Source organism: Hermetia illucens, chromosome 3 (genome assembly GCF_905115235.1).
Source record: "Hermetia illucens chromosome 3, iHerIll2.2.curated.20191125, whole genome shotgun sequence".
In the NCBI taxonomy this organism is placed as follows: Eukaryota; Metazoa; Arthropoda; class Insecta; order Diptera; family Stratiomyidae; genus Hermetia; species Hermetia illucens.
Window position 1 is genome coordinate 36,826,236 of NC_051851.1, and position 72,089 is coordinate 36,898,324.

Consider the following 72,089-nt stretch of genomic DNA (forward strand, 5'->3'; position numbering starts at 1 on the left):
GGCATTCGAGAGAAGAATCCTACGAAGAATTTTTAGCCCCCTACATGAGGATGAGCATTACCACGGTTGTGGATAAAATCTGGCTTATTCGATTGCGGTGGGCGGGTCACTTAATTCGTATGGTCCAGTCTGGAAAGTCTTAAAGGGCACAGTACACAGTAGAAAAAAAAGATGTGGCCCTGCCTCAGATAGAGCGGTGGCTTAGATCAGGAGATCGGCACTGGAGTTCCTTACTAATGCAGGCCTAGACCGGTTATTACGCTGTTGATGATGCAGTAAGTGAATTTCTATTCTTTGTATTATCATGCATGTGTGCTGGGTCTTCATTAATTAAAACAAGGTGCACAATGAGCTTGATTTATAGAACAGGTCCAATCGACGACGAGATTAGACATCCACTGCTCGTGCATTTTTTCTGCGTCATCACTCTTAACTATGTAAAATTCCAAACAACACATTCCCAGTACTATGCGACCATAATATCATTTTATTAGACATAAAAAAGGATCGTTCCATCATTTGTGAACATAAACTAATCATATATATATATTTTCTTGAAATCACTTTTAAACTATGCAAGTGTATGAAACAATTGGCAGCGGCGAGATGCTAGCATGATAATATCATGTACAAAATCAATTTAACCTTATATATTTCTCAATCATCGTAAAGTAAAATATGTAACATTATTTATAATGTAAGGAAGAGAATCTCAATGAAAATAGTGTAATGCATCATGTGCTCACTCTCCTTTTTTCGAGAAAAAGAATGCAGAGCCCCCCACAAGTCTGTGCCTGGAAAGCTCTTCATCTTTCTAAGCGTTTTAGTCTCGTGTCCGCAGACCCCACACAGATGTCCTACGTGTTCCTACTGTTGGCCGGGCCACGGAACTGTGTATAAATTTGTTAATTCCTACAGTTGGAAATGTGTTTTGGAGCATTTGCAGAGCTGTTTCGGACAGGAGACCAAAGACGTCTAGAAATGAGAGTGATGTCAGTTTACCGAGATCCCTGAAAAAAATGAATAAAATCATTAGTTTGAACGCCTGCAAATTGAAGTAAGAAACTCACATATAAGCAGTTGCTGATATACAGTAACACCGCGATAATGATAAATATTCTAAATCCTTAAACTTCGTCACCAGCCCGATTGCTGCCGATGTTAATGCTGTGCAGTCAGATAAGTCTAATTCCAGCAGTCCCGGGCACCGCTTTCCTAATATTTCTAAATCTGTAAAGTGTGTTTGGGTTAAATAGTTTCCAAATCAATCGAAAGTTAAATGAAGTTTTGGATAAATTACTTACAGGAGTCTGTCATTGACCGTCTGCAACCGGCAATATTAAGCCGTAATAAATTCGGCGTAACGTTCTGCACCAGAGCATTGACGCATCCCTCATCCAAATGCGACCAAGCAACATTTAGGCTGTGCAAATTGGTCAGATTCAACATCATAGTTTTCATACTAGAAGGTCTTATTCCTTCGCTCATTGCCAGATTCAGGGCCTCTAAGTGGACATTCTGAGCTATTTCATCACATATTTCATCGTTTATCTGGACGTGCTCGAGACTTAACTTCTTTAGTTGACGACATTTCGACAGGAGCATTTTTAGAGAGGGTTTTGTGATTACAGCCATACTCAAGTCTAAATATTGCAATTTTGATTGAAACTCCGGAGAGCTTTCAAGACTATCCGGCTCGAATACTGGATGTGCCATCTGAAAAGAAAAAGGGATTGGTTTCCGAATGTTAAGGCGTCTTTTGACACTCAAGCCATATGCAAAAGGTGACTACTTTTCTACTTGCTTACCTCTGCTTGAGCCAATCGTAATATCACTACGCCCCGCGAAATAATCTTGCCAAGAGCTCCTGCTCGCAATGTTTTACAGCCTAAATCTAATCGTGTCCAGAGCGACTCGTCCTGTGCTAATCGGTGAAAACGACGGCAAACATAGCTGCATCGAATCAACGTCTTCTTCGGTAACCACTTGAATACTTGCAACAACACCTCATCTGATACTTTTTTGAATGGATCCTTGCCACCATTATTGGCGTTCATCATTTTTGGCCGATACAGGAAAAAGTTTTCATCCGGAATAGTTGTTTGCTTTTTGATCGAAGTCGCGTCATTGTTGTTGTTCTGTGTGATGTTGTTCAAATTGTTATTACAGGCCACGGTCGCAAGCGGACTCCGGCCTTTTGAATTTGAACAAGCTACGACTTTCTTATGCAGCCGATCCATTGGTTTGTTGTCTGTGTAGATTTCGATGTTTGTGTTGCCGACTTTATAGCTACAAGGGAGTAACGTCTCGTTGGGATCGACGAAGTTTGCGTTACATATTGTGGTGTCATTGGGTGAATTCGAAATTTCTTCTGATTCCGTACTGCTTTTGTTTTCGTTACTCTGGCTGCATAGAGCATTTAATAACTCACTGGATTGAGCGGATGATGACGAGTCATCAGATTCTAGTATTCCAATTCCCATTTCCTCAAGTAATTCGTGTCCTTCGTCGTCAGTGAGTATTCGAAGTATTTTTGGCGTTAGCCGCGCTCGTTTGCTGCAATATATGAATTTACACAAATTAGATGAACGTAGTTTGACGCTTTATTAGTTAGTTTAGTTTACTTAGGGGAGCCGCAGCTCCGAGCACTAAGGCCATTCTAAGGCCCATTGTACTATCCCTGTAAATCGCCTATTCAATGGCTTCCCGCCTACGGCGTTCGCAGGCTTTAGCGAACCTGAGAACATTCTCCAGAGGCAGACAGTGTGCAGATTCTTTATTGAAGAAAACCTTCCCAAGGTATCTTCGTCTGAGATCTGAGGAGGCCGGGCAGCTGCATAAAAATTGCAAGGCCGTCTCCTCCTCATATTGGCTGCACATTGCCGAAACCACCACCCCAATCTTTTCCATATGGTACTTTAAGGAGCAGTGTCCCGTTAAAAACCCTAATAGGGTTTTCATGTCCCACTTCTAAGAGACAACAAAAATGGAAGGATTTTCGCCTGCCGGCAAGAGTTCAAATTCCTCTACTCGGCTGCGTGAACCCTTGCAATTTCAGATTTGAGAGTAAATTTGACAGTGGATCCAGACCCTCGGCGAGCCAGTCTGCCAGCCTCCTCGTTACCAGCGATATTAGAGTGCACCCACATCAGGACTGTTTCGGTCAGTCTGCCAAGTTTCAGCAGCACCTAATGACAACTCCACACCAACTGGCTTGATATGTCGTTGCTGTTTAGTGCTGGTAATGCCGCCTGACTGTCGGAACAGATTCGAATGGTGCGACCCCTTCATTTTTGTCGCAGACATTCTTCTGTTGCCAATGAAATAGCATATATCTCCGCCTGGAATATGGTCGTCATTTTTCCGAGGGGTCGGGCCAGTTCCACAATTAGATTCCCCCGGAACATCGCTGCGCCTGATCCGCTCTCCATGACTGACCCGTCGGTGAAGATTATTAAGTCTGATGGGGTTTTATTATGGATGTATACATTCAGTGTATCCGTTTTGGTGAAAGCCCCAGGTCTTACTTATCGCATTCCTACAGCACCAGAACAATCTGCAAGATTTCTGATATTGTTCCTGGATATGATGCTTCCACGTTAACTTGGAGTCGAAATATACTCCTAAGTACTTGACTGTTTGTGCCAGCTGCATTTCCGCCCCCGCTAAGGTGGGTAGCGTATAGCTGCCCCACTTGACGTTCCTAGTGAACATAACTATTCCAGTCTTTCTAGCGTTCACCGTGAGTCCATTGTAGAGGCACCAACAAACGGTTACATACTGTGTCCGTAAACTTGCCGGTAATTATTACGGCCAGGTCGTCCGCAAATGCTTGCCCGAAAACTTTTTCGACCTCCAGGAGCCATAGCAGGGTATCCATTACTGAAATGTGAATTTTTCTCCACTCTAGCATGTGACTGACGGTGAACTGATTAGCAGCGGTTCGATTCCATGCTGTCTTGCTGCATCACAAATTGTCGCAAATGAGGCATATTTGAAGGCACCTTTGATGTCCATGAATGCGCCTAAGACATATTCTTTTTCGGACATCGCCTTTTCAATTTTTGCCGTGAGTCCCAGGAAGTGCTGTATCCGTGAATTTGCCTTTCTGGTTGGTGAAGTGGCCACTTAGGAATGTGTGTGTTTCTTATGAACCGATCTACTAGCATTTCTAGTCTTTTTAGTATAAAAGACGTTAGACTGATCGGTCGGAAGCTTTTTGCGTCTGTGCAGTTGGGTTCCCTGGATTGGGAATGAATAACACCTTTATATCACGTCAGTTAATTGGAATATAAGCGTGTGCAAGGCATGCGCGATATATATTCCGAATATGTAGACCCAGGGCATCCAATCCCTCTATTGCTAGTGCAAGAATTATACCATCCGGACCTGCAGACTTGATATCTATGGAACGAGTTAAGTGCCCATTTTACTATAGTGATATTACTTTGCATGCCAGATTTCAGTCTCTCGGTTAAGGACTGTATGCATCTGTTGGTCCCGAGATTGGATTTTGGATGCTGCTTGGATGTTTCAAGTAAATGATTTGGCATTTCTTCATCACTTTCTCTGTACCTCCCGTTCTGTAAAAGTAAATAACCCAGCTTTTGGCTACATTATTTAACAAGAATCCGTTTCATGTTGATCGTTTAGCCGATCTTATGCTTTTCTTTAGAGCCTTCTGTGCTTCTTTATAGCGATTCCATTCAGCCGCTGAATAAACCAATAAAGCGGGACCCCATACCGCACACAAACTGATTAATCAGGCGAAGGCACATCTCCCAAATACTGAGAGCCAAGTGATTACACCCAAGAAGGGAGAAGTTGGGACGTCAAGCAGTGCATGCAAGGTTAGCAACCAACAAACGCTACTGCTCAAAAAGCAGGAACTAGCAAGAGCACGTCTGAGATAAATATATCAGACGTCAGCAAGGAGACGGTTTCAGGGGCGCAGGTGCTAAATGGTACCTGCGCTATCTGAAAGAAGGCCTGAAACCAGAAGAGGCCTATCACGTTAACAACTTAAAATGTTTCTATCTTTCAAGTAATGAAGATTTTCAAATCTATTTCGAATATTTAAATTTTAATTTAATAATCGAAATAAATTTCGAATGCTGCAGATCCTGCCGCGCCACATCACTCCGCCCCCAGACGAAACCTAGGGGGTTTCGGCGACGGATCCCGGAACTTCGTTCCCCGTTAATCCACAAAGCGGACACGACGCTGCTTCGGGGCGCACACGGGTTTCAGCCTGGACAAAGAGATCGCCTTCTTGTGTCCACCGATCTCGAGCTGAAAGAAATGTTCTCCCCTCTCGAGAACGCGGTACGGGCCCTCATATGGAGGCTGCAGCAGCTTCCGGACGGCATCCGTCCTGATCAGCACGTGCGTGCATGTGTCCAGTTCCTTGGGCAAACAAGCAGGTATGGACGAGTGTCGAGTGGGTGGTGGCGCTTTGATGCGTCGGAGATTGTCCCTCAGCAGACGCACCAACCCCGACTCCGTGAGACCCGATCTCTTGCTCAGGATAGAGCTAAGCCATCTTTACCGGAGCCGAGAAAGTGGGGAGCAGCGGAGATTAGCCCGCATGAAGGAAATGTTCCTAAACCTGAACCCAAGGGGGGAGAAAACCCGGACAGGTCAGTGGTGAAGGCAGGACTCAGGGAGCCCACCATTAGCTATGCTATTGCGGTCAAGGGTATTCGACTGGTTATACTGCATGTGATGTGGATGATATACCAGGAGCACACATGGTGACAGTTTTTCTCCCAAAAGCGGCGACAATAGAGACGGAAGATCTCATGGGCCTCTTAATCGCTCAGAATGACGTTCTCCATACGCGATTATGGAGAGTCTTCAGAAGCCAGATGGAAGGAAAGGGTAAATCCCTCACGATTGGGGTAGATGACCGATCCCTGGAGGCGGTCAAACGTCAAACTTGCCATATTCACTATCGATTTGGCAACATACCCGTGCATGTGCACAAGGAAAAGCCGAGGAAGGACACCTCGGAGGAGACACCGGGTGAAAATCATACCAAAGTCCCCTAAGAAGTCTCGAAAGCCAGAGAGGCGGAAAGGACTGGATCAACCAGGGAAGTAAACCTGCAGCCCAGTGAAGAGCAGAAGCTGGACGACCTAGGGCTCAGGGTAGACAGCGACGCGCAGTAAAGCGCCATGTCGGAGGAGGGCGATACTCCGACAGTGGAGAAGAGCTCCAAACATTAACGGAGCCAATAACCAGTAGTAAGATAACCCAGATAAACCTCTACCATGCAAAAGCTGCATCTGCGCTAATTTCCGGGGCAAGTTCCAAGGAGAAAATTGGAATAGTGCTGGCTCAGGAGCCCTGGGTGTACCGGGGGCAGATTCGCGGCCTGCAAGGAAGTAGCATGCAGTAATTCCTCTCCTCCTCTTGTGAAAAACCAAGGGCTTGCATAATTCTTAAACGTAATTTAAAATGTATGTCTTTCAGAGTTCTGACCGGGGAACTTGTGGCTATCCAAGTCTTATTGGAAGCCGGGAGGAGTACTCGAGAGACATTCGTGACAGTCGGATACTTCCCAGGAGACGAAATCCGGACTCCACCGGAGCAAGTCGCTAAAGTGGTGAAGTACTATGAGAAGGCGTTACCACTTCTCCTCGGCTGCGATGCCAACGCCCATCACGAAGCCCGGAGAAGCGACGATACCAATCGAAGAGGTGAGTACTTTCTTGAATTTATTCTTAGCAATAAGTTAGGAATATATAACTTAGGGAATACTCCAACATTTGTGACCATAACATAACTATAGGAAATACTCCAATGAACGGGCTGGAATTGGAGTGTCTCGGATGAGCCCTCTATGTCTGATCGCAGAATAATCAGATTCGACATTAAGGGTAACTCCGAAATAAAAAGAATAATAAGGAATCCCAGGAGACCGAATTTTGAATCCTATGTAACGCACCTGAGCAGGAACATGGCCCACTTTCAAGATGAGACATTTACCGAGAATAAGGAGGACAGGGTACACCTGCTTCTCAGAACTTATTACCCCACGGCGGCAGGCGACAACATTGTGCCTGACACCCCAACAACGAATAAAAGGGGAAGAAAAGAGAACTGGAAATTAGCAAAAGAGGAGACGGGCCGAAATGATTTTTATTCCGAAACCGGGTAAAAAGGATCCTTTTTACCCTTAATTTTTCAGACCGATTTGGTAGTGGACGAACTCCTGGACGTGCTAATAAATACTGGAATACAAGCCCAGGGTTACGTGGACGACGCTGTTTTAATCTGTGGGGGCAAATATGAAGATACCTATGTGATAGAATCCAAACTGGACTAAGGGTTACTAGTGCCTGATGCAGGAAGGTGGGACTGCGGATGAACCCAGCCAAAACCAATCACTAGGAGACGTATTCCTATGGGCGGAAATCTGGGCAGAAAGAACTGAACTTAGTACACAAGCTAGGGAGTTACACAAACTCCAAAGACTGGTTGGCGTGTGTATCAGTGGGGCAATGAAAACATTTGCAATGGCATCCCTGGTGGTAATTATGGGATTAACCGCCCTCCATTTGCGCATACAGAAGCAGGCAAGGAGGGCAATATTCAGGATGGTATCAGTGAGGCGAGGAGCTGTCTAAACCGAAGATTGATATTCTTTCTAGGCGGTATCCCGAATTACTGATATCAAGGGATAACATGACAAGGTTTCACTTTGATAAGAAGTTTGAAACACGTTGCAGTAACAAGGCAAACTGGGAGAGCGTGGCTGCGACATACGGCTTAAACCAGCAACTGATTGGTTGTCATTGTCTTTGGTCCAAGAAAAATATACTTTGAGCCAATGGGCAAGTACACTAGCATATTCCAGGCGGAAATATACGCCATAGACAAATGTGCCTCCTTTAGTCTGCAAAGGAACTACAGAGGGTAAAACATAGCTATTCTCACCGATAGCCAAGCAGCGATGAAGGCACTTAGGTCCAACCAGGTGAACTCTAAACTGGTATGGGAATACCTTGAGAGACTGAATACATTCGGCTCGTCCAATAAGGTCTGGATACTCTGGGTTCCAGGCCATGCTGGCCTGTCGATGAGCGAGATGAAAAAGACCTCGCTAAATACGAGGCGATTGTTGAAGAATACAATAGCAAACGCCTGGCAGACGAGCAAAAAGCGAAGCTCATCGCTCTGAAACGCAATCGATATCAAGATGAGGTCGAGCAAAATAAGAAGCGGAGCAGAGTGGGCAAGAGCTCAGACGCTAAGCAATATCCGAAGAAAATTGCGCAGCAACAGTCAGTCGACGGGCCATGAGCCACTTACGGGTGGCGCTCGCGGATGGTAATTCTGCTAACGGTAAGCTAGCGCCGGAGGTGTGGACCAGTGTTGAGGCCAGGCTGTCGGGAATGGTCTTTGAGCATCTCCTGGACACCGAAGGCAAACAGGTGGGACTAATCACCTGTTTTGATTCCTCTCAAGTGGTCCGTGGGTTCCACGTTATAGCTTGCGTGGACCGGTTCTCTAGAGACTTTCTCGGTTCGTGCAGGGATGTTTCTGTCCATTATGAGCGACATCATGGAAGGAGCGTTGCGAAAGGTGTGCCCGTGTGCTGCAAGATGCGGACTTAGCATAAACCCAACGAAAACGTAACTGATGCTATTCACCACCAAGACAAGGATACCTGAATTCCATCTACCACGGCTGAATGAACAAAGATTGGTTCTTTCCTCTAATGTAAAGCATCTGGGTATAATCCTGGATTCAAAGCTAAGTTGGAGATTGAACATAGAACTGAGGGTTAAGAAGGCCTGTTGATGATGGATTGCGCTCTGACTCGAAACCAAGTTCCAATGCCTCAGGAGAAGAGAAAGGTGATGAAACTGGCGTCCAGACAAGAGAGTCCTTTTCACTACTTTTTTCGCCTCAAAACGACACCAAATGAGAATGGAAATCCCAAAGTTTATAATAATTGCAGCCACGGCGTGATGGATTCGGCTTCGTACCCAGAAACTCTCGACAAAGAAAATCAATTTTCCAAACAACACAATTAAACCATTTGTGGCGCGGAACAACATCGAGACGATGAGGAAAATGTGCGACCAAGATATTGACCCCAATAATTGCTGATCTGTGCGCAGCATTTCAAATTTCCACACAACAGGTCTTTGACCGCCACCGGCCTCATTTCCATGCACTTGTTCTGCGCGGCCGGAACACCTTCCAAGACTTCACTTACCAAGCACAAACGCTCGTGGGCGAACAAACTGCAATTTCTGCACGAATCCAAGCAGCGTTGATTTCCCGCTTTTCTTCACGTCCACACGAACTTCCACGCAACTAAAATAACTCGAAAATTCCGAAATACCACAAGCAAACCGAACCGAAATTCTCTGAGCAGTGCGGGTCCATTCGCTTTGGAGTTTCCCGCAAAAATCAGTCACCGCCTTTTTATGACAGTTCCCAGACTTTTCCCACAATGACGTCGCGGTGATTTCCAAACACTTCACGGGTAGGGGGTTTGTTTTTCCTCTATTTCCCTCTCATTTTCGTTGTTGATGTCACATGTTTGGGCTTTGGCGCGGGGTGAAAGTGTCCCTTCCCGCTCGCACATAACCTCACCGCCACCGAGAAATTCCCGTTTTTACCTGCGAAGGGGGTGAAATAGGGTGAACTTACCTGGCGGAAGGGCACTGGTTCTCGTCGTTGATTTTCGTCTTCGAGGGCTTCACTTTCTCCATATCGAGACAGGTTGGCAATTCATTTGTAAACAAAACACCTTCTGCGTCGCAGAGAGAAAATCCCTTCTACCTTTTCGTCACACTCGACGAAAGTTTGATGACGTACGCAGATCAGCTGGAACGCCGACTGCGTCGTGGCTGGTGCCGGAGTTTAAGTTCTAAATGGTGCGTGTATTTGGTGAATGTGGGTGGAAGTAGAGGATTGGAAATGACTTTTCCAACTTACGATATTTTTACTGAGATTTGCGCCTGTGATAGGGGTTGCATTTAACCCGGAATATAAAATTTAATCCAGTCAGTGAAGTACAGAATTTGTTCCACTAATTACCAAGCATTTTTAAGTAAATTCAACCTAATATCTAAACAGTTTTTCACATATTTTCGATTATTGAATTATCGCAATGAATCTAGGCTTCCCGTTGCGAACTGGTAACGCCCTACGAGTAGAAGTGTCGTCCCGTTTGACATTACAAGTTATTTACATTTCACCCGGCTATAGTGCGGCCGCTTGCTCCTCAAACACTTGGAAATATATTCCAAATTTTATCACTGAAACTGGTCTTAGAATCTCATTCTGGGCCAAGTATTCACATCTAACGCACAGTTACTATCTAAAACTAAGCCGAAACGCACGATGTTTGGTTAAGAAACGAAATTGTTCCTTTGAACCTGCGAAACCGAAACACCCTCGAATCTGCAATGAGGGGCACTCGGCGTTCTACGATCCTCACTCGAAATGAAATGTCCAACTTCCTCAAGCGAGGGCGAAAGACATCACGGGACCAAGTCGAAATGTACGTTCACTTCCTCGAGGAGAACCCAACTGTGGCGATGGCTCGCAGCAACCCCACAAATGACTCCGTCATCAACTCACTTTGGGAAAGCTTGACTTATCGATTGAACTCCTCGCAGCAGGGACCATTGAAATCCTTACAACAGTGGCAAGAGGTAAGTGGTTTGGTTGGATTTATTCCAGTCTTCAATATTTCTTTCAATAATTCCACAGACATTCGCAAATTGGCGGTATCAGTTGAGATTTAAGACGCGGAAGCTGATTCAGCGCCAGGGGGATGCTCTTGAGCTCCTGGAATTGAGCGATTTAGAAGAAAGGGCGCTTCGAGTTTTCACGAACATCACCTTCAACGATTCAGTAAGTAGTGCAGTGTCTCAACATATTGAGTTTGGTGTTTGATCCTTAACTGGAATCGTGGGGTTCAAATGGACCCCATCGTCCGCATTTTTACTCTAATTATTTTTTTTAACTTACGCACACGCTCATCACATGTTGCAGTGGTTGCCGAACTTGGGACGGTTAGTCGTTCCTAGAAACGGAAACACAAATGGCTTGGGGTCCAAATAAACCCACGACATCAGTTATGTATATTTTTTTAATTTGAATTTTTATCCTACCTACTTAAAAGATAAAGGGACGCCGGCGTTGGTGGCTGGTGGTACGTTAGTGGGTGAACCCGTCGAGGCAGCCAGAAATGAGATGGCCCAACATGTTTAACGCCAAACCACACATTGTGCACTAGTCGTTTTTCAACCGCTCTTTCATTACGAGTTTTTTATAAGCTCGGGTGACGACCACGCCGTCCTGAATGGCACACATAAATCCTTCTATCTCAGTAAAGAGCTCCCCAGTGCACAGCCATCTATTCGACAAATGGCTGCCAAAGACAATTCACGTGTTTACCGTGCATCGCTCGTTCTTGGTCTGGTCGATCCTTCAAGTTAACTGCAGTTAGCCCACAATCTGCCTTACAGACAGCCGCATGCAAAGGACTCGCCTGCACTTTGCTGTAAAAATAAGCGCGTAGCGAATCGAGTTGGCGGTAACGTTGTGCCACCACGTCAACCACGCCCCTATCTCCGATGTCACGAAGTAGGTTCATCTGCTCTGCGAGAGAGTTTGGGATTATGCATTCAGAATTTAGACATAGTAGTCCGCATCCGCCGCTGGACGTTTTCCAGATCGGTTTTCGTCCACGGCAATATCCCGAATGCATAAGCCAGTGAAACGATAGCGAAAATATTCAATGTGCTTATTTTATTCTTCCCAGAGAGATGCGATTTCAGCACCAGCTTCACTCGTCGCAGAAATTCCGTCAGCAAGACGTCCCCAATACTATGTCCGGCATGCGGCTCGTGATGACTTTTCCCGGATGGTTTGGATTCGATATTTGTCTAATTCAATTCCATCCGAATATCACGGCTCAACATGTCAACTATTTGCAACAGACTTCTAAGGTGGTCTTCAGTACCAGGATACAGCTTGATGTCTTCTAAGTACATCAAGGGTGTCAGCTCGCACTTACCACGTAGACCATATTCGATTGCAAAGCCATTATTATTATTCTGTTAAAGCAAAGTCACACCGCTTCCTTTAAGAACTATTGTGCCCCTTTTACTGGTTATAGTGTACCTATTGATCATAGTATCTCAAGCAGACCTATAACCGTTAGGAACTTTAGTATGTTCCCTACTTCTAGATCTTTCAGCTTTGCATCTGGCATTAAGTGTTCTCCCAGATGCCTCGACCTACTTTGCACAAGTGCCGGTCCCAGGACGTGTACAGAGGTTTCGTCATACTCCTCACAAAACCTACAGGCAGTGTCCGTACATATCCCTAGCTTCCCTAGATGGTAGTTCAGCCGACAATGACCAGTGAGAATCCCCATTATGATTCGGAGGTCCTTTTTGCTAAGGTTTAAGCAATCGTTTGTGCGCATGGGTTTGTATCCACTAATAAGCACCCTGGACTGCTCCATTCCTGGTAGGCCCCCGCAGTATAGTTCCCTCAACCGTTCCTCTTCATTTCTTAATGGCATAGCCATGAAACCGTTTCCCATTCCATAGAAGGGTTCTGGCCGGTGTAAAGGCGTCCATGCTTCCCTCTTGGTTAGTTCGTCCGCTGCCTCATTGCCTTCCAACCCGGCATTGCCTGGAACCCAGAGTATCCAAACTTTGTTGGACGAGCCGAGTGTATTCAGTCTCTTAAGGCATTCCCACATCAGTTTAGAGTTCACCTGATTGGACCTAAATGCTTTGATCGCTGCTTGGCTATCGGTGAGAATAGCTATGTTCTGCCCCCTGTAGTTCCTTTGGAGATTAAAAGAGGTACATTTGTCTATGGCGTATATTTCTGCTTGGAATATGTTAGTGTACCTGCTCATTGGCTCAAAGTACATTTTCCTTGGACCAATGACACCGGCACCCACTCCCTCTGCTGTGAGGGATCCGTCAGTGTACCAAGTAATCAGTTGCTGGTTTAAGCCGTATGTCGCAGCCACGCTCTCCCAGTTTGCCTTGTTACTGCAACATGTTTCAAACTTCTCATCCAAGTGAAACCTCGTTGTCATGTTATCCCTTTATCATCATCATCATCAACGGCGCAACAACCGGTATCCGGTCTAGGCCTGCCTCAATAAGGAACTCCAGAGATCCCGGTTTTGCGCCGAGGTCCACCAATTCGATATCCCTAAAAGCTGTCTGTTGTCCTGACCTACGCCATCGCTCCATCTTAGGCAGGGTCTGCCTCGTCTTTTTTTTCTACCATAGATATTGCCCTTATAGACTTTCTGGGCTGGATAATCCTCATCCATACGAATTAAGTGATTTGCCCAAGGTAACCTATTCAGCCGGATTTTATCCACAACCTGACGGTCATGGTATCACTCATAGATTTCGTCGTTATGTAGGCTACGGAATCGTCCCTCCTCACATTGGGGGCCAAAAATTCTTCGAAGGATTCTTCTCTCGAACGCGGCCAAGAGTTCGCAATTTTTCTTGCTAAGAACCCAAGTCTCCGAGGAATACATGCGGACTGGTAAGATCATTGTCTTGTACAGTAAGAGCTTTGAACCTATGGTGAGACGTTTCGAGCGCAACACTTTTTGTAAACTGAAATAGGCCCTGTTGACTGACAAAAACCGTGCGCGGATTTCATCATCGTAGCTGTTATCGGTTGTGATTTTCGACCCTAGATAGGAGAAATGATCAACGGTCTCAAAGTTGTATCCCCTATTTTTATTCTCCCTGTTTGACCAGTGCGGTTTGATGTTGGTTGGTTCGTCTTCGGTGTTGACGTTGCCACCATATATTTTGTCTTGCCTTCATTAATGCGCAACCCAAGATCTCGCGCCGCTTGCACGATCTGGATGAAGGCAGTTTTTACGTCTCGGATGGTTCTTCCCATGATGTTGATATTGTCAGCATAGGCCAGTAGTTGGGTGGACCTAAAGAGGATGGTACCTCTTGCATTTACCTCAGCATCACGGATCACTTTCTCGAGGTCCAGGTTAAAGAGGACGCATGATAGGGCATTCCCTTGTCGTAGACCGTTGTTGATGTCGAATGGTCTTGAGAGTGATCCTGCTGCTTTTATCTGGCCTCGCACATTGGTCAGTGTCAGCCTAATCATTCTAATCAATTTAGTCGAATTACCGAATTCTCCCATGGCGGTGTAGTTTTACCCTGGCTATGCTATCATAGGCGGCTTTAAAGTCGATGAATAGATGGTGCAACTAGTGTCCATATTCCATCGCTTGCCGCAGAGGGAGAATCTGATCTGTTGCTGATTTGCCTGGAGTGAAACTTCTTTGGTATGGGCCAATGATGTTCTGGGCGTATGGGACTATCTAGCCTAGTAAGATAGAGGAGGATATCTTATAGATGGTACTCAGCAACGTGATACCTCTATAGTTGCTGCACTGTGTGATATCTCCCTTTTTATGTATGAGACAGATAATGCCTCGTTGCCAATCGTCAGGCATTGATTCGCTGTCCCATACCTTGAGCGCAAATTGATGAACCATTTGGTGTAACTGGTCGCCTCCATATTTAACCAATTCGGCTGTAATTCCATCGTCTCCTGGCGACTTATGATTTTTTAGCCGATGAATTACACGGACTGTTGGACTCCTATACTTGGTGGTGGCAGTATTTGTCCGTCATCTTGAGTTAGTGGGACTTCCAACTCGCCGATGTTCTAGTTGTTCAGTAGCTCATCAAAGTACTCAACCCAGATTTCCCTCTTTGTCTCGGCAGAATGAACATTGAGGTGTGTAAGGCTTCATCCTGCTGACTTGTTTGTAAAACTTCCGCGCCTGGTGCGGTTGCTCCCTGTACTTTTCTAATTCATAGACTTGTTGGTTCTCCCAGGCTTCCTTTTTCCGGCTGTGAAGTCGCTTCTCCGCTCGACGAAGTTCGTGATAAGTCTCTGCGCATGTCCGCGTTCTTTGAGAATGCAACATTACTCGGTATGCGGCATTTGTCTGTTCCGTTGCTAGCTTACATTCATCATCAAACCAGCCGTTCCGACTCCTTTTGCGGCTGGGGCCAAGTATGTTTGTGGCCGTATCCATGATAACGTTCTTCAGGTGATTGTGAAGATCATTTGTTGATGCTTCATCTCCAGGTCCTCTGTTGACTGCGGTTATTGCGGCATCCATTTCTCTCTTATAGGTGCGGAGGGCTGCGTTGTGGATAGCTTCAGTGTTAACTTTCACCTGATTGTCAGAGGGGATTCTAGGTGGTATTGTTATTCGAGATCGGAGCACCATGCCAATGAGATAGTGATCCGAGTCTATATTGGTCCCCCTATATGTTCTGACATTCATCAAGGCTGAGAGGTGGCGGCGCTCGATCGAAACGTGGTTAATTTGGTTGTAAGTGGGCCCATCTGGAGAGGCCCACGTATGTTTGTGGACCGCTTTTCGCGCAAACCAGGTACTTCCAACAACCATTTCGTGTGACCCTGCTAATTGAATATGTATGTGAACAGCTCAATTGATTTAACGGATCTTCACTTCCACTTTAGTCCGTGCACAAAAGCATATATACATGTTATATATTAAAAACCGCTGGTAACCAGGTACATCCATTATATTAATTACTACTCGCAAGCTTTATTAGCACATGCATACACATACACATGTCTATCTCGAGTTACTGACACTGATATACAAATAATTGAAAAAAGCCAAAAAGAGAAACTATTATAAAACGTCCCCATTTACTCCGCTGTTCATATAAGTTCGCTTTATATGGTGATAACGCCGTACACGTCTTAGGGTACCATACATTTATCTGAAATGCGAAATTTTGACCTTCTATAATTTTTTCATAGTCGGATTGCTTTCAAATTGTTCAGAATTATGTCCTATGTTATCGCCTACGCTGATGTCAAATTTCGTATATCTGGAATGAACTTAAGGGGATTTGCCGGTAAATTTCACATGGTAATATACTACATTAACTTAATTTGTGCAGACATCGGAATGGGATGTATTTTGAGGACTAGATTTCATATAGTCGTGTCACTGTGATTCTTTTCAGATTTTTCGTTTGGTTTGGTTGAGAGAGAGAGAGAGACCTGTTTCACCTTTGAGGGCATACATTTGGAGCCCTATCTCCCCTATGTTTCACCCGATGTCAGAAGTGTGATCAGTTTCCGAAAGCACTAATCGAGCCCTTTCATTCCACCCCGTATGACCATATTCGGAGATAAAAAAATGTTTCTTCGTTATCTTTTCATAAACACTTAAAAAAGATACTCAAAATCGAAGATTGTAAGTAGTAAGTAAATATGTGATCAAAGATCTATGATAAAGTTAACAAAAAATTGCGTTTAAAAAAGGTTTTATTTTTTTTTTAATTATGCAGATTTCCCCTACAATTTTTATGTATAATATTTGTTTTTTTTTCAATTGGGTTTCATTTCACTCACGACACCAATTACGTAGCTAAAAATATCGCGCACCAATTAAAGGTTAATCGATTTCTCTCTTAATAGGAACCTGCCCAAACAGACAATGGTTCTTCGGCGACGAACAGGAGGTTCCCGCGAAGGAAATTCACACGGAAACGAACAAGGAGCTGTAAGTATTTCCCTCGAACCCAACCGTTTCAGCTAACAATACTTACGCCTGTAATATTACAGCAACGTCGCCTCAAGACCACTGTCCTGTCACGCGCAATTCTATGTCCGTTGACTCCTCATCCTCGCAAATTTTCGAGAAGCAACTCGACTGTGAAACGAATTCCTTCTACGAATACTTCGCTCCTGAACAAAAGCCACAAATAATAAATGAACCTGCCGCAACCACTCCAATATTCGCGGAAACTTCTTCGCAAACGGACAAAGAAATAAGTGAAATTGATCCTGGTGGACATCCTGTTGTAACGCACACCACGGAGAGTCAAGTGGATGCGATAAACAAGCTAGAAAAGGCGGTCAACTCATTGAATGACACCTTGAAGCGCCTGGTGCAGGTCCAGACGGACATGCTTTCGACCATGAATCGAAGGTGAACAGCTCGGTATGAGGTTTACGAATTCTAGTCCTGATCTAGTGAGTACTGTTAGTCGTAATTTATGAAGAAATTTTCGAATTAATACCAAATGTGAATGTGATCAGTTTTAGAATAAGTTGGGAATAAGGTCGCCGTTTTTTCGGTGATTTCATGTGAGTTTTGGGTTCCTAATGTGTAGCGCAAAAAAACTTGTGGGCAACGCATGTCATACATAAATAACTAAAGCCATTTGGGAATATGAGCATCAGGTTAGGATAAAATGAATTGCATGTGTCTGGATGGATATACGTTATTTTTGAGTAAAATAACACAATATGCGAATGAGATCTGCTACGTACAACGAATCTACCACGAGCCCCTCTAACATTTGTTGATGTTGACATTGTTTGTTCCGCGAGGTCCTTCAAGCTATTGATGTTTTAGCCACGCAGGATTAAAACACTACTCTTGGTTTCCATTAAATTATATTACACAATGTTATCATCTTCCGCTTAACAACAAATGCAATAATTTTGCATGAATTAAAATAATTAGAAAGTTGCAGATTTATATAAAACTTCCGAACCGTCGAGGTCGGCGGACGTGACTTGATCTTTTTACTCTTTGTTACAAAAACCGACTTCTCTAACATCTTCTTTGCCCCAGTCTCATGTCAGACTGTCAGCTGTTTTTGCGGCCATTGAATGCAGCGGTGGAGGCAAATTCATGTTGGTGCATAGGTTCGCGCCTCCGATGTATCGCCACAATGTTGTGTCGAACGGTGTGGTTGAACGGCAAAAAAATGTCAACAGGGAGTAAATCGCCTTACGCTTTACTTCCTTATATACTTTCTACACGACGTGTTTACAATTTTCATCATTGAATCTTTTCTATCAACTTTCCATTAAATCGTTTCTATCATCTTCTACTCTAGATCGGATCTAGATTTATTGACAAGGAGTAGCTTCCTCCAAACTACAATTATTAGTTTTCAATGTAAATATATATTTATAGCTTTGTACTGATGAAGGGGGTAAGTTGCTCCCGAAATATATATTTACATTGAAAACTTATAATTGTAAATTCTTTAGGATTATTATCCCTCGTATTCGAGGGATCCTAAGTACACAACCACTTGTTGTTGGACCGGACCAAATGGAGAGCAACTTACTCCCACGTCTCTTTGGTCCGCGGATCCCTCGTTTGGGGCATGGCACCCAAGCATTATAAAAATTATAGGACAAACGGTTTCGCCCAGGGCAGAGGCAACTCTTCAGACGCTGCCTCACCTCTGCTCTGGGAGCAGCGTGACCGTGAGTGGCATCAGATGGAAAACGCTCCTTTATATTTTCAGGAAAATACGCCAAGGGTGCGAATTATATCCAATCGAAACCAATAGTTTCAGCCTGAGCTGGCTAAAGCTAAATAAATTGTTTAGGATAAGTGAGGGATCCTAAGTCCACAACCACTTGTTGGACTGGACCAAATGGAGAGCAACTTACTCCCACGTCTCTTTGGTCCGCGGATCCCTCGTTTGGGGCATGGTACCCAAGCATTACAAAAATTATAGGACAAACGCTTCGCGGGCGCGCCGCCTGCTCGTCGAAGACTCTCAGCCTCGACAAGGATACCAACTTGGGCCCGCTCCGAATGTCGATTTTGAATGAGAGTCCGCCTCGTTCCAGAACTTTAAAGGGCCCTCGTATGGTGGCTGCAGCGGCTTCCGAGGCGCGTCCACCCTGATGAGGACCTGGTCACACGTCTTGAGACCCCGGGGGGTGTTGACCTCCAATGTCGCGTGTCTGGACGATGGAGTCAGCTGCAGTTGCAAGTTGGTCATTTTCAAAATTCCGTCCCTAAGCAGACGCAGCATCGGCGGGGAGTCGTAGATTCTCCCCGTAAACCATCTCCACTGGGCTGGCCGCGAACTCCTCTCGCTGGGCTGTACGGAGGCCGAGGAGGACGAAAGGCAAGGACCGCCAAGATGACGGATCGTCGCGAGCCGTTAGAGCGGCCTTCAGCGTTTGGTGTCAACGTTCCAGCATACCACTGGACTGTGGATGGTATGCAGTAGTCCTATGCCGTTTAAAGCCAAGCAGTTTTCCTAACTCCGCGAAAAGAGTAGATTCGAATAGTATTCCCCGCTCTGTGATGACGACGGCTGGAACATCAAAGCGTGGAATCCATTCTCGCCTCGGCACATTATTGCGCCGTAATGTCAGACAGAGGTATTACTTTAGGCTACCGCGTAAACCTGTCGATGATTATGAGGCAATACTTGAGCCCGTGCAAATCTTGTAAAGGGCCGATGATGTGAAAGCGTTTGGTTGATCCAGGGAACACTCTTCTTTTCGAACGTGCTTGTTGATCTTGCACTTCTGGCCCACGATGCACTAATTATGTTTTTCACTTCGTTATATAAAAAACAGAGTTTCCGTTCCTAAGATCATACGATCTTCTTTATTTCCGAATCAGAACTAACCACTAACATGTAGGATCTTAACTATTTATACTATATCTTCGCAGGTCAAATATTGTTCTTTTCTTACGAAGAACAAGTCATAAAAATTGATTTCTACGCAGGTCCAACTCTTATTCAACCATCTGCGATGCAGATGTCATAATATCTAATACTCGTACATTCACACAGATGTTACATTGTTTGACGCGCAGGTCAAAGTACAAAGATATCTTATCTTAGAACTATGGTACAAGCAATATAAATAACGTATGCTTGTACTGTAGATTTTCTTAAACAAATATTATTGTTGTACTATAATTACCCCTCCCCTTAAACGGATTCGTCCCGAATCTTCTGATGACTTTCGGCGATATTGCGTACGATCCTTTCTACCTCTGTCTCCATGTTGAAGTTCGTTGTGACTGGACTTATATTCGGCTGTTTGTGATGGCATTTTAGATAAATTACTAGGATACAACCCACAATTGCTAATATCGTCACCATTATATACCATACCCTGCTTGTTGATCTTGCTTCCGAATTGAATTTGTCGATCTTGTGCAAGTTACGCAGGTGAACTTGGTGCAGGTAGGGTAATGTTACCGAAACCGAATGTTCTGTGAGGTTTAACTTCTGATTACCTTCGGATATTGTGACGTCATTTATTATGATTGTATTATCATCAACTCTCTCGAGAGGAGCAATATGATACGACGATGTAGTCTTGCATCTAGCGGCGTTACTGTTGAAAATCATGGTGAGGCATTTGTCGAAGCGATCAATTCTGCAAGTTGGCATTCCACTTCCTTCTCGGCAGTTGTTCAAAGGATGTGTTTCGTTTTTGCATTCTGCGACGTGCTTATTGCTTAAATCTATTATTGTATTATTATGTCTGACTGGATGTACAATGACCAGCGGACAGATATTTCTTACGTTTGGTACTTTAATCATATACTTAAACACTTTGTTACTTATATATATTTCTACATGTGATGAAGAAATTAAATCGCTAATTGTTATTGGTAATTCTTCTTTTTTTTAAAAATTGTGAGGACTTCTTCGTCCGTTAGAATAACAGGATTAATAACATTTAATTGGGCTAAAGCAACCGAGTAGACAGCATTTGTCAGCAAAGATATCGCTCTTTGGTTTCTAATTGAGGCTATTTCAAATAGGTCTGGAAATTTCGGTTCATTAGTATCAAAATATTGAGACTTCATTGCATTAATTTGCTCTGTAAGTTCATTTATTTTGTCTGTTAGGTCAGAATTGATTTCTACCTGCTGATTTTCGGCATCTATTAATCTAGATTGACGTTCGCCAAGTAATACGAAATCGTCGTGATCAGGCGTACCAGCTACAAACTTAATTGCAGAACCAATAAAGTCGACAGACCGCTTATGTCTATTGCTTTCTAATGTAAGAGGTTTGATTAATCTGGAAATTTCATTCGCGTCGGTTTCCATAGACACTTTTTGTTCGGATACTCCAAACATGTTTCTGAGATCGGTTATATCCGCCATAATTTGTTCAAAATCGGTTAGGTTAATGTTATGCATCAGGTATATGTAGTCTTCATAGATCCCCACGTCCCCATTTCGTATTGGTATGTAATTTGAAGATGTATAATCGAAAATTTTGCAGTGGACGGTGGCGGCTAGTGTTAACCTGATAAAATGAAATTAACGGATGTTATCCTTGTGCACCTCCTTACCATCTACTAGTACTATAGTACCTAGATCCTTTTGCACTACTTTTCTATCATACTTGTTCGATAGCTTATTCCCGCGACGCTTATTCGTTTTTACATAAATTGTTTGACCCTCTCTGAAAACTCTACTAAATCGATTTCGATTCAGGTTTTTGTTTTGCATTATTTGCGCATTTTTTAATAATTCCTGAGTATTCAATTTACTTGAATCGGAAATTCCCCAAAGTATGTCGATTGGCCTTTTTTTCGTTACAGAATGAACTGAGCCATTATACTTTATTACAGCTAGTTGAACTATTTCCTTTAGATCTGTGAGTTGCATTTCCTTTTTAATTAATCTTGATATCTCACTTAGGGTTGAATGGAATCTCTCGACTTGTCTATTGCTTGTGCTGTGCATAGCGGGGACTTTGTGATGGGACATTCCGAAATGGTCTCTTATAAGAGATTGAATGGTACTAGAGCAGAGTGACGGTTCATTATCCGTCACTAGAATTGTCGGATTCTTAAAGTGTCCTATTATTTTAATAATCGGTACTTTCAGATCTACTATAGAACGAGAGTCAATTTGTTCTACTAGAGTAAATTTTGAAAACTTGTCCACACATGTTAGGAAATATTCGTTCTGTGTGATATATATATCCATATGCAATATATCACCAGGATGTGTGGGAATTGGTGTGGAATGCAGTATTTGCCTTTTGGGATATCTTTCATACTTTGACTCTGCGCAAATTCTACAGTTGGCTGTGAATTTTTTCAAATCCTTGCGCAGGCTCGGGAAAAAATATGCGTCCAGAATTTGTGCATAATTTTCTTTGTATGAGCGATGTGCTCTGTTATGTTCCGATGCAATCGTTTCGAGCTGATCTTTTTCATTAATCAAGTCCAGGACTAGTTTTTCGGTATGCCTAAAACGAGCTGAAGGGAAGCGTTGTACAATTTCATTTTGTACTTTCCCTAAAATTTCAAGAGGACAGTGCACACCATTTACTACCTTGGTATCAATTACCTTTTCCAATTTCATGCAAAGGATTTCCAAATCAGGAAATTCAATTTCATGACGCAGGTAACCGTTAAATAGGCGAATTGTTCTTAATTTTACTCTGTCCCCAATCGTAAGAATAATTTGATTCTTGAAACAATTTATAGGGGTCATCACCGATCTTATGACTTGAGACGACGAAATCTCACTATTTGTGCAGCTTTCCCCAGACTTGTTTCCTGTAAGGTTTTGAATAAATTGACGAGAGAGTGCATCTGCCACAAAATTTTCTGATCCAGGCTTATAATGAATTACCGGTGCAAACTCTTCAATAAAGCTTTTCCAACGTTTAAGCTTTGTATTCGGGTTTCGATCAGATATCGAAAATGATAGTGGTTGATGATCTGTGTATATATGAAGGTTAGTAACCCCATAAAGGTAATTTCTCAGAGACTGTAATGCCCATACGATAGCGAGCATTTCTCGTTCGTTGGTTGCATAATTCTGCTCTGTACTGCTAAGTGTTCGTGACACAAATGTAATAGGTTGTTTATTTTGGGACAACACGGCACCGATCGCCACTGATGAAGCATCTGTTGTAAGCTCGAAAGGCTTGTTGAAATCTGGAAAACGCAGAGTTACTTCTTCAGATACTAAAATTTGTTTTAACTTATCGAATGCTTCCTTAGCGTCTTTCGATAAAGTAATTTTCTTTCTTTCTGATTTCCTAGAACTCACATTACCATTTTCTCCCCTCAAAATTTGGGTCAAAGGTTTTGCTATTCTTGCGTAATCGCGTATGAATCGTCGGTAGTATCCCGATAATCCTAAAAAGGATCTGAGAGCTTTGATGGAAGATGGCTCTTGAAAGTTTAGAATAGCGCTAACTTTATCATCGGCTGTTTTGAGTCCATTTTCAGATACGATAAACCCCAAAAAAGCCAATTCCGATTTGAAAAATTTGCATTTATCTAACGAAATGCGCATGTTTGCATTAAGTATTATAGCTTCTTTACCACAATTTGTAGGTCCTTGAGATGACTCTCAACATTACGGGAAAAGATGATAACATCATCTACATAGACATAACAACGAACGCCTATGTCATCGCGCAATATATCGTCGATCGCTCTCTGAAAAATGCTTGGAGCGTTTTTGAGCCCGAATGGCAAACGGCAGTATTCATATTTGCCATTGTTCACTGAAAAGGCAGTTTGTTTTCGATCATCTTCGGCTAAAAGAATCTGATGGAACCCAGACTTCATATCAATAGTGGAATAATATTTTGATTTGCCTAGATTTGACAATATGACGGACGTTTCGGGAATGGGATATCTGTTGGAAGTAGTCTTTTCATTAAGCTTGCGAAAATCTATCACTAGACGAAGTTTTGGGTTACCGTGTTCATCTACACCTTTTTTATTCACCACCCATATGGGATTATTATACGGTGAAGAACTTTTTCTTATTATTCCATCACGCAACATGGCTTCTATTTCTGAGTTAACAAACTTAGTTGCCGTCATCTGGTATGGATAACTTCTAGAGTAAATGGGTTCATCAGTAGTAGTCTTAATTGTAGCAACTACATTAGTATTGTACGGTAATGCCTCATTTGGAACCGCGAATACTTTTTTATTTTCACTCATAATCACTTTAAATTGTTCTAACCCTTCTTTAGGAATAGAATTATAATCGATATTCTGAAGAACGTTAATTTGATAACTAGTATCAATAGTAAGCTTTTGGCTTCCATCTCTATAGTGAAGATTGCTATTGGAAGAGTCGACAATTCCATTGATTTTTTTCAGAAAATCATAACCAATTATTCCGTCCATATCGTGGGTGATAGGAAGTACATAAAAATCAGCAATTTCGCCAAAAATACTTATTTGACATTTTGTTTTAATGGCAGTTTCACCATGTATAGAATGAACACTGAAAGCATTTTTAACCCTTGAGATACCAACTAAAAATGGAAGATCTTTGATATAATTCTTGTCGGCTCCTGTGTCTAAAAGGAGTTTAATTTTACGTCCATTCAATAGAGTATGCTCGAGATAGGGAAAAGTGTGATTGGAAATTGTTGTTTCTTCTGGAGTTCTGTCTAAATCTAGATGAAGATGGATCCACATCCATCGGTTCAGGTTGATCCTGATCTTTATTTTCTTGTTCTTTACGAACCACTTTATAATGTGGGCTTCTATTGGTACTATATTCGACATTGGAATTGGAATTTGCGAAAGCTGTTGCAAAATTATACCTCTGTCTATTAGACTCTAACTCCTGAGCCAAAGCTAACGCAGATGGTAAATACTTTGGTTGACTAGGTCGTTTAAGCCCAGAAATGAATATGCGTAAAGCATCGTTTCTGTACTTTTGGTTCAGAGATTTTAATACTTCGCTATCATCTCCATATTGCATAATAGCTTTATTAGTAATTGAGGTCAACTGTTTTTCGACTGCATCGAAAAATTGTGTAATGGATAGGCGGCCTTGCCTAAGGGTAGACAGTTCCTGTTCCAACAAGTATAATGGTCTTTTGTCGGAATTTCTGTGGTCAAGTCGAGCGAGAATGGCTTCAAAATTTAGTGGAGTGCTAAATGACGATAAGACCATATCGGCTGACCCAGTTACCTTGTTGCGAATTATAGCAACAGCCTGGTAATATATTTCAGATCCAAGATATCCTTCGTATGGCTTAATCGCAGCCTTTGCTGACTGTCGCCAAGATGGATATCTTTCCATGGCACCATTGAAATCAGGCATTGATTTCGGTAAATCGAGCCTTAAGTTGCAATCCATTTTTTTCGAAATACTGATTTCTTCGTATTTTTGGACGGACGGGCCTGACTGCCTTAATTAACTTAGCGAAGCTTGAAACTCCTGCCTAAGCTGAGTGGCTATAGTGTCAATAGCTACACTACTTTCAACAGACGGACCTGGCTGTGACCTTAGCTCCATTAAGGAAGCGTGAAACTCCTGCCTTAACTGATTAGCTACCGAAAGGGTAATCCTCTCTACCATCTCGGCAATAGCTTCGGCAGACAACGACATTTTTAAACGATCCTGAAGTCTTCACTCGGTCAATTTGCCCAATAAATATAACACTATATCACTGTTATCTCCAAAAAAATACACTGATCTTATGTCTAGTTATACAATATTTAGAATACCTACATATACCAAATAAACATTGTCCGTCTCCGCTGCCTTCTGGGTTCTTTTACGCTACTGCAAAGCTGCAACTCTCGTCCTTAAGCCCTTTTCGCTGCTGCTATCGTCTCGTTGTACACTTTATCGTTACTATCGTCTCGTTGTACACTTTATCGTTGCTATCGTCCCGTCGTACACTTTATCGTTACTATCGTCTCGTTGTACACTTTATCGCTACTATCGTCTCGTTGTGCACTTTATCGTTGCTATCGTCCCGTCGTACACTTTATCGTTGCTACTTTTTATCCCCCAGAACCATGGGTTTTATACACGTTGGGCGCCAATTATGTTTTTTACTTCGTTATATAAAAAACAGAGTTTCCGTTCCTAAGATCATACGATCTTCTTTATTTCCGAATCAGAACTAACCACTAACATGTAGGATCTTAACTATTTATACTATATCTACGCAGGCCAAATATTGTTCTTTTCTTACGAAGAACAAGTCATAAAAATTGATTTCTACGCAGGTTCAACTCTTATTCAACCATCTGCGATGCAGATGTCATAATATCTAATACTCGTACATTCCCATCACGTGGTACACAAATGTTACACTGGGTCAGAGTGCATCTTGTAATCATGCGTTACACAGATGTTACATTGTTTGACGCGCAGGTCAAAGTACAAAGATATCTTATCTTAGAACTATGGTACAAGCAATATAAATAACATATGCTTGTACTGTAGATTTTCTTAAACAAATATTATTGTTGTACTATAATTCACTGTCTGACCCACGAATTTACGTCCTTGTTCATGGACGGCCAGAAATATTTTTGGTGTAAAATTGATAGACCAGTAGCTTACTCCAAACTGCAGTTTTTATTTTACAGTGTAGATATATATAATATTTCGGGAGCAACTTACCCCCTTCATCAGTACAAAGCTACTAAAAACAATTGCGATTATACGGTTCTTTTATACTTAAACACTAATTACCTAAATTACTTAAAAAAAAACATTAAATTATTAACCTAATTATCGCGGCGAGTCTTATTAATTTTGCGGGGCGATTACCGGAATCTGTGTTTAATAACGGCGTCGCGTCTTCTCTCAAGACTTCTAGACTTTCCCAAGGGTCCAAGGTTGTTGTTCGGTTTGTATAACGCAAGAGCTCAAGATTTTCCCGTTGAATGGTATGGGCTTCTTCGACTATGTGCGCTGCCACTGATCATCTTATGCATGACTTTTGTTTCCGAACACTACTTACTGCTTCCTTGATGTGTTCATTAAATCTAGCCGTTATCAGGCGTTTAGTCTGCCCTATGTATATTTTATTACAGTCGTTGCACGTTATTCGGTAGATCCCCCTTTTTTCCTCCGCTACCAAAGGATCCTTGACGCTTCGCAGTATTGTATTTGGAGTCTGCCTTCAAGCTCTGAAGACCGTTTTTCTGTGTCTCGGCGATTGCCGGAGACTGTGATCTCTGAGATTCGAGACAAAGTGTCTTCAACAACATTGTCTTTTCCAGACACGTGTTGTATATCGGAAGTGCACTGGCTGATATAACTCAAGTACCTAAGTTGGGGAGGGGACGCTTTGTCGGGCTTCTGTTTAAGCATCAGGGTCATCACTTTAGTCAACTTTTCTTAACTGGAGGCACTTAAAAGAAAACACCTTTCTCTTTTATTCTTAATTATTATATTATTTGCAATAGCGACTAAACTGTTTCTACAGTAATCTATTATTTGAATTAGCGACTAAACTGTTGGCCGGCCGATGAGATTCCTCACGAGTGTCTCACATTTCTCTGTCCAAAAATGTCATTCTTGACATTTGTCCCTCAGTCGATGCCAGGCCATCTGTTGCAGGTACTGCCGCCATTAATACAGCGGCAGAGGGCGCCTTCGCTGCACCGCCACAGTATATTGGAATCTGGGCATAAAGTCCTTTCTTATGAAATGAAATAAATATGTTTAGCTTATATTTTGAAACACAAGGAGTGATGTAGCAGATTCGAAGTCTGAGATCGGACTAAAAAGGAACAATATCTAAGTACAAAATAAAAGTGCAGATGTGCTATATTTTCTCAAACATAAACATTCGTTTCTTTCCACATTTATTATGTGCATATAACCAATGTACGTCTGTTAAAATACAAAAAGTAATTTTCAGTCGTTATCCTTTTCTGAGAAATGATGTAGAGATAAAAGAGATCTCTTTTCAAAGTAAACATTTATTATGGTACAGAGATAGAAGTAATTAAACTTTATTATACAAGTCATGATTATATTCAAGGGAGTGGGTTTTTGCACATAAGAAGTATTTCAACACTGCTCCTCGAAAACTAATCGATTGAAATTTATTGCTATTCGAATTTAAAAATGTATAATAACGAAAATTTTATATCTGGGAAAATTACAAAAATTCATGTAGTCCAATAACCTAGACAAAACCTAATTAGACCACTCACTTAAGTTATCTTATAATAATTTAATCAAAATGTGATTTGTTCGAAGGGTCCAGCGGCGAGTAACACGGAAGTACCAATTGTCGCAATCAACTCTAATGATACTTATCAGTATTATCCTCGAATAAACTTCACTTTATTATTTTATTTTCTTAGTCGACATCTTTTAAATCACGACACGTGCACTCTCCACAACGGCTGGAGCAGAAGAGACTGGTTGGTTTTCCATGCGGTCCCTTTGCCTCCAACCAACGGAACTTTTTCACTACTGGCTCTCCCCTCTCGTGGCGAGTTCTCAAAAAAAAAAAAAACAACGGAGAGCGCCGACGGCGTCATCTATCCGCTCGCATTCGCTTCGAAATTTATTTCGAATGTTGTTAACCCTGCTGCGCCACAATAACATTACTGTAATCCCACACCTGTCCTTAACTCAGTAAATTTAACATCAGGTACGGGCTTCGTTAGGATATCTGCCTGCTGATTACCTGTTGAAGTATAATTTAGCTTGATTACTTTTCTTTCTATCTGTTCTCCAGAAAAATGATACTTTGAAGAACCGTTTTCCCCAATCAATTGAAAATTATGTTTTTCATTCGACATACGTTTTATTACAAAAGAATTCATTAGTTAAATTATCAAAGATGTCTTTTTAATTTGGATTTAGTTACAATTGATGTTTTCTAGAATTGTATTTCAGTTGGCTCTAACAGGCCCTAATGGGCCGACAGACAAGATTAGAGTCTCGGACAACATGTCGTTCTTGACATTTGTTACCCCGGTCTCCGATCGAACTCTTCAAACCAACTTCTTGCCGCCTGTTTAAAACCATATACGGATTTATTTCCATTTGGTATAACGTCGCGGGGAATTTATTCTGCGCTCGTGTTAACATTTGTGTTTCTCTCGCGTTCATTCTTCCTGCTGCAATCACCTTTTCGACTTCGGTCTATATCCATTTTGCTTTCACCATATGTTCCACTATATTTTCGGGTGTAAAATATGCTCCCCGGTTGTAGCTTCTCTAGAATTTCAGGCAATAAAGTAAAACATATTCTGCGTCCTCTGCAATATGGCGAATCATCATGCCCAAATCGATACAGATATGCTCGATAACCTCCGTGTCCGCTCAAAAATTGAGTTAGGGCGAAACCGTCGCTCGATCCATTTCCAGACATCCCATATGATTCTGTAAGTCCAGCGGTCTTTTTCTGACTCGTTCTACTTCTGCCATTCCGCACTAACTCCCAGTCTGATCACACAAAACTATTGTTCTTTATTGTCTATTTTATTCTCAAAATCGATATTAAGTTACAACGTGTACTGGGCCCATAACCTTTTGGAGAAACTGTTTTCCTCCAATCAATTAAAAGAACCGTACATAAAGATACACTTTATTATACAATGAACCACTTTACTATCACTGATTTTATTACATTTTTATATAAATAATTTGTTGGCTAAAATTCAATATTCCTATCTTTTTCTGAGCTCTAATTTCAATGGGTTTAACTTGGTCAGTGGACGGCCCGTGAATACAGTAACACAGGCGAATTCACGATGACGTTCAGGTTCGCCCTCCGATGTGCCGCCACAATCTATTGGAATATGGGCATAAAGTTCTTTCTTATAAAATGAAACCAATATGTTTGCGAAACAAAACCTTATTAAAATCGCATCAATGTCTGTCTATCTGTCTGTCTTTTTTTTGGCTGAGGAAATTCGTCATGGATACGCATCTGGAATCTAAGACACGCATGCTGGACTCTTACCGACTAAAACCTGCCATATTTTCTCCACACTCTCTCCGCGGGACCACCGTTCTGGTATTGCTTCGCGGGGCTGTTCAGTTCTTAGCTGTTCACTCTAAACGAGCTGCTACCGCTTTGCGTGGCGTTAATTGCAGTAGCTTCGCTTCTATGTCTCCGCTGCGCTTCTGCTGCTTTTAGTTGCTGGTAGATTCGTTTCATCATTGCAACTACCGCGTCCCATGCTGTATTTGATTGCACCATGTACTTTATCAGATTTTCCACCGTTAAACAAATATTTAGCTCTCTTTCAAGCTTTCTCCTTGAGCTTTTAAATCTTGGGCAGGCGAACAAAACGTTTTCTGTATTTTCGGCTCCACCTTCACACGTAGGACAATCGGGCGATTCATCTAGACCGAACTTATAGAGGTAATTCCTGTATCCACCGTGTCTGATTAAGAACTGAGTCAGATCGTAACTCTTCTCACCGTGGTTCCGCATAATCCACACACTTATGTCTGGGATAAGCCTGTGTGTCCACCGGCCATTCTTCGCATACCGCATACGCTCACTTTGCTTGTTTAGGATCGCTTCCTGATTCTCGTACAGACGACTTGCCTCATCGGTTAGAATATCTACCGGGATCATCCCCGCAATCACGCATGCCGCCTCATAAGATGTTGTTCGGTAGGCGCAACATGTTTGGAGAGCGCTTAATCGATATGCAGCTTGAAGCTGTCTGCGATTTTCATCGCCAACGCCCACACTGGTGGTGATATAAAAGTACAGAGCTGACGAGTCGCGATAAAAGTAATCATCGACTGTGCTTCGGGCCGCCTACCTTTGGAAGCATCCTTGCCAGTGTTGAGCTGATAGTCGCCGCTTTCTGCCCAGTAAGTTTTAAGTGGAGTTTAAAGCTCAGCTTGGTGTCGAATATTACTCCTAGGTCTATAGGATGTTGGTTCACCTATCGGCTTACCTGTCTTCGGGATCAATACACGCTTTTCTACTCTGCGGGGAAGGACCCTCCTTTTTGGCAGTCTGTAAATATCCGTGCAAGCATGCTTGTTGGCATTCTTATTGTCAGTTTCAGCGTCTTGTTGGGGATTCGATCAATGCCGGCGGCTGCGGCATCCCGGACCCTTTTTCACTGCGTCCAAGGCCCTTATTGGTATCATTGGGAAGATTGTTTCCGGATATTGGGGGAACAATCTCGAAACAATCTCCCACAATAATCTAGGGAACATAATAGAAGGGAACCTATTGCCTTTTATTGCCGACATAACGGACTTGTACGCTCCTCCCCATGGATCTGAGTCTGCCTAATCACAGAGTCGCTTGAAGAAATTTTCGTGCCTGTTTATATTACAGGTACCGTTGTTCATACTCTGGCATGTTTCTTCGGCGTTGACTGCGTCTTCTGACCTTCAAGCATTCCGTACGACACTTCGCTATTTCAGTGTTCTACCAGTAGTTAGGGTTACGCTTCTGAGAGTGTGCAGGTCTTGGCATGGATGTTTTGTGTAATTTCACGTTGCCTGGAATGGCAGCGCGATCAACTAATTATAAATTCGAATAAATCAGATACGGCTGAAAGATGAATTCATCTTCCTCCATATAGGCGCATAGGCAATTCACTATATGACGATCCATGAACAAAACGAGTTTCGGAGAAATAAATTTTTATGATAGAATCGCATGAATTGCTGAACTGTAAAATAGGCACCGACCCAATCAATTCACGATTGCACTCAAATTGTCCCTGTTTGGGAAATAATAAAATACAATTATCAAGAGGACTTTTATGTTTATTTTTATTATTTAATTTTTACTTCCAAATCGACTGTTCGCGCCGATGGTTGAGATGGTAGATTCGTTTCATCATTGCAACTACCGCGTCCCATGCTGTATTTGATTGCACCATGTACTTTATCAGATTTTCCACCGTTAAACAAATATTTAGCTCTCTTTCAAGCTTTCTCCTTGAGCTTTTAAATCTTGGGCAGGCGAACAAAACGTTTTCTGTATTTTCGGCTCCACCTTCACACGTAGGACAATCGGGCGATTCATCTAGACCGAACTTATAGAGGTAATTCCTGTATCCACCGTGTCTGATTAAGAACTGAGTCAGATCGTAACTCTTCTCACCGTGGTTCCGCATAATCCACACACTTATGTCTGGGATAAGCCTGTGTGTCCACCGGCCATTCTTCGCATACCGCATACGCTCACTTTGCTTGTTTAGGATCGCTTCCTGATTCTCGTACAGACGACTTGCCTCATCGGTTAGAATATCTACCGGGATCATCCCCGCAATCACGCATGCCGCCTCATAAGATGTTGTTCGGTAGGCGCAACATGTTTGGAGAGCGCTTAATCGATATGCAGCTTGAAGCTGTCTGCGATTTTCATCGCCAACGCCCACACTGGTGGTGATATAAAAGTACAGAGCTGACGAGTCGCGATAAAAGTAATCATCGACTGTGCTTCGGGCCGCCTACCTTTGGAAGCATCCTTGCCAGTGTTGAGCTGATAGTCGCCGCTTTCTGCCCAGTAAGTTTTAAGTGGAGTTTAAAGCTCAGCTTGGTGTCGAATATTACTCCTAGGTCTATAGGATGTTGGTTCACCTATCGGCTTACCTGTCTTCGGGATCAATACACGCTTTTCTACTCTGCGGGGAAGGACCCTCCTTTTTGGCAGTCTGTAAATATCCGTGCAAGCATGCTTGTTGGCATTCTTATTGTCAGTTTCAGCGTCTTGTTGGGGATTCGATCAATGCCGGCGGCTGCGGCATCCCGGACCCTTTTTCACTGCGTCCAAGGCCCTTATTGGTATCATTGGGAAGATTGTTTCCGGATATTGGGGGAACAATCTCGAAACAATCTCCCACAATAATCTAGGGAACATAATAGAAGGGAACCTATTGCCTTTTATTGCCGACATAACGGACTTGTACGCTCCTCCCCATGGATCTGAGTCTGCCTAATCACAGAGTCGCTTGAAGAAATTTTCGTGCCTGTTTATATTACAGGTACCGTTGTTCATACTCTGGCATGTTTCTTCGGCGTTGACTGCGTCTTCTGACCTTCAAGCATTCCGTACGACACTTCGCTATTTCAGTGTTCTACCAGTAGTTAGGGTTACGCTTCTGAGAGTGTGCAGGTCTTGGCATGGATGTTTTGTGTAATTTCACGTTGCCTGGAATGGCAGCGCGATCAACTAATTATAAATTCGAATAAATCAGATACGGCTGAAAGATGAATTCATCTTCCTCCATATAGGCGCATAGGCAATTCACTATATGACGATCCATGAACAAAACGAGTTTCGGAGAAATAAATTTTTATGATAGAATCGCATGAATTGCTGAACTGTAAAATAGGCACCGACCCAATCAATTCACGATTGCACTCAAATTGTCCCTGTTTGGGAAATAATAAAATACAATTATCAAGAGGACTTTTATGTTTATTTTTATTATTTAATTTTTACTTCCAAATCGACTGTTCGCGCCGATGGTTGAGAAAAAAGAGAGAGAGAGAGAGAGAGAGAGAGATTTTCTCGACCCATTGCTTTGACAAACGGATTTCCCACCGTTGGTTTTCCCCTCTCGTGGCGAGTCCGAATATGCCACGGAGAGCGCCGGTGGTGGCATCTGTCCGTCGCATGTTGTTAACCCTGCTACGCCACATTCAGGTTCATAATATTCTCTGGGGTTTGACCCTTGAGCCATTTGCTCAGGGGGAAACAGAAACGGTTCGGTGCCGTCCTGTGCTAAGTATTCACGAAGATCGTCATCGGTCCTAATGACTCTGTGGTGCATAGTCTCGTCGCGGATTTCAGGTATTATATTATGACTTGTAATGAACTTAGTTGGGTAGGATGATCAGAACGAACATCCTGAGTGGCCGACAACGACCTAGAGGGCAGAGCTATCCCACAACCCTAAAAAAATTGGCGAAATTGACCGTGAAGGTCCGCCCGCAAAAATTGAAGCTCCATCAAAGTGCTCGGTCGTCACGTTCTTGCACGCCTCTGTGCTAGCCAGGCTCGGGAATGTGAGGGGGGGGGGGGGGTCCTTTGAGCGCTTTGATCCCTCAGGTTTCATTACTACAAAATTGACGTGCTTATTTCGATTCGTGGGTCTGCACTGGATTTCAAAATAGACAATACAAGGAATTCGCGACGGCTTAACGAATCCCGATTATTGCCTCTTCTGCCTCAGAACGTGAATGAGGCGCGGTCCCTGAGGTTCCCACCCTTCCTTGACATCCTCAGGCAATTCTTTTTTTAGACGATGTCCCTGAAGAAGGTTCTGCGGGAACAAGGAGGAAGAGATAGGGAGGAAGTCCTCAAACCATTCAAACTTTAGTGGAAATTATTCATTCTGTATTTATCCTAAATTCCAAGTATATACTCGTATATATATAAAATAAACAAAATAGGCGAACATTTAAAAATAAAAAATAAAAAAAATAATATGATATGCTAGATTTCAATTAAACCAAAAAAAAGAAGGAAAATATATCCGCCTTCATAGGATTTAAGCAAAACCGCAACATTCAAAAGTCGACCCACAGGCTGTCTGAACCACGGGCAAGTGGTGTTTCCTTTGGTGCTGGCTGTGCCCGGAATATTTATTGCTGGAATGGTGTAACCGCCGACGCACCTACTAATTGGCCACAGGAGCACGCGCTATCAACTCAAAGATACAGTTAATTGTTAACGTGACGGGCTCGGGCTAGTTCTTAGACAGTTAGGCATTGCCGGAAAATGACACTGATGGACTTGGCGACAAATAACTAGAGTCGCATCAATATCCACCGCGAACTCCTTCACAGTTGGTGGCAACACTTCACGAGCACTCAAGAAATCGCACTAACTTGCACTGCGCGCTGCTCCCGTCTTGGCTTCCTCCTCCAATTCCGCTTTCCTCATATTTTTCTTTATAAATACCTAGCGAAACATTCAACTTTGCGCGAGACGTTCAATTTGTGCACGAAAACCTTCCGAAACTTCCTAAAATTTTCAACAGTAGTGTAAGATTTCCGACTTTCAGAGTATATCGCACAACGCAGCTAGTAAAAAGGATTATCTCAAAAATATCCTCTCGTTGAATTCACCAACGCTAAGTCAATGTTGTTCGTAGGAGTTATCCAATCTTTCTACCGATTTCCAAATTGTCCGTTTCAAATTAGCAACTCCCAAATAATCACCTGAAACTATCTCACAAAGAACTTTAAGGTCCGACAATTCTACTGTTCTTCTCCACGCGCCGGCTTTCTTCTAATTTTTCTATTTTGCTTGGAAAAAAAAGGAATTGAACCGGGTCGATGCGAATTTGCGTCATTCGCTGACGCATACACAAAGCTTTTTCCTTCACCACTTGTCTCCAACTAGCCACCAAATATCCGACTCCAGTAATTTTTCATGAGATGAACGTGTCGTGCCTTTAAAAAATCTCCTAACGCGACCACTGTCCACGACGACACTCTTCACTTGACTTCCCAGTCCAGAGGTACTTTCCTCGCCACAGAGCAGCTGTTCTTCCCTATGTTATGTATGTTGCAGCAACATGCGCGTGCGCCTACGGATGCGACAAATCATTCTCCTCTGTCAAGATCAATTCGCCCGAATGCATTCAATAATGTGCAATCTGTGGCGAACATTATGGTGAGGTGTTGGGTATTGGAGTATTACAAAAATCCTTAAGATAATTGCTTAAGGCTCTTAGGCCACAACAAAGATTACCGATCCTTCGGACGGGTAATGGGACTAGTAAAAACCACGAATTGATTATGACTAGCCTGGTTTATTCATTTCTTTCTGATTTATATACAAAATTATTTCTTAGTTTAAATGCTTAATCAACAAATTATAATTCTTTGCAAAAAGCTAAAGTGCATATTCAGCAAATTTGACCGTGATGAACCTCCGTCAGCGTTTTGTTCCCTATATTATTCGTACCTGGTTTATCACGTTTTTTTGGTGCAAGGTGAAGGTCGCTGACTTGAGTATGGGGCATTGTGCGGGTGTCGTGTATCTATCATGAACATTTTGCCGTGGAGCGAAAAATGTTTGATGATCTGTTTCTTGGGCAATTGTTGTTGGATTTTGCTAGTCCTCGGCAAGAATTTTTGCAAGAGATTTTGATTGTTTACATTTTGTATTTCATTCAGTTTATCTCTTGATGTAGATTAATTCTTTTGATTTATACAGCGAAAACTGTTCGATGATCTGTTTCTCGAACAGGCACATTATCAAATGCATTTTTTGGGCAAATTAATTCAGAAAGAGAGGAATGAGATTCCGCTCCCGTCGTGAAGCCGCGGCCACTACACATTTTCATCCCGAAATCGCCTGTTAAAATTTGTCTGATTGTTTCACGGTTCATACCCAGTTCCGAGGTCAACGTTCGAACTGCTAAATGCTGATTTTCCCGGATTATGGCGCGCATTCGCGTCAGTCCGCACCTCGACTGGTCTCCCACACTGCGCCTTGTCTTCCACGCTTTCATGCCCCTCCTGAAACTGCTTATGCCATCGAAAAACCTGGGCACGACTAGAAGCACTATCACCATGTACTTTTACAATTTTAGGGCACGTGTCCGAAGCTGTTTCGCCCAATCTGGCACAAAATTTTATCGGGACGCGTTGCTCTAGATTTCGTTTCTCCATTTTCGTGACGAACACTACCAACACACGTCTACTCAACACGACACAGCAGGCGAACTAATCAAGCTAGAGCGATGGTGAATATATGCCAGGGAAGGGAATTTTAAGGTTGCAGGTTTACCACAAGCGCGGCAATAAAATCAATCTCATTACTTAATTGTGTAACCTCGTACATCAAATGATTAAGGATTTGCATTCTCATTTGGGAAATCGTTTTTCCCAATGTATTAAAAGATCCGTTTCCCATTAGCATATACAATATTGCATAATATTTACTACAAACTTTATTTTATAATATTTGGCTTCTTTGTTACCCCCTCCTTCGTTTAAGCTTTTGCTTGATTTGCAATATGGTTTAGCCCATAATTGGCGCATTTAATACGTTCGGGCTCTTTGTCATTAACCTCGCATTGTGAGTAGTGGTGTTCCTACTGCATATCATACATTTAATGGTGAGGTGACAGGGAAAGGAACCATGCCCAAAGATTTGGCATCTTCTACATTGGGTGGGGCCACGTCTTTTGTTAGAGCAGAAGTTCCATTCCACTATTGTATGCATGATAGCTTTATGGGCTGTGTGAGAGCTCATTTTCATTCCTATCTCTAGATAGAGGAGATAGACACTTTGTAATGATAAGAGTGGATCCTGAGTGGCCGATAACGACCTAGAGGGCAGAGCTATCCCAAAAAAGCTAAACAAATTGGCAAAATTTGACCGTGAAGGTCCGCCCACAAAGATTGAAGCTTTATCAAAGTGCTCGGTCGACACGTTCTTGTACGCCTCTGTGCTAGCCAGGCTCGGGAATGTGGGGGGGGGGGGGGTCCTTTGAGCGCTTTGATCCCTCACGCTTCATTACTTAAAACAACGTGCCTTTTCCGATGCGTGGGTCCGCACCGGATTTTAAATTCGATTTTAAGTAGGATTTCGCGACGGCCTATCGAATGAAAACCAGAACGCTAAAGAAGCTAAATTGGAAAATAAAAAAAAAAAACCGGCTCGACCGCGCGCGTGGAGCCGTAAGTCTCCGGACCCGAGTGCCGCGATCAAGGAGGGGAAGATCCACGACGGATCACCGTCTCGATTGCCGTCTCTTCCGCCTCAGATCTTGTACGAGGCGCGGCCTGTGAGGTTCCCACCCTTCCTCGACATCCTCCGGCCAGTTATTCGATTAGAGGATGTCCCTTTCATAGGAATTCTGCGGGAGTATGGAGGAACTAAGGGGAGGAAATCCTCAAACTACTTCAGATTATTCAGTCATTAATGTACTTGTTCAAGCTTCAATACATATTACAAAAAAAATTATTACAAACAAAAAGAAATTAAAATAAAGATAACAAAAATGTAAGTTTAAAGAAAAAAAAATGAAAATAAAATAAGAGAAAAAAAATAAATAACCAAAATGTAAAATTTACAGACGAGAATGGAAATAAACTAAAAATCATAAAAAAGAAGAAAAAAAAAAAAGAAAAGAAAATAAACAAACAACTTATCCAGATGTCACTCCGAGCTCGGACCGATCCTTCGGGTACCTATTTCTCTTTTTTCTTTCAATTCAATATATTAATAATAACAAAACTAATATATATAGTCCTTAGAGAAAAATTAACGTTAATTCACTTTCTATCTTATAATTCCGTACTTCACTTTCAGGTGTTTGTGATGGTTTATACACAGCGCGGGAATTCCGACACTTTACTTATGCCGCTAAATATTAATTTCACTCATTTGATATTTCGATTATCGGTCTTTTCCATTGTTTTTCCACTTTTCTTTTTGCTCTCAATGCCTGGGCATTTATCATTTATTAACGACTGAACGATTCGTCCACGATTTTAACTTATTCACGCGTTAGAGTTTAGCACGAACTGGTGTTAGATTTCTTAATTGAACTCTTTTCTTTCGCTCGCGAAAGTCTTCACCTTCTCGGATCAATGATCCTCTTCCTCTCCCCAAGATTTTCCAAATTCACTTTTAGTTCCTCTTTCTCTATTTTCACGCAAAAGCAACCCAAAAACCCATCTCCTCTTTCAACATCGAATCCAGTTCCCCCTTTTTCTTCTCGTCTCCTTTCCTTCTACGTCCTAGCGGCCCTTCCTTCTCCACGTCAACCAGACCAACTTCTCCAAGACAAAGCCTCACTCCCGTTCTTCTACACTCACCCAGCAACATTCCCGCTGTGCTTTGTTCGTGCACCGCTTCTATTCCCGCTACATAGCCTTTCTCACTCGGCAATGTTGCGGCAACATGCGTATGCGCCTGCAGATGCGGCAAATCATTCGCCTCCTATCAAGATCAATTCGCTCGAATGCATTGAATAATGTGCAATCTGCGGCGAACATTAAGGCAATTGCACACTATTAAATGCATTGTTTAAGCAAATTTAATTAAGAAAGAGCCGAATGAAATTTCGGTCCCGTCGCGCAGCCGCGGTCACTACAACTTTCATTGAGAGTTTCCTCGTTCCTACTGATTTTCTTTAAGCAGTATTGGCAATATTGAGCTCCCCCTTCAAATGCTTCTTTAATTGCTTTCAAGGCATATCATGGAGTCCTGATTGTAGGATTGTTATGGGACGCATTTCAGGCCGTTGGTAACTAAAGAATTTAATATCATTTGCCGATAGGAATGCCAATACCTTGTCGTAATCTTCAATCTTCACCAAAGAAAGTCTACGTCCAATTGGCAATAATTTTATTGAGAAATTTAATTTCCAATTCGCAAAGTAAGGCCAATATGGCCTCGCGTTGTAGTTCTATCAAGGTAATTGAGGGTACCTTGATTTTTCTGGGCGCCTGATCTTTTTTGACAATTGTTGCGGCGAGAGTTCATCGTTGCATCACCTTGGCACCAACGCGGTCACCAAGGCTGTCAATGAATCAAACTTTTCTAACAAGTTTGCCAGTTGTAAACATCGACTGCGCGAGATAATATATAGAACCGGACGGCACATGCTTGGTTCTCACAAATTATCTCCCTGTCAGGACACAGAGATTTTATCACGTGCCTTGACTCAGGAGTCAATAAAACTAAACCCACAGGGGTAAACTATTCTGTTAGAGACATGAAGATGATGTTGGGCCTCTTCTTTATATTATCCTGCGCCAGAAGGTTCAAACGGACTTCCACTTGCAAGTTGCTTTAATTTAATTTAATATTTTTAGCCTTTTTTAGGATTACATAAGTTTAATTAAAGCAAAGCACCGAAACTGATCAAGAAGACACATCTGTTTACACCGCCGCGGTTGGAACACAAGAGACCGACTTATTTCCACGCGGTCCTTACTGTCCCAACCAACGGCATATTTTTCGCCGCTAATTCTCCACTCCCCCGGTGCGTTCGGAAAATGAGTGAGTGGAGAGTTCGCCATCTACCCGTCCGCATCCGCAACATTCGAAATAAATTTCGAATGCCGCAGATCTTGCCGCGCCACATCACTCCGCCCCCAGACGAAACCTAGGGGTTTCGGCGACGGATCCCCGAACTTCGTTCGCCGTTAATCCACAAAGCGGACACGACGCTGCTTCGGGGCGCACACGGGTTTCAGTCTGGACAAAGAGACCGCCTTTTTGTGACCACCGATCTCGAGCTGGAAGAAATGCTCTCCCCTCTCGAGAACGCGGTACGGGCCCTCATATGGAGGCTGCAGCGGCTTCCGGACGGCAGCCGTCCTAATCAGCACGTGCGTGCATGTGTCCAGTTCCTTGGGCGAACAAGCAGGTATGGACGAGTGTCGAGTGGGTGGTGGCGCTTTGATGCGTCGGAGATTGTCCCTGCATTCCCTGGTCAGTGATGACCACTGCAGGGACGCAAAAGCGAGGTATCCACTCTCGGCAGAGGGCTTCGGCGCAAGATTGCGCCGTAATGTCTTTCAGAGGTATTGCCTCAGGCCACCGCGTGAACCTGTCGATGATTGTGAGGCAATACTTGTAACCGTGCGAGTCTCGCAAAGGCCCTATTATGTCGAGGTGTATGGTGTGGAAACGCTTGGTAGTGCGGGGGAATGAGCCCACTTCTTTTCTTACATGCCTGGAGACTTTACACTTCTGGCATGCGATGCACTCTCTGGCCCAGGAATTGATATCCTTGTTCATGGAGGGCCAGAAGTATTTTCCGGTGACTAACCGGTTTGTTGTCCTGATGCCGGGGTGCGCCAAGTCGTGAACTGCGTGGAACACTTCCTTGCGAAATGTGGCCGGAATGTATGGCCGAGGTCCCTTTTCCGAGTCTTCGCAGCAGAGCGAGAGGTTTGAGCCGAAGATGGGCAACTCCCGAAATTTGTATTTGGGGTTGGACTTGAGGCTCTTAAGTGCTGTGTCATCCACCTGCGCCTTGGCAATAGCCGAGAAATCGAGTGAGGCGGGGATGTTAACTTCGGAGACACGAGACAAAGCGTCAGCAACAATGTTGTCCTTCCCGGACACGTGCTGGATGTCTGACGTGAACTGGCTTATGAAGCTCAGGTGTCGAAGCTGACGAGGGGACGCTTTGTCGGGCTTTTGTTTTAAAGCAAAAGTGAGAGGCTTATGGTCCGTGAACACTGTGAACGGCCTGCCTTCTAGGGAGAAACGGAAGTATTTGATGGACAAGTACGCGGCGAGCAGTTCGCGATCGTAGGTACTGTAGTTCCGTTGAGCGGGATTCAACTGTTTCGAGAAGAAGCTCAACGGCTGCCAAACTTGATCCACCTTTTGGTGAAGGGCAGCACCTACTGCGATGTCAGAGGCATCAACAAAAACGGCTAGGGGTGCATCTTGATGAGGAAATGCCAAAAGTGTAGCGTCAGCCAGTTGCTGTCGGGATTTGTTGAACGCGCGGACAGCCTCTTCAGACCACACAATCTCTCGTGTGTCTTTTGTTTTGGGTCCAGACAAGTACGCGTTCAAAACGGACTGGTGATGGGCGGCCTTGGGCAGGAAACGACGGTAAAAGTTTAGCATGCCCAAGAACCTCCTCAACTCCCTCACTGTTTTTGGACGCGGGAAGCTTGTAATTGCTTGCACCTTGTCTGGGTCGGGCTGTATTCCTTCAGGGGAAATGGAGTGGCCGAGGAATCTCACCTGTTTTTGAAGGAATTTGCACTTCTCAACGTTTAAGACTAAACCGGCCTCAAGGAGACGTTGAAAAATGCACTCGAGATGGGCTAAGTGCTCAGACTCAGTAGAAGAAGCGACGAAAACATCATCCAAATAGACGAAACAGAAATCGAGGTTTCGCAGGACTGAGTGAATGAACCTTTGAAAGGTTTGCGCCGCATTGCACAATCCGAAAGTCATTCGGGTGAACTCGAAGAGTCCAAAGGGTGTGCATATTGCCGTCTTTGGAATGTCTTCAGGAGCTACTGGGATTTGGTGGTATGCCTTGGCTAAGTCCAAGGTCGAAAAGATGCGGCAATTCGCGAGGTGATGCGCAAAGTCGTGGATGAGTGGAATCGGATATCGGTCAGGAACAGTCTGTGCGTTTAGCCTTCTGTAATCCCCACAGGGACGCCATTCGGCTTAGGGACCATATGTAAAGGGGAAGACCAACAGCTGTTTGAGGGCCTGCAGATACCCTGTTGAACAAGTTGTTCAAATTCTTTCCGCGCGATAGCCAGTTTCTGGGGTGGTAGAGGACGCACCTTTGAGAAAATCGGGGAACCAGTAGTATGATATTTATGTGGTGCTGCACATTGTGCTTCACTGGTTTCGAGAGACTACACTCGGTAGTAATCTGGCTGAACTTTTGGAGGAGTGTCCGAACACGAGAGTCGGAGATGTCTTCCAAAAGAACGGAAAGGTTATTGTCAGCGTGAGATACCATTTGGCTCGACGAATTTAGGTTGGTTGTGGGGTCTATAAGGGACTTATTTTGCAAGTCCACCAGCAACCCATAGTGACATAAGAAGTCTGCGCCTAATATGGGGAAGCTGACATCCGCCAGGATGAAACGCCACGGAAACGTCCTACGCAAGCCAAGACTCACGTCCACTTGCCTGTACCCGTATGTATTGATGCGGGAGGAATTTGCTGCCGCCAGTTTGAGGGGTTGTGGATATAGCCGATGATGCTGGGGTACGGGAAGAACCGAAACCTCCGCACCCGTGTCGACGAGGTAGTTGCGCCTGCTGAGGGGGTCGAAAATAGTTAGGCGACGTGGCGCTGCGCTCTGGGTGGCCGTCGCCAAGACCCCCCGCGGACCTAGTTTTTTGCGGTAGGCGCGAATTTGCAAGGTAGCGTACATCTTGTCGCTTTATCTCCGAAGTTACGATGATACCAGCAAATACCTTGGTCCGCAGGCTGTCCTGACGACCTGCTACCCGAACGCCCTTTTCGTGTGGCAGACCGCGAGCGAGCTCGCGACCTGGCACTCGAACGCTGAGCGTCCAACGTCGCCCGCATCTCGGCCACGCTGGCAGTTAAAGCCGCGATCTCGCGCCGTAAGTCGCTCACCTCATCCGACTGTGGTTGAACGGCCGCTATGGTTGGGCGAACGTACACCTCCTGTACCTGGTCGGCCGTCGCTGCTAGTTCCTCCAAGGAACCGGAGACGCAGGCTAGGACCGCCTGGGTGCCCTCCGGGAGCCGACGCAGCCAGAGCGACTTGATCAGATCGTCGCCGATCTTGCTCCCACCCAATTGTACCCACAAATGCACGCACGAACCGAGAAAAACGACGACCGAAGCGGACGCTCTCCAGCGCAGACCAAAAACACAAAGGAAATGGAGAACCCGCGATGCGAAACACTTCAACGCCGTCTCTTGCAGCGATTTTTGGTTATTATTATCACAATTTTGACTTTAAATATAATTAACAATTAGTGCGATAACAATTAAATTTGATATGGATATAAATGAATATAGAGATGGGATAATAATAATTTCACTTGATATAATAATAAATAATAATAATAATAAGCAAGCAACTAGAGGCCAAAGAAACCTCTTCAGTTGCTATATCGATTATGCCAAGGCTTTTGATAGCGTTCCGCATACCTGGCTAATCGACATCCTACATCTGTATCGCATTGATCCGAAACTAATAAAGTTTTTGGCGACAGTCATGGAAGGGTGGCATACCACCTTGTCAGTCCATACATCTGAGGGTGCTAATACCTCAGAGCCCATCCGTATTCGGAGGGGCATCTTCCAGGGGGATTCATTGAGTCCTCTTTGGTTTTGTATGGCACTGAACCCCCTTTCATGGCTACTGAATGATGCTAGAGGGCATGGTTTTGCAATAAAATATGGCCTACGTGCTAAGTGCGAACTGACACACTTGATGTACCTAGATGACATCAAGCTGTATGCTGGTACTGACAACCATCTTAGAAGTCTGTTGCGAATAATAGACATGTTCAGCCGTGATATTCGGATGGAGTTTGGATTAGACAAATGTCGAATCCAAGCCATTCGCAAAGGTCATCACGAGCCGCATGCCGGACATAGCATTGGTGACCTCCACATCGAAGCTATGACCGAGACAGACTTCTACAAGTACCTAGGAATTCTGCAAGGAACCCATGCTCGAGTTGGTGATCTGAAGGAAGCTCTGCTGTCCGAATTCCTGCGACGTGTAAAGCTGGTGCTGAAATCGCATCTCTCGGGGAAGAATAAAATAAGCGCGTTGAATGTATTCGCTATCCCTTCACTGGCTTATGCATTCGGAATATTGCCGTGGACGAAGACCGACCTGGAAAACGTCCAGCGGCGGATACGGACAACTATGTCCAAATTCCGAATGCATCACCCAAAGTCTGCCGTGGAGCGGATGAACCTGCCTCGTGACATCGGAGGTAGGGGCGTGGTTGACGTGGCGGCACAACATCATCGCCAAGTCGACTCGCTGCGCGCTTATTTTTACAGTAAAGAGCAGGCGAGTCCCTTGCATGCGGCTGTCTGTAAGGCAGACTGTGGACTGACTCCACTTAACTTGAAGGATCGATCTTTCAATCCTCTGAGTGGGGTGAAGTCGGACCAGGAGCGGATCGAGGAATGGAAGTCGAAGGCAATGCACGGTAAACACGTGAATTGTCTTTGGCAGCCATTTGTCGATTTGCATCTGTCGAACAGGTGGCTGTGTGCTGGGGAGCTCTTTGCTGAGACGGAGGGGTTCATGTGTGCCATTCAGGATGGCGTGGTCGCCACCCGAGCTTATAAAAAGCTCATCATGAAAGAACGGGTGGAGAACGACCAGTGCAGAATGTGTGGTTCGGCGTTAGAGACGTTGGACCATCTCATTTCTGGCTGTACTGTTATGGCACCGGTGCAATACATCACCAGGCATAATGCTGTATGTAAGGTTATCCATCAAAACCTTGCATATAAGCATGGGCTGATCACGGGAACATGTCCGGTTTACCGATATGAGCCGCAAGCAGTACTTGATAGTTCTGCTTACAGCATGTATTGGGACCGGCAAGTTCTGACTGATCGCCATACCGCACACAACAAGCCTGACGTACTGCTAGTTGACAAGACGGGTCGCTCCGCGTATATTATTGATGTTGCTATCCCCCATAATAGCAACATTGAACGGAAATACGTGGAGAAGAAGGTGAACTATGAGCCATTGGCTCGTGAAATCAAAGAAATTTGGCGTCTCGAGCGGGTGGTCGTAGTTCCCATAATATTGTCAGCTACAGGTATTGTACCTAAATCCCTGACGGCTTCCCTTGATGTCCTGGGACTTTCGCACAGTCTGGTTCAAACCATGCAGAAGTACACCATTCTGCATACGTGCTCGATGTTGCGGGGAGTACTCGACGGATTCTCCCACTGACCTACCACCGGCCACCACCACCAGCGCCCTTTTAGTTTTTAAGTAGGTAGGATCGTCCGAGCCTAAATGCTTGGCACTTAGTGCTAGTATTAGGTAAAATCCGGCATTTGCCGAGATTGTGATAACTCGAAATAATTAAATAAATTTGAAATTGATATTACTAGCTGTCCTCGACGGCGGCGCTGGTTCGAATTCGTCGGGCTGTAGCTGCGGCGTTGGCGGTGCTAGGGACGGCCGTTTGCTGCTGTTGTTGGGTATAATTGTCTGCTGATCTTTGTGCTGCTGTTGCTGGACAACTGGCTGACTGGACCCGTAGACGGACGGGGATGTATGCGCTTATGCGAAGTGCCTGCCTATGCCCGTCGTAGAGTGCGGAAGGTTTGCTATGCGACGTTGTTTACGTCGTCGGCTCGTAGCACAGTTGTATTGTGCGTAGAAAATATGTTGATGAATCGCAGCTATTTCCTGCCCTTGGTGGCCTTTTCGTCTTGATGGTGGCGATGATTGTGGCGGCGGCGCTTGTGCGTTTTCCTAGACGGGCTCTAGTATCGGGGTCACCACTGTTGGGCCTCTTCTTTATATTATCCTGCTCCAGAAGGTTCAAACGGACTTCCACTTGCAAGTTGCTTTAATTTAATTTAATATTTTTAGCCTTTTTTAGGATTACATAAGTTTAATTAAAACAAAGCACCGAAACTGATCAAGAAGACACATCTGTTTACACCGCCGCGGTTGGAACACAAGAGACCGACTTATTTTCACGCGGTCCTTACTGTCCCAACCAACGGCATATTTTTCGCCGCTAATTCTCCACTCCCCCGGTGCGTTCGGAAAATGAGTGAGTGGAGAGTTCGCCATCTACCCGTCCGCATCCGCAACATTCGAAATAAATTTCGAATGCCGCAGATCCTGCCGCGCCACAATGATATGGTGGATCTGCGGCGGCCCACCACAACCTAATTGTTCGGCCCCCTCCCCTCCCGCCGCTTTAACTATAATGGGGGGAACTCTAGTTAAACGGAAGGACTGACGCCTTCCTAGGGTGGGCTAGAGCCAAATCCTTTAATCATACATATTCTCTCGGATAGAAATTAAAATCAACTACTAGTTTCCTTCTTCCCAGCAAACAATATTCACTGTTATCTATTTTTTTCGTTCGATTTATCGACAGTTTAATATATATATGAATATAAATATATGAACCTTAAAAAGGTTTTTAAACACTTCCACGCCATGGTAGCACTATTCTCATTCTTTTTGTATCTTAATCCAACATCTATTTAGTGTTGGGATTTTAGAAGTGGATATATTCGACGATTATGCTAGTTCCAATGATCCCATTTCACTTTTGAAAACCTTACTCTTACTCACTTAATATTATTCAAACGATTTTTTTTCGTTTTTTCATTTCCATTAATAGAAGCGCGTATATAGCTCATACTTCTTCAATACATATCCTTTCTTATCCTTTGTTTATTTAATGATCACTTTTGAGTGTTGTAAGTACCAACCGACCTTGGACGCCTTTTTACATGGTTTCTTCTTCTAGTAACCTTAGTTTCGTACGCTGCAGAAGATCAATAATACACTGCAATCTTAGGTCATTTCGAAGCCCGAAACAATATTGAAACATTTTTATTAAACGTTCATCAAGATATTTGCGGCAAGTCAAAATTTTGATTTGATATAGGGAAGCAAAGTGACTGGAAGGAACAGAACTGCAATAATCAAATACATGACCTCATCAGTTTTCACCGTTTTGGGCAATTTTAACTCGTAATAGAGGAATCTTTAGGAAATTTCAATTGATCACTTGATTTTAGTTTTTTATCAGAGGAAATTGGCAATTTAGGATTATTTTCTTCTGAAAATTGATTGCCGTGATATTTTCTTTGATGAGCTCCACTTTGGCCCTTTCGACTACACATTTTTTCAAATTTGTTGAAATAAATTTTTGGAGTCTATTTGTAATGATAAGAGTTGAGATAGGAGATCAGGTCGATCATCCTGAGTGGCTGATAACGACCTAGAGGGCAGAGCTATCCCAAAAATCTAAACAAATTGGCTAAATGGACCGTGAAGGTCCGCCCACAAAGATTGAAGCTCTATCAAAGTGCTCGGTCGACACGTTCTTGCACGCCTCTGTGCTAGCCAGGCTCGGGAATGTGGGGGGGGGGGGGGGGGTCCTTTGAGCGCTTTGATCCCTCACGCTTCATTATTAAAAACCAACGTGTCTTTTCCAATGTGTGGGTCCGCACCGGATTTTAAATTCGACTTTACAATGAATTTCGCGACGGCCTATCGATGGACCCTGGCTAGCGCAGAGGCGTGCAAGAACGTGTCGACCGAGCACTTTGATGGAGCTTCAATCTTTGTGGGCGGACCTTCACGTTCAATTTAGCCAAATTGTTTAGATTTTTGGGATAGCTCTGCCCTCTAGGTCGTTATCGGCCACTAAGGATGGTCGACCTGATCTCCGATTTCCACTTACACTAGGCAGAAAAAGTGTGCGTACACTCAGTAGTATGATACTTTTCCTTAGTAAAACAAAAAAATTAAGCTAATTTTTGTGGCGAATTTATTATCCAAACATTACAAATAGTTCCGTAGTTTTAGTGTATTTAATTCACTAAGTTATAAGTCTTACAAAAACCAGGTTATAAAGCCAAAAATTAAAAGAATCGCAATAATTCAGTAGAAAAAGTCTGCGTACAGTAAACAAATATTTAAAAAAAATTATATTTGAGTAAATATGAAAAGCAAATCAGTAGCTTGTAGGATACCCTTTTCTTTTTATGACCTCTTTTAATCTTTTCGGCATAGAAGATACAAGTTTAGATGTTTCTTCAACACTTATTTTATTCCATTCTTCTTGTAATACATTTTTCAGCATATCCTTTGAAGTTATATCGTATTGGCGAATTCTGCGTTCTAATAAATCCCACAGATGTTCTATGGGATTTAAATCTGGTGATTGTGGGGGTGTATGTAACTGTTTGGGAACATTATATAATAGCCACAGCTTATTAACCTCAGCCGTATGCTTAAGGTCGTTGTCATACATAAAATAAAATTCGTCACCCAGGCGTAAATTTTCAGCACTTTGTTTTAAATTACGTTTTAAAATATTTAGGTAGTCATATTTGTCCATGGTAGACTCTATAAATTGCAGATTTCCTACGCCACCACTTGCCATGCACCCCCAAATCATTATTCCGCCACCACCATGCTTTACCGTTGGCATCAAATTTTCTTTATTCAATGCTGTACATGCTTTTCTCCATACTATTTTTCTTCCTTTTATTCCAAAAATGCAGTATTTACTTTCATCTGAGAAAAGCACATTTTCCCAGAATTCATTTGATTGGTTTACGTACTTATTCGCAAATTTTATTCGTTTTCGCCTATTAGTTAATGAAATAAATAGTTTCTTACGTGCAACTCGCCCATGGTAACCAGCTCTCTTGCGTGTTTTCCGTGCAGTATCCGCACAAGTTTTTTTGTTGAACTTAAGTTCAATATCTTTCGCGATTTGTGGTGCAGTTATTCGTGGATTCTTTTTCACCGAACCTATAATACTTCGCCTTTCCCTAATCGACAACTTCGATGGGCGACCAGATCGTGGCTTCGATGTTATTATTCCCGTCGATTTAAAGTTGTTAACTACCCTTTGAACAGATGAATGTCGCCTTCCTACTATCCTGGCCATTTTGCGGAAACTTTTTCCTTCTTCCCATAATTTTATTATAACTTTTTTTTCACTTACACACATCTCTTTTCGTTTCAATTCCATAATAACAATTATACACACAAAATAACGAAAAAACGTCCTTATTTTTCACACTTCAAACACATCCATAAACCAATAACTCACAATCAATTTACTCCAGATGGCAAGGATTTATATTTCGGGGAATCACCTAATTATGTGGCTGTATGCAGACTTTTTCTACTGAACATTTGTGACTTTTCTTATTTCCCTTTTTTTATTTCAGTGTCCTTGAATTCTAATTTCATAAAAGTGGCCTTATCAAAGCAACAAGACCACAAGCAATATGCAAACAATAAAATGTTTTTAAAAAACTAATTTATTCGTGTGTTTTACTAACGAATAACCAGGAACTGCTTAGTGTACGCACATTTTTTCTAGCGAGTGTATATCATTACATATTGTTTAAACATTTCAGCTCTTCATTTTCACGCTTTATTCTAATCTAATAATACTTAAAACCAAAATCTTATTCTAAAAAGATAACAAAGCGACTTTAACTAAAAATGAACGCAACATTGTATATGATTGAACTGAATTTCTTGCTAGACTGTCGACAACATGTCATTCTTGACATTTATCACCCCAGTCTCGTGTCAGTCCGTCAGCTGTTTCTGCGGCCATTGAATGCAGCGGCCGAGGCGAATTCACATTGACGCCTAGGTTCGCTCCTCCGATGTGTCGCCACAAAGTGGATAAAAATCAGATAAAATGGAGAACGTGATCCTAGTTAAGTAACAACACTTAGCGTGTATTTGTTACACAGTTGTTTATTATAGTACTTCCGTATTGTGATATAGAAACAAGACTACTGTAATATCGAAACAAGCCTGACGCTCGCTTCCCGGTCACCTCGTATTTATATTTCCTTAAAATTGTTTACATAATATACATATGTTCCTTATCTTCTATAAAACTATCTAATACATAACACATATTAACATATGGTTCTTATTTACGTAAAATCCTATAAATCCGTAGATTATATTATCTTTTATTAGGGTCATTATAGGCAGTGAAGATGCGCAAATGCATCTTCGTTTATTATTCAACAACCGGACATGCTGTGAAGGAAAACATTTGACCTGTGTCGGGTATGACGAGATATGGAAAATGATAAAGATGGAAATATTTATAAGGGTCATACGGAGGAAAGAAGATGCGCAGATGCATCTTCGTTTATTATTATTTAGAACCAGGATTTATGCTGGTCGTTAAAAGATGCCGACGGTTCCATAACTTTCCTCTCACAAATTTTATAAAGCATGAATGCATACATTTCAAATACAAATATAATATGTATACAAAGAGAGAAGAACAGCTGGAGCGTCGCTTTCTCCGCGCGCTCCGAAACGTATAATATACTGGTGCGAATGAGCCGTTATAAATATAGCTATAACTTTTTTGCAACTTTGAATTTCTTAATAATATTTTAAGGAAATATTTCTGAGGTTCGAAGTTTGAAACCTAAAAGTCTCCTTAAGCTAGAAAATGCATTAAGTGCACTAATTTGCAAGAGAATAGCATAAGGCAAAATATTTTAGCCACGCGGAATTAAAACACTACCTCTGGTTTTCATGAAATTATATTACACAATTTTATCATCTTCCACTAAACAACAAATGCAACAATTATACATGAATTAAAATAATTAAAAAGTTGTAAAATTATATAAAACTTTCGAAGCGTTGGGGTTAGCGGACGTGACTTTGCTTTTTTACTATTTGTTACAAAAACCGATTTCTATGACACTTCCTTTGCCCCAGTCTCATGTCAGACCGTCAGCTGTTTCTGCGGCCATTGAATGCAGCGGTTAGGGCGAATTCGTGTTAGCGCTTCCGATGTGCGGCCACAATATCTTTAGTATCAGTAGCACGAAAAGTGAAATTTGTAATTAGTTGGTAAGTAACTTCCAACTCGGAAATCTACTTTGGGAATTACCAGATGAGATTGATGGTTGAAGTTGAATCAAAGCCCTGTTTATATATTTGATTTGTTTATTTAAATCCAATATCGATCCTGCTTCTCACTGTGGTGTTCACAAAGTGAGAGCTATGAGGAGACTTTTTTCTACCAAGCGACTGCTTTACTTAACCTGTCGTGAATACTTACTCCACTTTACAAAACCACGACACAATAATAGAATACCTTGATTCTGCTAAGCGATTTATTTTATTTAACCGACACAATAATAGTTCTTCAGCTGTGAGTATGATGCCGACTTCACTACGTCGGACACCAGAAGAATGGACACTTCATCCAGGCCGACCACCGTATAGTTGAAGCGGGTCGCGTCTGATGTGATTCCGGACATCTGGAACTGCGCTTCCAAATGTATGAACCACAGCTCCGGGTTTCGCCGCCAAAATGGAGGAACACGCACGGCGAGGGCGGTCACTTGCGGGTCCGATGGGCCTGCCTCGTCTTTGTTGTCGACCGACATCTTGACTAACAAAAAAAAACTACTTTGCGACGCGAGCGTTTAAACGAAGACGCGGTGAAACTGCTCTAACTACACGGCAGGCCGAACCCACAAATGTACGCGCGCACAAAGAAATCACCACCGAAGCAGACGCCTTTAAGCGCAGACCGAAATCACTTCACAGAAACTCGCCTAGAGAGCGGACAACCAACGATGATCCGCACCTAAAACGCCTGACCGCCGTCTCTTGCAGCGGGTATACTATTTATTCTTAAGAACTACTATACATTTAACCGCTAGTATACAATTTTACAATATTTTCTTTTAAGTATTTCTCCTCGGAAACGAATTCGTCGGAATTGGATGACGTCGGCCGGACAGCTCCTGATTTTCAGTTATACGGAATAAGTGATCTCAGGTGCGGAGTCGCTTCCTCCCAAGTACGCTAACTGGCACAATTGCATCTCCCGAGAGTATAACCCACTATCTGGCGTAGCTACTTAAGGATAGGAAGCAGCTTGAAACTCTCGTTGACTTTCTGGGGATCGATTGAATTTTAGGGCGGCAGAGTTCCCACGGCTGGACGTTATCCTGCGAGCGGGCGGCGGAGGACGAGGCACACAATGTGGCAAATGTGTGTGGTGAAAGTGGCTGCGGCGGCTATCTTACGCACTTTGGTGCGTGCTCGCGGGGTCACCACTTTGTCGTGAATACTTACTCCACTTTACAAAACCACGACACAATAATAGAATACTTTGATTCTGCTAAGCGATTTATTTTGTTCTAAAAGAAAGAGTTCGGACTCGTGTAAATTTCAACTTGCGGTTACACGACGTGAGTACCTCCCGGTGGTTCCGACAGAAGAGACCGGCTTATTTCCACGCGGTCTTTTCCTGTCCCAACCATCTACACTTTCTCACCGCTAGTCCTACACTCCCGTGGCGAGTTCTAAAAAGTGGAGAGTTCGGCGCGCCATCTATTCGTTCGCATTCGCAACATTCGAAATAAATTTCGAATACTGCGAATCCTGCCGTGCCACAAACCCACTAGAAATGAGCTAACTTTTAGGGAATAGATCACGTCGGTAGAAAAGAAAGGTAATTAAAAGTTCTAATTCCAGACAAGCGTCTGGAAATAATTTGCACCGCCACAATATAAAATTAAGTTTACTTACAAAACTTGACCCTAACAACCTCACGACGCCATACAATTATTATACGAGTACATTGGACCATGGGGAACTAACGCAAACAATAAGATTTTAGAACAGTAAATAAGATGCTGGAATGCACAAATAATGAAGTCTGCAAATGTAACATATCAGTTCCAATAATCTAATGTGGAATTCCAATAAGAATGCATAGCTTATCGGAACTAAAGAACAACAAACAGCAGTCGTCGTTGGTAAGATTTACATAAGATTAGCTTGGACTATATACAGTCAGCGGCCAAATTATTAGAGCCAGCCTTGAAGAAATACATAATTTCAGTTTATATGCAAGGAAAGCAGTATTGAGTGGACATTTGAAATATACTTTAAATAATTCCATAACGTTAAAAATAAAATAAAAATGTAATATTTAGTCAAGCCGTCTCTTCTCAGAATCATAAACCTTACTCTTGATGGCATACTTTCCAGACATTTAATGCAGTTTATTTTTATTTTATATCGCTTAAACACCACAAGGGCTTCTGTCAACTGTGTCTTATTCATAAAATTGTTCTTGAAAATTTTATGTCCCGGTGAATTACCAGGTCGATTAAAACCCCTTGTTTGGCGTTTTTCTAAAAAAAATGTATTTTTTTTGCCTTTTGGCATAGAACAGAGTCATACGCAAATATAAAGTTACCATTTGATAACCATTCGTGTACTTTGATTGTCATTCTAGTTTCCGACACCTTTATATATTGGTCCTGCCTCAATGTCTTTTAGACAATTTATAGGCGCCCAATACTTTTGTTGGCAATAATTCACCAGGCTATAAAACTGAATGGATGCTTGACCTTGTTACGATACAATCTTGTATGTGTGTGTGTGTGTTTGAGATGGGGGAGAGGCAAAGCCTCTGAGCACTCAGACCTTAGTGGTCCATTGTACTCGATTCCTCCGTCTAACGAAATATCCCGGATTCATTTATGTACCGCAGGATTTCCTTTAGTGGATGTGATGCTATCCGCTGTAGTTGGAGCACATCAGCACCAAAAATCTGATGTCTGATGCGTTGGTAAGCGGGGCACTCACATAGAAAATGTTCCGTAGATTCCGCCTCCTCATAATAGGATGGACACGTTGTAATGATAATTATGGAGATAGGAGATCAAGTCGATCCCTTGAGTGGCCGATAACGACCTAGAGGGCAGAGCTATCCCAAAAACTAAACAATTTGGCAAAATTTGACCGTGAAGGTCCGCCCACGAAGATCGCAGCTCTATCAAAGCTCTCGGTCGACACGTTCTTGCACGCCTCTGTGCTAGCCAGGCTCGGGAATGTGGGGGGGTCCTTTGAGCGCTTTGATCCCTCACGCTTCATTACTTAAAACAACGTGCCTTTTCCGATGCGTGGGTCCGCACCGGATTTTAAACTCGAATTTTACGTAGGAATTCGCGACGGCCTATCGAATAAAACCAGAACGCGAGCTAAATTGGAAAATAAAAATAATAAAAAAAAACGGTTCGACCGCGCGCGTGGAGCCGTTTGTCTCCGGACCCGAGTGCCGCGATCAAGTAGTGGAAAATCCACGACGGATCACCTTCCCGATTGCCGTCCCTTCCGCCTCAGATCTTGAACGAGGCGCGGCCGGTGAGGTTCCCACCCTTCCTCGACATCCTCCGGCCAGTTATTTTTTTAGAGGATGTCCCTTATGTAAGAATTCCGCGGGAGTAAGGAGGAACTAAGGGGAGGAAGTCCTCAAACCACCTTTGATTATTCACACATTAATGTACTTTTTCAAGCTTATGAACATAATACAAAGGAAAAAAAAAATTATTACAACCAAAAAGAAATCAAAATAAAGTTAATTAAAATGTAAGTTTAAGAAAAAGAAAATGAAAATAAAATAAGAGAAAAAAAAAAAGAAAAACAATAAATAACCAAAGTGTAAAATTTACCAACGAGAAGGGAAATAAACTAAAAATCAATAAAAAAAAAGAAAAGAAAATAAACAAATCACTTACCCAAATGTCACTCCGAGCTCGGACCGATCCTTCGGGTACCTATTTCTTTTTTGTCTTTAAATTCAAATTATTTATAACTAAAAAATATATAGTCCTACAACAAAAAAAACTAACGTTAGTTCACTTCTTCTCTATGATTTCGTTCCTCATGCTTTTATGAGGGATTGTTTATACACAACGCGCAAATTTCGACACTAGATTTCAGCAATTAGATATTAATTTCTTTCCGTTGCGATTTCGCCTATTTCAATTGTTTTTCTTCTTTTTGCTTTAAAACTCTGTACATTATTCAGGTGTTAACGATTAAACGATTTTAATCTATTCTCGGAATCTTCGTTTTAACTACACTTCAGTTAGCACAATGTGGGGTTAGTTTTCTCGGTCGGATTCTTTTATTTTGCTCGCGGAAATCTTCACACTTTAGGATGAATTATCCTCTTCTTTTTCCTCCGTCCTCACTCTTATCTTTCCTCTTCCTCGTTTTCGCTGCACCTTCCTTCACTCAGTTCACCAGACATCCTCCTCAAGCTCCAAAAGACTTTTTCCTCCGTCCTCACTCTTATCTTTCCTCTTCCTCGTTTTCTTTTTCCCCTCAGTACTCGCTGCACCTTCCTTCACTCAGTTCACCAGACATCCTCCTCAAGCTCCAAAAGACTTTTCTTCTCCATCAAGACGCTCTCCGAACCGCTGTCCTCCAGCTCACAAACCAAACTCCCCGTTTTTCCTTCCCGCCAAAAAACTTCTCCCAGCAACATTCTCGCTGCCTTTGTTCGTGCACCGCTTCTATTCCCGCTACATAGCCTTTCTCACTCGCTAGGCAATGTTGCGGCAACATGCGCATGCGCCTGCGGATGCGGCAAATCATTCCCCTCCTGTCAAGATCAATTCGCTTGAATACATTGAATAATGTGCAATCTGCGGCGAACTTTAAGGCAATTGCACACTATTAAATGCATTGTTTAAGCAAATTGATTAAGAAAGAGCCGAATGAAATTCCGCTCCCGTCGCGTAGCCGCGGTCACTACAACGTATCATCTTGGATGTTCCTATTCTGAACATATGCCCAGCTAGTGAATTATGGCCAGTTAGAATGCCCACAATACTTCTGCAAGTCCGCCTGTTTTTCGATAGGATAAACTTTGCAGTATGTTTGTTTGGTTTTGACAGGAAGAGTTTGGTTTGTCTAGCAGCATTAAGGCTTCGCCAACTTTCATTATGGGAAGCTTGTTCCCAGTTTTTGATAGCAGCATCAGGCAATGCTACCGACACCCCAATTGCTGGTTCCGGTCCGAGCATGTGGAAAGTTGAAGCCTCTTTTGCTAACGCATCCGAAATTTCATTTCCCTCTACTCCACAATGACCAGGCACCCAGAGTAAATCAACCATATTGAATCTAGAAACAGAATTCAATCGGTTTCTTCATTCCTAAACGATTTTTGAAGGAAACAAAGTACTACTCAACGCCCTCAATGCAGCTTGACTATCGCTACAGATTGCGATGCGCCTGCCCTTGAATTGCTCGTCAATCATCCAGGCTGCAGCCTTTAGGATCGCATACACTTCAGCCTGAAACATCGTTGTGGATTGTTGTAATGATATGAGTGGAGATAGGAGATCAAGTCGATCATCCTGAGTGGCCGATAACGACCTAGAGGGCAGAGCTATCCCAAAAAAGCTAAACCAATTGGCAAAATTGACCGTGAAGGTCCGCCCACAAAGATTGAAACTCTATCAAAGTGCTCGGTCGACACGTTCTTGCACGCCTCTGTGCTAGCCAGGCTCGGGAATGTGGGGGGGGGGGGGGTACTTTGAGCGCTTTGATCCCTCACGCTTCATTATTTAAAACAACGTGCCTTTTCCGATGCGTGGGTCCGCACCGGATTTTAAATTTGACTTTACAAGGGATTTCGCGACGGCCTATCGAATGAAAACCAGAACGCGAGCTAAATTGGAAAATAAAAAAAAAAACCGGCTCGACCGCGCGCGTGGAGCCGTAAGTCTCCGGACCCGAGTGCCGCGATCAAGGAGGGGAAGATCCACGACGGATCACCGTCTCGATTGCCGTCTCTTCCGCCTCAGATCTTGTACGAGGCGCAGCCTGTGAGGTTCCCGCCCTTCCTCGGCATCCTCCGGCCAGTTATTCGATTAGAGGATGTCCCTTCTAATAGGAATTCCGCGGGAGTAAGGAGGAACTAAGGGGGGGAAGTCCTCAAACTACTTCAAATTATTCCATCGTTATTTACTTGTTCAGCTTCAATACATAGTAAGACAAAAATTAAAATAAAAATAACTAAAATGTAACACTTAAAAGAAAAGAATCAAATAAAATAAAAATCATAAAATAAAAATTATAAAAAAGAAATAGAAGAAGAAAAGAAAATAAACGAATAACTTACTCTGATTTCACTCCGAGCTCGGATTGATGCTTCTATAATAGTATCTATATTTTTTTTTAAAATTCAAAATATTAATGATAACACAATATATAGTCCTTAGCAAAAAAACTAGCGTTAATTCACTTTTTATGTGTTTTTCTTTTTTTTTTTTGTTCCGATACTTTACTTCGGCAGCTAAATATTAACTTAATCATCCGACACTTCAATTATCTGTCTTTTTAATTGTTTTTCTCCTCTTTGCCCTAATTCACTATGCATTTAACACTTGCCAACGATTGAACAACTTTTAACGATTTGAACTTATCCACGGAATCTTTGTTTACAATGCCCTTGCGTTAGGGCTTAGCACGATATGGTTTTCGTTTTCTTCGGATTCAATTCTTTTCCTTTGCTCGCGAAAAATCTTCCACTCCACCTCCAAAACCAACCTCCACTTTTATCAAAATTGAATTCCGTTCCTCCTCCTCGATTCTCTAGCCCAACAACTCGCTGCTTCTTTTCCCTCTGTCTTCCACTCAACCTCCAAAACCAATCTCCTTTTTTCATCCAAATTCAATTCCGTTCCTCCTCCTCGATTCTCTAGCCCAAAAACTGTTCCACCCAGCAACATTCTCGCTGTGCTTTGTTCGTGCACCGCTTCTATTCCCGCTACATAGCCTTTCTCACTCGGCAATGTTGCGGCAACATGCGCATGCGCCTGCAGATGCGGCAAATCATTCGCCTCCTGTCCAGATCAATTCACTCGAATGCATTGAATAATGTGTAATCTGCGGCGAACATTAAGGCAATTGCACACTATTAAATGCATTGTTTAAGCAAATTAATTAAGAAAGAGCCGAATGAAATTCCGCTCCCGTCGCGCAGCCGCGGTCACTACATTGTCCAAAAGGAAAAGCCCACTTCTTGTTTTTATTCGAGAGGTAGACTCCGACTCCAGAACCATTTTTTGTCTTTGAGCCATCGGTGTAGAAGACGTCAGTATATCCTGACACGCATTCTTCTGGTACGTCCCAGTTTTCTCTTCGTTTCAAAATAACATCATATCTTCTACCTTCTACTGTATAGGGATTTGAGAATCGGAAGGCATTGCGAAAACTAGATTCAGTTTGTGCGATTGCACCAGTCTGCTTAACGATTCTTTACACCCTTGAGACCAAACTCAGTAATTTCATATTTTTGTATATATTTAACAACTTGGAAATCACTTTTAGAACGAAAGAGTTTAAGGAAATTTATAAATGCTACACCGGAAGACAACCGTCTATCGCCAGGTTAGAGGCAGAAGAGAACAATCTGTCTCCATGTGGTTCTTTCTGCCCCCAACTCATGGCACACTTTCCTCGCTAGTCCTCCACTCTCATGGCGAGCTCTACAAAGTGGAAAGTTCCGCGCCATCTATTTGTTCGCATTCGCAACATTCGAAATAAATTTCGAATGCTGCGAATCCTGCCGCGCCACAAGTTCTCCCAATGACTCTTCCAATGCTTTGTGCCCCCCACGTCCATTGTTTTCCCATAGATCTAATCGAATTAGTCTATGAGCCGCTCTCATTGCAGTGCTCTGAATAAACAAATTCAATGACTGCAAATTGAGTAATGCATTCAGAGCTGCGCCGGATGTGGTGCTCATGGCACCGGTGACACAGTTCCTTGCAGTGTGGCTACTTTACAGCGAAAACTCTTCTGTTTCACCTTAACCCACAACACTACGCATGCATAAGTGAACATCGGCCTAATGATAGCAACATATATCCACATTACTACCTGAGGCGTAAGTCCCGATGTTGAGGCAAAGGTTCGCCTACACAGCCCATAAGCTGTGAGAGCTCGTTTCATCCTTACCTCTACATGTTTGTTCCAAAGAAGCTTCTTGTCTAGAATAACTCCCAGAAATTTCACTTCTTCGGAGAGTTGAAGGGTTGTACTCCTCATCTCTGGAAGGGCAAAGCCCATTCAGTTTCCTCCTTTTTGTAAATAATACTATTGTGGTTTTATTTGGATTTACTGAAAGTCCATACCTGAGACACTAACGGTCAATCAAATCAACGGCGCGTTGTGTATTTCTACACACCATTCCGAGATCTCTACCAACAGCCAGTACAGCAACGTCATCCATCCAGCTTAAACGTGTATTGGCAGATTTTGCAGTTCGCATTGTAGTGAGTTGATCAGTATACTCCACAGAACTGGCGATAGCACACCTCCTTGAGGGCAACCTTTCGTCGCTTCTGTTGTTAGGTAGCGATCAACACCCACTTTAGCACATAACAATCTCTGCGTTAGCATAGCGTAGATCCAATTTATTAGAGTTTCGTCAACACCATGCGCTTTGGTGGCATCACAGAGCTTTTGGAGGGGAGCACAGTCAAAAGCCGAACACCCCCATCGCGTATTCACCCTTCAGAGTTTCATCCTCTATCGATACAATCTTACTAAAACTTTTTACATTACATTAGCTTACATTTGCAATTGTTAAATCTTTTTGCATTAAAACTCATTAAAATAAATTCGGCGTTGCTTTGAGTCTAGGTGGAGACTTTGCGCCTGTCCGTACAAACTATGACTGACTACAATGGACGGAATCAGTTGATGACTTCACCTTTTCCGCCAGCAATTTTGGGTAATCCGAAGCCACTGTATTGCATAACAAAAACTTGCACTGGTCTTCTGAAAACTGCATATGCATTTATTGTACACAGTGCATGCTAACCTCATGCCCTTATGTGCATCATGGCCCATTAAGGTAATTTGATTACTTTGAAATTGCAGGCACAATTAAATTACAAAAGTGCCTGCTTGCCGAAAGTGACTTGACGCTATTTGTCCTATGGAAGTGTACTTGATCTGCTCAACCAGCCCAAATTCTAGGTCAAAAAACATTCACAGGAAACTTCACAATCAATAATTTATTTGATTGGAAAGGGATCAATCACCAATCCGTCAAAAAGTAAATCACTAGAAATTAATATGACGTGTTGTAGAAAAGTAAAGCACTACAAATTAGCTTAATTAACTTTATCACTACAAAGTGCAAGCGATCTGTCTTCGTTCAAGGCTGGAGGTGGAGGAGACCGGTTGTTCCTTGATGCGGTCCCTCTGCTGCTCTTCACTCCTGTGGCAAGTTCTAAAATGTGTGGAGAGCGAATGCTGCGAATCGAAATAAATTTCGAATGCTGCGAATCCAGCTGCAATTTGTACACCGTCTGCTTGAGGAAAATCATGCGTGTATATAAGGTACAATAGTGGGGCCAGAACTGAGCCTTGTGGAACTCTTGCCCTAATATTCGGGGGCGCCGGTAGGTTATTATAAATGTGCACCTTAAAAGATCTGCCACTAAGGAAACTATTCACCACATTAATAAGGTAAGCTTGAAAGTTCGCCTTTATGAGTTTGTAGAGTAAAACACTGTGCCAAATTCTATCAAAAGCTTTTTCTATATCTAGGGACACTAAGGCCATAGATTGTTTTGCACTGAAAGCTACTTCAACAGCATTTTTTACACGCATTAACTGATGGTTTATTGAATGCCTTTTCCTAAATCCAAATTGTTCGTCCGGTATCATTTTTTGACATTCTACGTGGACAGAAAATGCTGTTTGATGGTCTTCTCAAACAGTTTTCCAAGATTGCTCAGCAGACTTATAGCTGAGCAGGTTTTTGCGGCTTCAAAATCTGGATAATTTTTGCGGATTTCCAAACAGTTGGATAATAGCCACATTTGATGCATGCATTGAAGATATGCATAAGAAATACGATTGCTTTCCTTGGCAACTTTATTAGGCAAATGTTGGGGATATTATCAAAGCCCGTGGGTAACTTCGGCTTAGACGATTTGATTATATCCCATATAATCTTCGGTTTAATCGTTGGGAAGCTTTCGAACATGGAAAGTGTGTTTCACTCTCTAATTGTCCGTTCAACCTCGGTTTCTCTTGATGCATCATACAGTTCCTCATTTTTGCTAAAGTTTTCAGCAAATGTAATTACTAAATGGTTCGCCTTTTCTTGCTTAGTTATATAAACTTGGCCACAATCTTCTAAAGTCGAAATATGTTTATTTTTGTTTTTTAAAATTCGAACAATATTCCAAAATGGTCTGTCTCCTTTTTTAATTTTGCTCAACATATTATTCCACTGATTGTTCCTAACAATGATGAATAACTCTTGAATCAGTGAGTTTAATTGCTTCTACGTAAATTTTGAGTCGGCATTTCTGTGCCCAATGAGCTTTTTCAATTCTGGGGAAAAGGAAATGTGAATGAATTTTTTAACATGTATTTTCGGGACACTACGATTAATGGCCTTATGTATCAAGTTCTTAAAAGACCTGAGATAATTTTTTTGTTGAGGATGCTGGGGCTCCTGAGTCCGCATACACTTGGTGACGGACCGGACCACTTGGGAAGCAACATAGTTCCTCTTTTGTAGTCCACGAACTCCTCTTTTTTGAGTGAAACACCCAAGTTTTCAAAAAAGAACGAAAAGGTTGACTGACGGTTTCGTCCAGGGCAGAGGCAACTCATCAGACGTTGCCTCACCTCTGCCCTGGGAGCAGCGTGAATTTCCGTATATCGGTGATAAATTAGTTTTCGCTAATGTCGTTAGAATTCCCACCTGGAAAATAAGCTGTAATTAGAACTAACTTTTATATCAACTTTCCTAATTAATACTAGTTTTTTTATTAATAATAATCGTTGCCGCAACAATCCATGTTCGATCAGGGCTTCGAAGTGTGTTACATCTTGTCGCTTTATCTCCGAAGTTACGATGGTACCAGCAAATACCTGTGTCCGCAGGCTGTCTTGACGACCTGCTACCCGAACGCCCTTTTCGTGTGGCAGACCGTGAGCGAGCTCGCGATCTGGCACTCGAACGCTGAGCGTCCAACGTCGCCCGTATCTCGGCCACGCTGGCCGTTAAAGCCGCTATCTCGCGCCGTAAGTCGCTCACCTCATCCGACTGTGGTTGAACGGCCGCTATGGTTGGGCGAACGTACACCTCCTGTACCTGGTCGGCCGTCGCTGCCAGTTCCTCCAAGGAACCGGAAACGCAAGCTAGTATCGCCTGGGTGCCCTCCGGAAGCCGTCGCAGCCAGAGCGACTTGATCAGGTCGTCGCCAATCTTGCGCCCACCCAATTGCCTCATTTCGCTAAGCAATTGGCTGGGAGTTCGATCACCCAACGTTAAACCCGCCAACAAGTGGTCTAATTTTGCCGACTCGCTTGCCGACAGGCGCCTGATCAACTCACTCTTGAGCTGAGTGTATGATGCCGACTTCACTACGTCCGACACCATAAGAATGGACTCTTCGTCCAGGCCGACCACCGCGTAGTTGAAGCGGGTCGCGTCCGATGTGATGCCGGACATTTGGAACTGCGCTTCCAAATGCACGAACCACAGCTCCGGGTTCCGCCTCCAAAACGGAGGAACGCGTACGGCGAGGGCGGTCACTTGCGGGTCCGATGGGCCTGCCGCGTCTTTGCTGTCAAACGACATCTTGTTTAACGAAAAGTACGAGTTGTATTGCAGACGCGGTGAATTTATAACGAAACGCGGTGAATTTTACTCCGACACGGCAGGCCGCACCCACAAATGCACGCACGGACAGAGAAAATTACGACCGAAGCGGATGCTCTCCAGCGCAGACCAGAAACACCACCAAGGAAATGGAGAACCCGCGATGCGAAACACCTAACGCCGTCTCTTGCAGCGATTTTCAATTATTGTTATCACTTTTTAAATTTTTACCTGATATAATTAACAATTAGTGCGCAAATTTCAAAACTAATGATAACTAATGATAATAATATTTCAAAACTAATGATAACGTCGTCGGATCGTAGCGCTGATGGGTTGCGATGCGGCGTCTAGTTCATTTGGCACGAGCACTCAATTGCAGGGAACGATACGATGGCACCAAACTCAAACTAAACCTGCGAGTTGATTGAAGCGAACTGCTGATTTTGTGGTGGCTGTTGTTGCTGTTGTTGTGCTGGCGGTGGATTTTGTATGCTTCCGTATTCACAAAATTTTCCGCCGTTGCTGCGTTGTCGATGTCTGTGGCGGCGGCGCTTATGCGGGCTCTAGTGTCGGGGTCACCACTGTTGTGATTTGATCACAATCTTTGACTTGAATTATACTAAGCGATATTATAATTTCTAGGTGTTTACTTCTGAAGATAATTTTCAAATTTAAATAAATTTATTTAATAGCGAAATAGAAGAAGAAAAAAAACAAAGATCAGTTCGCCGCCGTGGTTGGGAACAGAAGAGACCGACTTATTTCCATGCGGTCCTTACTGTCCTAACCAACGGCATTTTTCCACCGCTAATTCTCCACTCCCCTGGTGCGTTCAGAAAATGAGTGAGTGGAGAGTTCCGCGCCATCTACCCGTCCGCATCCGAAATAAATTTCGAATGCTGCAGATCCTGCCGCGCCACAAGCACTTCATTTAAGACCGTAACGGTACACTAGGAGGCAATGTGGTCAGCATTGCGCTCGCCCGAGATTATTACCCTGATTTGACTCAGGTACTCATTCACAGCTGAGTCGACTGGTATCCGACGTAAAATCACGATACAAATTCCACTGCCACCAGTGAGATTTGAACCGCGACCGGTCTTTTTATTACTAAGAATAAAAACGTGTTAAATGGCGGACGGTCGATACCGTAAAAACTTTTACTTTACTTAGAAAAGAACGCGTGTGCCTTCGGTGACGGCTGGAGCAGAAGAGACCGGTTGGTTTTCCACGCGGTCCCTCTGTCTCCAACGAATGGAAAAAGTGCCATTCGTTGGAGACAGACACCGCTGGCTCTCCATTCCTGTGGCGAGTTCTAAAAAGCGCGGAGAGCGCCGGCAGCGTCGTCTATCCGCTCGCATTCGCAACATTCTAAAAAAATTTCAAATATTGCCAATCCTGCCGCGCGACAAATACTCAAAAAATTCAGTTTTCTTATTTGCTTGACTTCTAGCGTTCCAAATCAAACATTTCGAAAATCCGTTAATTGTTTGCTGGACAATTCCAATGATCCAATATTGATTTGTCTACTTTGTTATTAGCCTCGAATATAGGCCGAGCTTTTATGCTTGAGTCCCAGTTTCATCCAATCGACTTAACCTTTTTTTAATCACAAGTGTTACCTTCCACGGTTGGAGACAGAAGAGACCGGCTTATTTCCATGCGGTCCTTTCTGTTCCAACCAACGGCACTTTCTCACCGCTAATCCTCCACTCTCGTGGCGAGTTCTAAAATGAGTGGCGAGTTCTAAAGTGAGTGGAGAGTTCCGCGCCATCTACCCGTCCGCGTCCGCAACATTCGAAATAAATTTCGAATGCTGCGGACCCTGCCGCGCCACAATTGTATAGGAATTTGATAGTCAATTTAACTAAAACATAGAATTCTTCATTTTTATTTTTACAACTCCATAGTTGTTGCAAAAGTTCCCGTGATAGAAGCAGAAGCTCCTGTGCAGAGAAAAGATTATCACTAAAATTCGCTGACTGAACATTGAATTGAGTATTTTCCGTACGTTGTGGAATATTACGTGTAACCTGGGTGCAAGTAGGTTTGGATATTCCACTAATTTTAGCAATGGAGTTTGTGCCCACTAAATTAGGAAAGAAAGCTTCGGAAACTTTGAATTGTTTCTCCGAAGCGACATTCATCTGCTTTCCACTCTTCCGTGACAGCTTTTGTTTTAAACCAATATATTCGATTCGTCGTTTAATGGAGCGCAATTCTGGCCGTTAGTATGTGAAATATTTTACGTTTTTGGCCGTTAAGTAAGCCAATAACTTATCATAATCCCCAATATCCTCTAGCAGAAGTCTGCCCCCAATTGAAATAATTTTAATGGAAAGCCCCAAGCATGGTGAGAATAGTCTCACCTTGTAGCTCCGTGAAAGTTATTGGCGGTACTTTAATTTTTTTTTGGTACTTGTTCCTTTTCGGGAATTGAGGGATCAATAACCTCATCAGCCAAAACCAAAAAACGATTTTGTGACGACACTCCAGCACTTTTAGCCATTTGTAACGATATGAGTGGAATAGGAGATCAAGCCGATCATCCTTAGTGGCCGATAACGACCTAGAGGGCAGAGCTATCCCAAAAATCTAAACAATTTGGCTAAATTGACCGTGAAGGTCCGCCCACAAAGATTGAAGCTCCATCAAAGTGCTCGGTCGACATGTTCTTGCACGCCTCTGTGCTAGCCAGGCTCGGGAATGTGGGGGGTGGGGGTCCTTTGAGCGCTTTGATCCCTCACGCTTCATTACTTAAAACAACGTGCCCTTTCCGATGCGTGGGTCCGCACCGGATTTTAACTTCGATTTTACAAGGAATTTCGCGACGGCCTATCGATGGACAAACAGAACGCGAGCTAAATTGGAAAATAAAAAAAAACCGGCTCGACCGCGCGCGTGGAGCCGTAAGTCTCCGGACCCGAGTGCCGCGATCAAGGAGGGGAAGATCCACGACGGATCACCGTCTCAATTGCCGTTTCTTCCGCCTCAGATCTTCTACGAGGCGCGGCCTCTGAGGTTCCCGCCCTTCCTCGACATCCTCCGGCCAGTTATTCGTTTAGAGGATGTCCCTTTTATAGGAATTCCGCGGGAGTAAGGAGGAACTAAGGGGAGGAAGTCCTCAAACTACTTCAGATTATTCAATCATTATTTATAAAATTCTATAATATTAATCATAACCACAAAAATGAAAATAAAAATAAACAATTGTTCAAATACAAAAAAAGAAAATAATAAAACAAATGAAAAATAAATAAAAATAAAAAGAAAATAAAAAAAAAGAAAATCCAAACAATGACTCACCCAGGTCGTCACGCCAAGCTCGGTTGGTGGCTGGTGTACCTATTTTTTGTTATTAAAATTCAAAATATTAATCATTACAAGATATATAGTCCTAAAAAAAAGACTAACGTTAATTCACTTTCTATCTATAATTTCGTACTTCACTTTTTATGTGTTTGGGTTGGCTTATACACAGCGCGGGAATTCCGAACTCTACTTCTGCCGCTAAATATTAACTTTAATTCATTTAATATTGCAATTATCCGTCCCTTCAATTGTTTTTCTATTTCTTTGCTTCAAATCACTGTGCCTTTATTATCTGTGAACGATTGAATGATTTGTCAACGATTTGAACTTATTCACTGCACCTCCGCTTGAAAATCACTAGCGCTCCCGAACCCTCGTTCAACAATCACTTGCGTTCCTGAACCTCTTCTCCAAGACTTTTTCAATTCCTTTTTCCTCTTCTCCACGACTTTTCCAATTCCTTTTTCCTCTTCTCCAAGACTTTTCCAATTCCTTTTTCCTCTTCTCCAGCCAGCAAACCAAAAAAACCGCTCCTCTTTTTTCTTTCCTCCGTCCTCACTCTGCACTCCCAAAAACCAAACTCCTCTCCCGCCAAAACTCTTCTCCCCAGCAACATCCTCGTTGTCTTTGTTCGTGCACCGCTTCTATTCCCGCTACATAGCCTTTCTCACTGGGCAATGTTGCGGCAACATGCGCATGCGCCTGCAGATGCGGCAAATCATTCGCCTCCTGTCAAGATCAATTCGCTTGTATGCATTGAATAATGTGCAATCTGCGGCGAACATTAAGGCAATTGCACACTATTAAATGCATTGTTTAAGCAAATTAATTAAGAAAGAGCCGAATGAAATTCCGCTCCCGTCGCGCAGCCGCGGTCACTACAGGGCAGCTGGGTTTTCGAGACCCGCTTGAGGAAAGAAAGCTGAAGACCAGTGAGGGCCTCACTGCTGATAGCGGCTGAGTGTTGGCGCTTACGAGGAAAGGTAGACCGAGATCCAAACCCACATTAGGCCTTGAGGTCCTTCGCGTGAGCGATGCCCAGGTTACGACCCTCCATGTCCTCCAGCTCGTATTGAACCGTTCCGACTCGACCGATGACCTTCGCCTTCACGAACTTCTGATCCAATTTGGCATTATATCGTTTTGCTGCACTGCTTAAGTTGAAGAGCCGCTTATACACGATATCTCCGACCTGAAATTCACGAGCTCGGGATCGCAAGTTGTAACCCCTTTCCTGTGTCTCTCTTGCCTGGAGGATTCGCCCTTGAACCTCTGCTCTCAGAATAGCAAGTTTATCCTGAGAACAGATCTCCAAGGTCGCATCAGGTAAGGCGTTCAGGCGTCGTAAAAGGGCGTAGGTACTCCCATGGGTGACCATGCTTTGCCCAAAAACGACGTGATAGGGTGATGTCCCTATCGAGACGTGTTTCGCTGAACGCAAGGCACAGTTGATGGATGACAACTTGTTATCCCAATCTCTTTGATCAGGACCGATATAAGCGCGTATAGCAGCCAACAGTGAGCGATTTACTCGATCCGAGGCGTTTGCCTGCGGGGAGTATAAAGCGGTGTAAATGTGTTGAATGCCATACTGGTTCAGAAGATCGTTGAAAGCCACGGATTTGAACTGTACCCCATTATCAGATGTGATCGACTCAGGGATTCCAAACACATGAAAAATTCTCTTCTCCAAGTATTCGGTCAGCACGTTTGCGGTAAACCGTTTAATCGGCTCCACAAATGAAAACTTTGAGAGAGAATCGAGAACGACTATTGCTCCGATATTTCCGGCGCGAGATCTGGGGTATGGGCCGATCAAATCGATATACAAACGTTGAAATACCCGATCGGAGATGAGCGCTTTTCCCATTAGAGGTTGGAGCGTTTGGTTGGGAGCTTTTGACGTCTTGCACGTTTCACAATTGCGGATATAGTCCTTGACCTGTGAAACCATTTTAGGCCAATAAAGCCACAACCGCAGTCTACCCAAGGTTTTACCAACCCCCCCATGTGCACTCAAAGGATGATCATGGGCACGGGTGATCACCTCCATCGTCAGCTCCTCCGGAATCCAAAGCTTCCAAGCCTGTTGTTCCTGCATCTCATCTCCTGAAGCATGATTGGTTCGTTTGTATACCAATCCATCGCATACCTGCAGATCAGGGAGTTTGTTGGAATTCTCCCTAATACGCTCTATTAATTGCAAATAGTTCGCAGACCGAAAATGTGGTGAATTAAAATCCACGTCTGCGTTGTTCCCACTTCTCTCCAAAGCATCCACCTCCGCTGGTGAATACATTCGAGATAGAGAATCCGGGACCAGATGTTGTGATCCCTTTCTGTGTTTAATGATGAACGAGAATCCTTGAAGCTTCAATGCCCATCTGGCCAGTCTGCCGTGAAGGTCGGACTGGTTCATCAGCCATTTGAGCGAAGCGTGGTCAGTTACCACTTCGAATGTGGTGCCTTCAACATACGCTCGGAATTTGCGCACTGCCTCCACCGCTGCCAGACATTCTTGCTCAGTGACAGTGTAGTTTCGCTGAGGCTGTGTAAGCTTCTTCGACATATACGCTATAGGAACTTCATGTCCCTCCTCTGTCTTCTGCATCAGCACCGCTCCTATGCTATGTTGACTTGCGTCACAATGTATGGCGAAAGGCTTGGAGAAGTCGGGGCTGTGCAGAACTGGAGCCGAGGAGAGACTCGTTTTCAGAGCATCGAAGGCCGAGATAGCTTCCTCAGACCAGCAAAACTGACGCTTCTTCTGAAGCATGTCTGTCAACGGTGCAGTCAGCGAAGCGTAATTTGGCACAAATCGCTGATACCACCCACACATCCCAAGAAACCGCCGCAGTTGCCTGACGGTTTTCGGCCGCGGAAAATCTTTGATGGCGTGTACCTTGTCGGGATCGGTACAAATTGTCCCGTTACCGATGATGTGTCCCAAGTATCGAACTTCCTTCATGACAAACTTGCTCTTCCGGATGTTCAATGTCAAGCCAGCGCGTCTCATACAGAGAGCCACTTCGCTTAAGAGCAGCAGGTGCTGGTCGAAGGTCTCTGTAATAAGCAGCAAGTCATCTAAATATACAAAGACTTGATGACGTAAGTGAGCAGGGATGACCTTATCCATCAGTCGCTGCATGGTTTGGGGTGCATTGCAGAGCCCAAACGGCATGGTCACAAACTGATAGAGTGGCCGACCTGGGACGGTGAAGGCAGTCTTATCCTTGGACGCCTCATCCAGAGGAATTTGCCAGAACGCATCCTTCAGATCTAAACTCGTAATGAATCTAGCCTTCGGGAGACGACTGAAAATCCCCTCGATGAGAGGTAAAGGATAAGCGTCCTTCACTGTTACACTATTCACTTTACGTGCATCAAGGCAAAGTCGCACTTTACCAGGTTTCACCACAAGGGTAACTGGCGAAGACCAGGCGCTTTGCGATTCTTCGATGACTCCCAAAGCCAGCATCCTATCAATCTCTTCGTAGAGGAGCTTTTCGATGGCGGGAGAGACTGAGAAGTGTCTCTGTTTAATTGGTTTGTTACCGCCGACATCGATGACGTGTGTCGTGAGACTTGTACGTCCTAAGCCCTCCGACTCGAAAGATGGAAAACTGCCAATGACAGCATCGAGCCTTGCTCGCTGGTGTGTCGTCAACTGGTGTTGATTGACGTTCTCAACATTTTCGATAGAACAAATGGAAGGTACAAATAAGTCCTGTGCGAGATCGAACTTGCGCACAAAATCAGCTCCAAGGTAAAGATTTTGCGTTAACGACGGGATAAGGAGGAACGACATCGATTCCGTCCGATCACGAAACGTGATGTCAGCTGACACTCTGCCTACTGTCGAGTGGCTAGTCCCGTCAGCTGTCCTGAGATCGATGCGTAATCTCTCCCACTTGTACCGACCGTCGTTAATAATTTTCCGGGCGAAATCCGAAGCTAAGCAACTTACAGTGGCTCCGGTATCAATCAGTCCCGAAACACGCTCACCCAAGACTGTGACATCCGCATACGGGCGAATATCATTATTGGGCCGACTCGTGAGAATGGCAGAGTAGTAAAGACGACGGTTGCGCATTATTCGCATCCAATATTGGCGTAAGCGAAGAGTTGAGCGCTTAGGTTTTTTCGTCGTCATCTCTGCTACTCCGAAGATCCGTTCTCTGGCCGCTTGATATTGTTGCAGTCTTACGTGCAACGGCCTCAGAACCGAAAGCATCGGTTTCCTTGAAACAATTGGTGGTGGGGTCAAATCCGGGTAGGTCATATCTATTTTGTCGGACCGCTTCAACACGGTAACTTTCGGAGTTACTGTGGAAGACGTTGTCGCAACGCCTGCGCAGTCACGTGCGTCCAATGTAGGAACGCCCTGATGACTGAGGCTGGGCTCTGGAACTCGACAATTTGGACATACGGGCTTACGAGTGTTCGGGCGCCCGCAACCGAAACAAAAGACTTTGGGATCCTCCCAACAGTCTTCAAACAAATGTCCAATCTGCCGACAATTCCAGCAGACCAAGTCCAAATCACGATTTTGAATCTCAGACTGAGGATTTCCTGAGATGTTCTTTATGTCAACACCCTCTTCAGATTCAGCAGAATAGCTGTGTAATTGGTGAGAGAGCCTGCTTTAGAGACGCTCCTCTAAAATTTCGCTCTGCTGCACTAAGTTACGCAGCTCGCGAACCGTACTAGCCGGAAAATAGAGAAGTTGCCTCTGAACGTCGGGTCTCAGCCCACGACGTAGCAACTCTACCAACTTGTCTTCCGTTAAAGAATTTTCTAGCCTATTGGCTAGCGAACGCACAGCTTTATAGTAACTGTCGAAATCTTCGGATGGACCTTGCATGCGCTCCCTCATCAGTTCAAGGATATCCCAATCATCTAGAGAATCCTTAAACTCATGGCGAAGAGCCTCACGAAAAGAGGTCCACTCGATTCGTCCGACAGACTGGTGATAGTCCCAATACCAATCTGCTGCTCTGTCTCTGAAAAGAGTGTGTACATAAGTACACAGCAGGCCGAAATCCCCCTGTAAGGTTGTGTTGGTCAAAGCCTCCACGCGGAACAAGAATTGGTTGATGGGCAAAGTTTTGGATGTGCCATCAAAAACCAAGTCCCAGGATGCCAAAATTGAATAAACACGATCCGCTGATTTTGTATTAAGCGGTCGTGCCTGGCATCTATACGGCGAATCGTTCTCGTCAGAGTCGGTAAAATCGTACATATAGTCGAGTCCGGATCTGTCGTCATATCGTTGAAAGTTCTCGGATCCGGACCTGTCGTCAAGTCCGTAAAAATCAACGTTACGTCTATGGTCAGGTGTGTAAAAATTGTCTTTATTATGTCCTCTGTTATGTCTGTCCTCAAAATGTACTGCACGAGTTGAAGCAGGCTGATGTTGAGCTGCCTGATGCACAGAGTGCGTGTTCCGGTTCGAGTCTCGAAGTGCAACAAATTGCTCTCGAACCAATCCCTCAACTTGTGAAGCGTCCGTCGCCTTAGCATCCCGCGTGGAAGGATCAACCCAACCCACAGGATCTCTCCTCGCCGCCTCATGCCACCGTCAGTCGTCACGGCGTGCTGGCAGGTCAAGCTCAGCTGAGCTCCATTGACCTGGAGGTAACGTGGAAGGAAGGCGATAAAGGTCGCGAGACCCGTGATCTCTTTGATGGGACATATCGTTATTAAAATTTAAAAAGAAAAATAAAATAAAATTGAAAGCGACCAAAAGGAAGTCCAAGAAAAAAAAAAGAAAAAGAAAAAGAAGCGAAAAGAAAAAAAAAACGAAGTATATAAAAGAAGTTAAAAAAAAAGGAAAAGTTAAAATAATCTAATTAATCGAAAAGAAAAAGAAAAGAGAAAAAAAAAACAAGGCGAAAGAAAGAAAATAGTGAAAAAAAAGAAGAACGAAAAAAAAACGAATTCCGAGGACTCCTCCCTCTCTCCAATTTGTCGACTCCATAGTCAACTCCCGCAGAACTCTCGGATGACTAAAATGTCATCCCAACCTCATAAATTTTCTCATCTGTGTGCAGAACTTCCACACACAGTGTTTTCCAAGAAGAGACAACAATCGAGTTGCTCCCCGTCGCAGAATATTAAATAAAAGAACCCAAGCAAAAAGGAATCGCAAGAATTCAATCTTCCTCGTCTGGAGTCAGAGAACAAAGTGAAGATGAATCATTGAGGACGGAACGGTACAGCATATAGCCGACTACCTCCGTATTCCATCAAGGATCCATCTCACCCGTCACTTCATCCCTACGAAGAAGAAAGAATATTTAACTTTCTTCAAAATTCCGAAACGAAGAGATAGTCGTTTCACATAAAGGTAGGGAAGGACACTCCTCAGAAGCTCGGACGGCAATACCTTTCAGCTTATAGCCGCAAAGGCCCGTAGATCCAGAGACTTCTGGGAGGCAATCACCTACGAGACGTTAAATCTCAAGACAAACACAACAAACGACTAGCTCTTATGGTATTCTAC

General features: G+C 43.3%; 2 protein-coding genes across 5 annotated transcripts; one reads left to right on the plus strand and one right to left on the minus strand.

Annotated features, from left to right (window-relative positions):
- Window positions 1-457: 457 nt before the first annotated feature.
- Window positions 458-9,821, minus strand: LOC119652469 (S-phase kinase-associated protein 2). 2 transcript variants are annotated; one of them, XM_038056637.1, is made up of 5 exons: window positions 9,670-9,821; window positions 1,809-2,556; window positions 1,305-1,716; window positions 1,071-1,230; window positions 458-1,010 (listed from the first exon to the last, which is right to left on the minus strand). In XM_038056637.1, exons 1-5 carry the CDS (start codon window positions 9,729-9,731, stop codon window positions 824-826), a joined length of 1,569 nt encoding a protein of 522 aa, XP_037912565.1. In that variant the 5' UTR covers window positions 9,732-9,821; the 3' UTR covers window positions 458-823. The 2 variants fall into 2 exon arrangements, with proteins under 2 accessions (XP_037912565.1, XP_037912567.1); XM_038056639.1 differs by lacking the exon at window positions 9,670-9,821 and adding an exon at window positions 9,230-9,569.
- Window positions 9,822-10,134: 313 nt separating this feature from the next.
- On the plus strand, window positions 10,135-24,101 carry LOC119653226. Of its 3 annotated transcripts, none has more exons than XM_038057810.1 (5): window positions 10,135-10,679; window positions 10,738-10,881; window positions 16,528-16,612; window positions 16,675-17,085; window positions 23,995-24,101. In XM_038057810.1, the coding sequence occupies exons 1-4, from the start codon at window positions 10,431-10,433 to the stop codon at window positions 17,043-17,045; spliced, it is 849 nt and encodes a 282-aa protein (XP_037913738.1). In that variant the 5' UTR covers window positions 10,135-10,430; the 3' UTR covers window positions 17,046-17,085; window positions 23,995-24,101. The 3 variants fall into 3 exon arrangements, with proteins under 3 accessions (XP_037913738.1, XP_037913737.1, XP_037913736.1); XM_038057809.1 differs by lacking the exon at window positions 23,995-24,101 and adding an exon at window positions 17,152-17,887; XM_038057808.1 differs by lacking the exon at window positions 23,995-24,101 and having other exon boundaries at window positions 16,675-17,887.
- The last annotated feature ends 47,988 nt before the right edge of the window (window positions 24,102-72,089 follow it).

Excerpts from the sequence above, each read along its gene's own strand:
- LOC119653226 (XM_038057810.1), top strand. The coding sequence starts at position 10,431 with ATGAGGGGCACTCGGCGTTCTACGATCCTCACTCGAAATGAAATGTCC. Across the intron at positions 10,680-10,737 it reads CCTTACAACAGTGGCAAGAG|ACATTCGCAAATTGGCGGTA; the intron begins GTAAGTGGTTTG and ends ATAATTCCACAG. Across the intron at positions 10,882-16,527 it reads ACATCACCTTCAACGATTCA|GAACCTGCCCAAACAGACAA; the intron begins GTAAGTAGTGCA and ends CTCTCTTAATAG.
- LOC119652469 (XM_038056637.1), bottom strand. The coding sequence starts at position 9,731 with ATGGAGAAAGTGAAGCCCTCGAAGACGAAAATCAACGACGAGAACCAG. Across the intron at positions 2,557-9,669 it reads AACCAGTGCCCTTCCGCCAG|CAAACGAGCGCGGCTAACGC; the intron begins GTAAGTTCACCC and ends CATATATTGCAG. Across the intron at positions 1,231-1,304 it reads ACGGTCAATGACAGACTCCT|ATTTAGAAATATTAGGAAAG; the intron begins GTAAGTAATTTA and ends CACACTTTACAG.